We start from the raw sequence: 72,089 nt of genomic DNA, 5'->3' as shown, positions 1-72,089 counted from the left end.
ACTACCATCTACTGATGTATACAGCTTGTGGGCCCAGTCGACTTCTACAGGGGCTATAAGTTGGTCGAGTTTTCCCACTGCAATGGTTTTGACGAGGGGGTCGCTGGACTCACTTAGGCGTCGATAACTATTATAGATAGCCTTCGGTGTTTCGACGCTAAAGTTGTATACTCCAAGGCCCCCCGCAGCCACTGAGGCATAAAAGGTCCCCATTGGCGTGTCCTTGGGCAGATGCATGGCATTACGTACAAACTTCCTCGTCTCCAAGTCTAGGGCTTTCAGATGGTAGTTTTTCAGCCTTCCATAGATAGTGACGTGTTTAGTTCTTGGGAGCAATATTGCTTTGAGAGCCCAGATCTTCTGCTGCGACTTTAACGGGGCTCTCTGCAAATTGCTTAGTTCTCTCTTCATTTTGCCTATTACTTTGCTACCATTGACATTGGCAATTGTGCCAACCTCGATGCCAAGGTACTTGTAAAATTCTTCTGGTTTCAGGGCTGGCATGTCGATACCTCGATGTTTAAACGGCCTATCGTCGACATACCAGGTTTTTCTACTTCGGTCTCCAACGATCCCCATGGTGGCACACTTCCTGATGCCCGGTTCTAGCCCGAGCTCCTCAGCTTTCTCTAAAAGTATCCCAATAGCCGATGACAAACCTTCCCTCGTAGTCACCACCAGGACGATATCGTCGGCAAACGCAATAAAATTCACGAATTCCTCCAAGAGGGTTGCCCCTACACCCTCAGGGAGACAACGGAGTGCGCAGTCTAACGTAAGGTTGAACAGTAGAGGGGAGACTGGGTCCCCCTGCATGACCCCTCTCCTGATCTTAACGTTCTTGCCTTCCAAGTTGGTACTGATAGCCGCATAGAAATTTCTCAAATACTCTACTGTTCCAGCGTCAAGTCCTGCTCTCTCAATCGCCTTTAGGAGAGCCAGGTGGCCAATGGAATCTAGTTACTGCACGGGGATAGCTTATGCAATTTCACTAGGCAATGTTAATTATTCATACACTAGATTTCATAAAAGAAATATGATTATACCAGGTTCTCTCATAAATGGTGGCTGAAAGGGGAAGATTGGAAAAGGTTTAAGTACAGAGGAAGAATACTAGCAAATCAACGAAAAAAAACTGTCAATTTTCAGACTTACCGTTATATAAGTTGCTTGCGCATTGCAGCTGCCGGTCGGGGTTCTCAAACAACACTTCTGGTCGATTCACTGAGTAATACAAAGACAGGAAAGGGCAAAGGATAAAGTTAGCCTGGGCACGACGCGTGCTCTTAGTCTCAAAGTCGATCTCTCTCTACTCATGTCAGTCGGGTCAGCATAGGGCAAAGCTGTTTGTCCATACGTTCGTCCATAGCCTCGGGCATTCTGAAAAATTGACAGAGACATTGCTGAATGCATAGGACAGAGCAAAAGGAAGCTTAGGACCACCTTCACTAGAGGCGACTTGATAAAACCTCCCTGTGGGTTAGGCCCCTAATGCTAACCTATCAGCTACTAAAAGCGGTTATTTTTCGAAAACACGGCCTACCTCGGCCCATTATCCTTTGACAGAGACGCTGTCCCGTCTTTGTTAGAAGGACATTCTTACTAAAATAATGTAGAGAAGGCGAACAGCAGAATATATATGAAAATACATATATAGCCTATATATATGTATATATAAGTTAAAGTTAAAACCCTCCTTGGCCTCTGTAGGCTCATAGGGCAGGCGCTGGTCTCCTGTTTCTTAGGCTGACAGCCCATGGGGGACAGAAGTAGGCCTAGCGACACACTGGCCATGTGACATATATATATATATATATATATATATATATATATATATATATATATATATATATATATATACATATATACAGGGTGTTTCGAAATTAGAGGCCCCCCCTCTACAGCATAAATTAAAATTGATATGGACAAAAACAAAAGTAATTCAGAACAGGTATTTATTTAAGTTTCTCTCTGAGTATTTAATATTTTGTGTGGCCTCCATCTGCCTGTACCACAGCCTGCATTCTTGAGGGGTATGATTTCAGCAAATCACAAAAAAGCTGAGACTCAAACTCCATTTCCCTGTGCACTTCAGTCACCTCTCTTTGCAGGTCGTCAAGGCTTGGTATACCATCATAGTTCACTGTGCGCGCTTCAACACGATCCTTTAAGATACTACCAATGTTTTCTCACACATTAAGGTCGGGGGAGCTACCTGGAAATTCACTTGATGAGAAGAAATCGATACCACTGTTTCGGAGCAGCTCCTGTGTCTGAAGAGCCTTGAAACATGGTGCCTTATCACGCAAAAATGCGACTTCTTCAGCAGATAGCACATTTTCAGGATCTTTAAGGAAAGGAAATACTCCACCAGTAAGCACAGTTTCTCTGAAGTATTCGCCATTCCATGACTGTCCTTTTTCTTTGATGATCCACATTAACTGTTTGGCTGTGAAACAGAAAAAAAATTCTCAAACATTCAGGAAATTTCACAACTTGGTGATAGCGCACGTCATCGCTGATATCATCCAACTTTGCAGCCCAAATGATGTCATTTTTATGATTTGGCTTCCTGACTGTGTAAATGAAGAATTCATCTGATGCAGCAACTTGGAGAAAGTCAGCTTCATCCCAGTCTTTAAGAAATGAACCACAAAACCATGCATGGTCTTCTCTCTATTGCTGAGTGGTGTTGGGCTTGCTGATAACATGAAATGGCTTGATACCAGATTTTTTTAACTCATGATATACAGCACTATAACTTCTCTTCTTTCCCCTTTTTGTTTCTAGTTCAAGCGCCAATTTACGTAAAGACTTTCTTGGTCCACCCACTGCCTCAGCTATGATGTCTTTTGACTCCTGAGAAAGGATTTCAGGCCTTCCAAGATTCTCACTCTTTTTGCGATGACAGTCTTATGGATTTTTGTTCCAGTCTCTTTTAACAAAGGATTCATCTCTTTTAATGTATTTAGCTATCAAGGAACGTGAAATGAAGAATGTGCCAGCATCCCTGGCCTCTCTGAAGGTTATATCCCGGATTCGGTCAATCCATCTGATTTCCTCCGAGTCGTTAGCCATGGCTGTATCTAACTCCGTCACTCAGTCTGAAAATACAAGAAATGTAAAATGAAAAATAGCTTAATAGAAACTTAGAATAATGTACTTGGAGATAGGCTATAGCAGAAAACTTCATAATTTTCCATTTGTTCTGTGGAGGTTGGGGGGGGGGAGCTCTAATTTCGAAACACCTGGTACTGTGCAGTGTCTAAGTGGTTTGAAGGGTTGCTGATGAAACCGGTATGGTCATACAACCCTTCCACCTAGAGGAGGATTCAGCCGTGATTTAGGTGTTGAAAAATGAGGCTAGTACGAATGTTTTTCTTTCTTCAGCCACTCCATTTGTACTGTACATATGTATGTAATATACAGGTATGTCTGTGTTTTGATATAAAATTACCAAATAAAAAAGCACCGCACCATCTGAAACTTCTGTCGTGTAACAAACTTCAAGACTTTTTCCACACGATATATCAGCCAAAGGAATAAATGGAGCTTTTAGCTATGCTAAATTTAGGGCCATTTCTATGGCAAAGATAGAGCAGTCCGCTGGGCATTCTTTCCGGCGAAGATTTGGATCCCGTATTCATTCAAAGGGATTTCGTGAAGTGCCAGCTAGTGGAATTAGGTAGGTTCAGGATGGGTTTCTACCTTTATCGTAATGGTACGTGATTCAGAATGGGCCAGTGACGTTGTTTCCTACAGTGAGGAAAAATTTGTTGGGCTTCAATTCTAGACCTGGCAACCGGTAGGACACACACACACACACACACACACACACACACACACACACACACACACACACACAGAGAGAGAGAGAGAGAGAGAGAGAGAGAGAGAGAGAGATTATTCCTACAATTGCTTGTTAAAAAGCCAGGATGAATCTGAGAGAGAGAGAGAGATCCCTAAAATTGTTAGGAATAAAGACAGGATGAATTTGAGAGAGAGAGAAATTATCCCTGCAAATGCTTGTTATAAAGAAAGGGTGAATTTGAGAGAAAGATTATCCCTACAATTGCTTGTTCTAAAGACAGGGTGAGAGAGAGAGAGAGAGAGAGAGAGAGAGAGAGAGAGAGAGAGAGAGAGAGAGAGAGAGAGAGAAATTACCCCTACAATTGCTTGTTATAAAGACAGGATGAATTTGAGAGAGAGAGAGAGAGAGATTATCCCTACAATTGCTTGTTACAAAGATAGGATGAATTTGAGAGAGATTATCCCTACAATTGCTTGTTATAAAGACAGGATTAATTTGAGAGAGAGAGAGAGAGAGAGAGAGAGAGAGAGAGAGAGAGAGAGAGAGAGAGAGAGAGAGAGATTACCCCTAAAACTCATGGGAATAAAGACAGGATGAATTTGAGAGAAAGAGAGAGAGAGATTGTCTCTACAAATGCTTGTTATAAAGACAGAATGAATTTGAGAGAGAGAGAGAGAGAGAGAGAGAGATTATCCCTAAAATTGTCGGGGATAATGACAGGATGAATTTGAGAGAGAGAGAGAGAGAGAGGAAATTGATTTATATGCCCCCATTTCTCAGTCTCTCGCGTCATATTTAATCACAAATCTCCTGGCACGTTTATTCACAAATCGCCGATTGTTTACAAGAAACAAACGACCTTCTAGGCAAATGTTCCCTTGTGATTGTCATCGCCGAAGAACGCCTTGCAGATCTTCTTTTTCCTCTTCTTCTTCTTCTGACATTTTGTCATATTTCCTGGGGATAAACACGTCTGACCTCCTGTTCAGTCTGCTGTTATCGGGCGCCTCTGCTCTTGAGGTTTTGCTTTGGCAGGCGCGACTTTGTTCTGTCGTGTGACTCGTTTTGTTCGTGTCTGACTTCTCTTTCATGGTGTCTTTTTTATGTCTGGTGGTTAATGAATTAAGAGTCCCCTTCCCCCTTCTCTCTCTCTCTCTCTCTCTCTCTCTCTCTCTCTCTCTCTCTCTCTCTCTCACTGTGTGCCGCGCATGTTTTCTCTAAGTATGATAATTTTTGTTTTATGATTTTGTTATCTGATTAATGTACTCTCTCTCTCTCTCTCTCTCTCTCTCTCTCTCTCTCTCTCTCTCTCTCTCTCTCTCTCTCTCAGTTTATTGTATGTTTCGTTATTTCCTAATTTTGTTGTAAGGTTTTATCAACGATTTGCTGTACATATTTCGTCTGAGTTATTTGATATTTTTCCGAGTGAATCTCTGATCAATGCTGTCCGTTTGCGTTTCCCTGTCAGTGAGATATTGTACAAAGAGCACCTGCCATGTGTTTATGCGACTCTCTTAAAGAAGATCTCCCTAAAAGCTCTGAAGGAACCGGAATCATTTCGGTCACCTACGTATACGACATAACCAAAGACGAAGTGATTGGATTTTCAAGTTAAAAGATTCAAACCGGTTCTGGCTCCTCTTCCTTTTTTGTTTTTTGTCGATTTTTATTTATTTAAGGTTTTTTTTCTATAAAACTTTTGCGCCTTTGTTACTATTGGTGAGTGTGGTTCCGTGGCCTCCGTTTTCGTGCGTCGTTTAATAAAACCTGAATACAGTTAGGCGTATATTTTCGATGTAGTGTAATTTAATTGCTACATAGTATTGACCTTCTTTAGTTGTTATGTAGAAAATTGTCGTCTTTTGATAATTTAGAATCCCTCGATAAAATGATTGGTTCGAAGGCTCTCGTCGTGTCACGTGCCTTTTGTCGTTTACACTTCAAATTGCACTTTTCTGTAAGACGAGCTTTTTGCCAAATCCTGTTGCTGAGATTCACAATTACACTTGCGTCTTGAGGTACTGTAATGTAAGATTGCATTAGAAAGCAAATTAAATTAATTCTGTTTTCTCCTGACACAGTATCAGCCTTATTCTTTTTCCCACATTTATTGGTAAGCTGTGGCATTTTCTAAATCCTTCCGTTTTCCCCGATTCATGTAATTTTTCATCTTCCAAAATGAGGGCCTGTTTCTTTTCATTTTGTAAAATTTTCCATTTGTTTAATTTTCTGTCTCCCAAAGTTGTGTCGTCTAAGAATATGTGGTTGCCTCTTCCTTCGTCCTTCATATAAGAGATAAAATATCTAATCGAGAATATCTGAAATCAACATCGACGGTGTTATGACAGTCAGATCTAGTCCTTGTTAAATAAATGATCTCCCTTTAAGCTTCTCTGTTATGTGAGGAAAACGGAGGGCGATCCGTTCAAGTGATTGGTATTTTTATATTCTTCGTTGATCATTAGCTCAGGCGACGACGGTTAAAAATACCACCCCTTGAAATTACGCAATTATGGGAATCCGTTTAATTAGTTTCATAGAACTGTCTCATATTATGGTCTGTACTTTTTACTGTGAAGTGAATATTATAATGTCAAGGTTACTTGTCAGCTCTCTCTCTCTCTCTCTCTCTCTCTCTCTCTCTCTCTCTCTCTCTCTCTCTCTCTCTCTCTCTCTCTCTCTCTCTCTCTCGATATTAATAATAGGCTAGACATTTTGCTCACCGTCACGAGAGTTGAGAGTTTCTGTGTTACCATGTTCCAGATTTTGTTTGTCGTCCATATGCTTTTCGTATAGTTTCTTCTTTGTTGCAAAAAATGAAAATAAAAACATTGAAAAGCTACCGCAGTTCGCATTTAGTCTGTTAGTAAAACAAATAATGAATTCTTCATTTCATTTTATTCAGATTGTCAAGATTTCTGCATAAATTGTTCACGATGATTGTATGAAGCATACAGGTGTTGATTGTATTGCTATTGTATTTCCATAGATTTGGTATATACCACCAGCAAAGTTAATATAGGCTACATCTTTGCCTAAAGGCAGAATTTAGCCGAATCAATTTTTTTTTAACTTTGTGAAAGAATTTCTTCCGATCACCCGAGTTCGAGGCTCGATGATGTAGAGGAAAAGTTCTTCACTTTATTTCTCTCAGATTTTTAGGGATTTCAGTAGAACTTGCACCCACGAAATTAGGAAACAGGAATTAGGCGTTCATTCTGTGGCAGTTGTTTTTCCAGTCTCTTTTTATAATTTCGGTTTACAATCTCAAGTTGTCAAATAATTGACCATTTTGTGCCCAAGTTTACCCATCGGTTTCCGGACATCTTTGTATCAATCCATCCACTAAGGATTCAAGTTTTTAAAGGGCTATGGTTTAACACATTTGAATGTGAGATTTCAAACTTTATATAAGTCGGATAAGGATGATGAGGATTCCGCCTACTTAGTGATCCAAGGTCAAGGTCAAAGTCACACTTGGAGATCAAATGTCAAATAGGAATTTAACCGTGGTCGTAACTTCTGAACCATAAGAGATTAAGACTTCGTCTTTGGCATGCATACTCTGACAAAGCAGATCAAAGCCAAGGTTATTCTTTAGAAATTTGGTTTACTTTTGTTATGCCTGACTTTTGGGATAAATATGTTATAAATGCAGTTGCAAGTTCTAATGCTAATGATATTCAAAGTCCTGTGCAGGAATGTGGCTAAAATTTAGCAAATGCACCAAAAAGGCTGAGGGTGTTAAGTGAAATTTCATCTATTTTTATCCATCTATCTGTACACATACATATACATACATACATACATACATACATACATACATACATACATACATACATACATACATACATACATATACACACATATATATATATATATATATATATATATATATATATATATATATATATATATATATATATCATCATTTATATATATTGCAAGAAAGGGATACCCTTCCCAAGTCAACTCGCCTTCCAAGATTTGCAAAGGAACGTACAGTAAAACATAACTTCTTTTATTCCTTTAAGAGAATTTACTGTAAACTTGAATTGTTTTATTCTTTTCAGAAGAAGTACGGTAAAGTTTAATTACACTGCTGACTGACAAGCGGGTCATGGAAAACATTGCCCCTTCTTAAATCTCTTATTATCATTCCCTGGTCACTCTGTTATTCCTTTTTCTCAACCCTATGACTGCCTTGAAACCTCTCTTCCAGGTACGAAGCCGTTTGGAGACAAATTCCCCACCGCAGGCACCAGATGAACCGGTGATGGGGATATACCCAAAGAGAAATTTTTGGAAGGCCCCATAGTAACCAACTGCCACGCGGTCGTTGCCTTACCATGCAGCTGACTGGAACATTCACAAGGTCACGGGATCACGCCAAAAGCCATGTGCGTGCCCATAGAGAATGGAATGCTGAGAACATGGGCGGATAATCCAGCAGAGGTCATAAAAGGAGTCACACGATCCAAACCAAAGGAGAGAAACCCTGGTAGCAGATCCAGCAACATAACCCCCTTGACCTCTGCCATATCCCAAAACACGTGGCTGCTTTCTTAGTCCAGTATTCCTCAAGTGCTAAGTTCCTTCCCCACCCCCTCTGGCAAAACGATGAGGACCTAGGCTCTGACATACGGTAACGTGCTCAGATTTGAAGTTTTTCGAGTCACGAATTCTTTTATCTTTTACTGATTTACTTTTCAATTTCCAAGTGCAATTTTCTTCATAGACCTGACCTTCATTTTGCAGTGCATTAATTTAAATTTGTAAGTGTTTACCAGTGTTCCAAATCGAGACTTTTTGGCGCCTTCCACTCACACCTCGATTTTCCTGTGATTGCGCTAATTTTCCGTCAAGTGACCGCATGCGTTCTCAATTACAGGCAGAGTTGCTTGATGTGGAATCTTCCCATTTCAATTGTTCGTGTGCGCCATGGTTCTAACCTCTGACTCCTGCTCTACGGTGCCCTTCAAGTGGATTTCCCCGGCATCTTCAGTTATCCTTTTGTTATCGTAATTTAGTTCTTCAGCAGGATTCTGTTTACTTAATTTATTCCCCATTCTTCTGATTTTGTGTTAATGTAAATATATGTGATTTTAAGTGACCCTAAGTGTTTTATCTGCTACATTCCCTGTTGATTAAAGCCTTCGGCTCATCTCTTTCTTCTTATGGTTTTACCTGACCCCACAATTTCAGTCACATATGTAAATTTTCATGGTAAATAAGCCCTTTCCTCAGTTAGATCATAAAGGTAACTTCCCTGCTCAGGATTTCAAGTCACTTCCCAGGTAAAAACATATTATATATTGTTACGTGTGAGGGTCTTGGTTGATCATGTATTATTCAATTTACGTAATTTTTACGGCCCTGCAAACCAAGATTACACGTAACCTGCCACTTGAAGCCAAAAGTTAACCTCAAAGACAGTCGTTAATTAGCCAAAGGTCGCCAGTTAAGGGTAATTAACCTTAACAAAATATTTGAGATGAATTTGATTTTAAACGCAACGGTTCTTCCAAACATTCGGACGCGAGGCATAAAAAGCATCGAGATTTAACCTGATTTTGCTTACCCTAAATCCTAGGTATTTTACTGGAATAACGGGGTTGAAGCTCACAATATAATAATTAGGCTTAATCTAGACTTCGTAAACACATATACCCTAAGTGGTGGCTGAAGGAAGAAAACAAAGAAATGCGAAATACAGAAAAGAGGTTAAAAGAATGGACGAAGTTTCGAACAGCACACGACTATACCTTAATGACGAAGCGTTGGCGCGCATTTACAACAGACGTGCTGAAGTTCGGGTGTGTGTTTCTTGCTCCACCATTCACTAATAAAATAATAGACAAAGGCGGGGACAGGGCCACCTTCCAGTCGTCTGCTCGAGACGGCGGCTAGTTTCTCTCTGAAGTTCCCTGACCGGCGCTGGGTCAAAACAGGCCTACAGTCATGCCTTAGGCGTCTATGCTCTGTTAAAACATTCGCCACGAGAGACAGGTAAAAAGGAAAAAAGGACCTTAGGATCACCTATTTTTAAGGCTGATATGGGAAATTTTCCTATAGGGTGGAAGGCCTAACTTACCTATCCCGTTCTCCAACGGACGTTAAGGTTTGAACTGAAGATGCTCCTATATAGACAACGTCTTTTCCCGGTCCCAGTCAGGCTGATATTTCTATCCCTAAATGTTCGAGGGCGAACAGCGTAAATATTTATAAAAAAAAATATATATATATATATATATATATATATATATATATATATATATATATATATATATATATATTTTATATATATATATATATATATATATATTTTATATATATATATATATATATATATATATATATATATATATATATATATATATATATAATATATATATATATATATATATATATATATATATATATATATATATATATATATATATATATATATATATATATACACACACATATACATATATTCAACATTATGCAGTTTCCATAACAGGATTGGCTCCAGAGAAAAACTATTCAACAGTCATTTTCACATTCATGCTTTTAAATGCCAAATCGTGGAACAACCCCCTGAGAAGTAAAACTTGTGCATTAGCAGCTTCATATGGTTACACGGGTTTATCAGCTGTGCTTCGAACGCTCCAACTTGCACTGTGCCATCCATCCTTGATATTAAGGTCCTGCCTTTCGAATACTCTTTTACTTCCTCTTTCTAGAGCATCCTGTTCTCCTTTTCCCTAATATATAATTCATGTATATATATATATATATATATATATATATATATATATATATATATATATATATATATATATATATATATACATATATACATATATATATATATAGACAGATAGATAGATATGTATATGAAATATATAATATATAATAATAAAATCCGAGTGGATCCTGTTTGTCCTCTCCCGGGTGACAGTAGGGGAGACATGACACAGTCACCCACCCCCTGCAAACCGGTATGTCTGGGGTAGTTAGGGAGCAGGATGGTAGGGGAGACATCCACCCTCCTCCTGCAAACCTGTTTGTCCGCCCCGGGTGGGGCCATTGTAGGTAGGGCATCGGGAGGGTAGGGGAGACAGCAGCCCAGGGTTCCAGCACGCGTAGCGTGCGCCAACCAGCTCGTATATAATATTAGTGAGAGGAAGGGATAAATTCTATTCTTATGTGTTGATGAAGACGTTTTACTCTTAAAGCCTTTCGTGCTGCAAGATTTGCTTTTGCCTGACGTCACATCCTTCTTTGCTCTTGCCAAAGCAAACCATGTACCTTCTGGGGTCAGTTGATGTATATTGAATAAAATAATATTTATACGACTAAATGACATCTAGAAGCTTCCACCTGCTTTATCACTTTCTCCTTAATAGTTAGCTTTCATAATTTGAGAGTTGAGTATACACGAGCATGTCTTTCCCTTTTGGCTCTTTCCGTCATGATGGTGAGTTGGTGGATCCTCCAATGAACAGTGATAGTCATTACTGTGATCAGTCTGTTAAGATGCTTTCAAGGGAGTTTATATTATCCGTCTCTTTTGTTTGCAAAGCTTCACTCCATTTATAACAGTGAGAGAATTTCAACAGAGTGAATTCGAGATTTAGGAGTAACCTCATTATGACCAGGCTCTCATCTCATTTTGTTTGCTCCGCCGTCCAGAGTAATAACTTAGGAAATGTCCAAGGCCGTCAGAATTTTTCGGAGAGAGGGCATCAATTAACTTCTTATTGTTTATTCATTATAGTTCTAAACATCATACTGCAGTTGCTTATTGCAGACTGATCATATTTGTGAAGGATGTTTCGTTGGCATGTGAGTAGAATCTTCGTATTATTTTATATATTTGGAAATGAGTTACGTGACATCTTTCTAATGGGGTTGATGTTTGTTTTTTATATTTTATAAATTGTCTTCTTTGCAGGAAAATGTAATAATAATAATAATAATAATAATAATAATAATAATAATAATAATAATAATAATAATAATATCAAGGAACTCCTTTAAACACCCAAGCCAACAACGTTAATGTATAATATACAGCAATTATCGAAAAATATGTCAGAAGAAATAAAATGGTCTTCCTAATATACAATTGAAAAATGAAACACTCTACCTTTCTATGGCACGCACTCTGATCACTGACGTTTGATTAGAGCACTCCTGAAAACTGCAGATTGATGTTCTCGAGTAACTGAAATGTTTGGACGTATGTCTTAGGTGGTAAAAAGCTTTGAAGACATATGAAAACATGATAATAACATTCGAAATTGAGATTGATTATTGCGGGTCGTTGCTCCCTGGGGTAAATGGCTAAGTATTTAAAGGGGTTGCCGTATAATTTCTATATATGCGATGCCATTAACTATTTACATTTAATAATATTTTCTAATAAAGATATATACATTTGTATACGTATATATATTTATATTTATATATGTATGTGTAATGTAAGACAGTAATAGCGTATTGACATATTGGACTTGCGATTGCCTTATTGGCCAGGTCAGTGAACCTCTGACAAGAAAAATGTCTCTCTCTCTGTGGGAATTTGCATTATTCTCCTCTTCGGCCCCCCCTTTTTTTGGTTTTCTTATTTTCTATTGTTTTATAGTAATTCTCCTTTCTCTTGATTCTCTTTTTGAGTCTTTTTTGTTGGTGGCACGCCAGGAGAAAGTTTAGCTCCTTGGATTTTTGTATGTTCAGTCCCATTAATCTGGCATTGGTGAAGCACCGCAGACACTAATTCATTGTTGCCATGGATGTCATTCATAGATTGAAGTTGTTCCATTACTACTTACCAGTCTCACTTGGAAAGCGGGCTTGGGTGAGGGGGTGCCAACACCATGATGAACGTCGTGTCTGAGCCTCTCAGTTGGCTCCCCGTGGTGGGTTGGTGCCGTCAGTGCACCTCATGCGGTGTACTGTAGACATTACTAAAGGTTCTTTGCAGCGCCCCTTCGGCCCCTAGCTGCAACCTCTTTCATTACTCTTACTGTACCTTCATTCATATTATCTTTCTTCCATCTCGCTATCCACCACCTCTTAACAAATATTTCATAGTGCAACTGCGAGGTTTTCCCCCTGTTACTCATTTCAGACCTACCTACTCTCAATTTCCTTTCCAGCGCTGAATGACCTCGTTGGTCCCAGTGCTTGGCCTTTGGCCTTAACTCTATAGGCTACTCAGTTCAACTCTCAGTTGGCAGCTCTGGTTGATCCTTGACAAAACAATCATAGTAATGTCAAGTTGACATTATTATTATTTTTATGAAAAATTACCCATAGTGGCATGAGTCTTGAAATGGAGAAACAAATCCACAGTTATATTTGGGTATGTATATTTAAAAACAAATCTCTACAGAGAGCTTTCGGGAACCTGTTCGATTCACCTTTTCAATCTGGGAACAGATTCCCGAAAGCTGTCTGTAGAGATTTATTTTTAAATATACGTACCCATACATAACTGTGGAGTTGTTTCTCCGTTATTATTATCCTTTTAAGATGATCATCCCTGCTGTGAAACTTACTTGAATATTTCAAATAGGGCAAGTCAGCTGACAGTTGCAGAATCTGCGCGATTTACAACCTCTCATGTTTCACAGTGATGTTCGCTTACATCTGCTGTAGCAACTGAAGGAGTCAATCATTAATAACTGTGAACTCTATTTTTTGGAAGGTGACTGAATTTCTCACTTTCTCTCGTATTATTTTTCCAAACCCTTTGTTTTTATCTGTAAAGATTAAAGCTATTCTTGTGGGTCGATTTTAGCAGCGTTCTTGGTTCTGAATTTTTCCATTTTTCTGCCGATGCACACTTCTATCATTCAGCCCTGATTTACATTGTTGGCTAAAAGTGCCGTGATCCAGACAATGTGGAAATTTGATGACATATTTCCATCAGTTTCAGCAGGTGTATGACATGACTTTGTAGTAGGACGTGACTGAAAACTTATGACTGAACGGACTTTCGCTTCAAGTGTTAAGGCATCTTCCGTAGTTGGTCTTTCCCCCATTTTCTAGTGAGTGGTGAAGAGGATAACTTTTATGAAAGACTCAGATGCAACAGACAACGTCGTGTTTGAAGAAAATAAATTATTGAAGCGCGAGCACATGCATTAAAGTTGAAAGGTAGTTTAGAGGTGCATGGAACGGCGCCCTTCGTTTCCCAGATGTTCTTTTCTGGTAGTGTGGCAAGAAATATTTCACATCAGCATAATGATAATTGTTAAAATAATTCATTGAGTGGTAATAGTAAAAATTCCCATGAAACAACAGTGAACTTTTTATTGCATTCACCCATCGAAATACGTAATGAAATGCAGTGAGCCTGTGCTCAAGAATACAGTAATCTTGTTAGCTAATAATAACTGCTCAGACTTTAAAAGAGGAAATGGATTGATATTCTGGGCTTGTTTATGAAGCATATTTTGAGGGCATGATAAGGAAACACAGACATTAGTTAAGACATCTTTAGGTTAAAACATTTATATTCCATGAAAGAAACCATACAAGAGATTAAAGTTGTTAAAAGTAAAGATAGTGTGCCTGTGCTCAAGAATACAGCAATCTTGTTAGCCAATAATAACTGCCTGGACTCAGACTTTAAAAGGGGCAATGGATTAATATTCTGGGCTTGTTTATTAAGCATATTTTGGGGGCATGATAAGGAAACACAGACATTAAGATATCTTTAGCTTAAAACATTTATATTCCATGAAAGAAACCATACAAGAGATTGAAGTTGTTAAAAGTAAAGATAATAATAGTCTTAGATTCCACGTCTGTGATTACATGAACAAAAACTCAAAGGACATTTTTTGAAGGAAATTCTCAAGCCTAGTTGTGCTCTGATGCGCGCAACATTTGCAATTAATATATCACTGCAAATGCATCAACTGGGGTTTGGCGTCCCAAAATAGGAACGGGGAAATGATTACCAGATCATTAAGATGACTCATAATACTGTATGTATGCAGAGATGATCAGAGTACATGTTCGATTGAATCATCACGGATACTTGTCTAGCTTTCAAACTCTCTCTCTCTCTCTCTCTCTCTCTCTCTCTCTCTCTCTCTCTCTCTCTCTCTCTCTCTCTCTCTCTCTCTCTCTCTCTCTCTCTCCCCCGGGGCGTGCGGGCTATCTTGTGCTTGGTGGCCAATAGCATGTTTTGACCTATAGCTAGACATTCCACCCGCCATGATGTTTCTATCTGTTTTAACCCTGTAGGTGATGGTCTAAATCTCCATCTCTTTTTAACATATTTTTTTTCGTGTCACTCTTGGTATTTCGAGTAGTTCTCTCTGCAGTTATAACATTCACATGAACTGTATTGGCTTTATGAACACAGGATCAAGAATATAAATATTTTAAGAAGCTCAAAAGAACGTGGTGAAAAGTATCTGTCTGGTTATCGTATAATAGCCTTCAGAAATTATATGTTGATTTTGTGTATTGAAAAGAAGCTGGGTTTCAGCAGTGAACTGTTCCATTAAGTCAATTGAAGAGGACATGAATTGCTGAAATGTACTGAATGCCAGGCCTGGGGATGGAGTTGTCATTTTACCAACTTGTCCATTGCTCTTACGAATACATGTTTTAATGTGCATAACGTACAATGTACACACACCAATACATACGTACAGATATACATACATACATACGTACTTATATATTATAAGTGTATGTATGTTTGTATATACTGTATAACATATACATGTGTATATATATAAATAGAAGTAGATATAAATTTAAAAAAGGGAACATATATATATATATATATATATATATATATATATATATATATATATATATATATATATATATATATATATATATATATATATATATATATATATATATATATATATATATATATATATATATATATATACACACACACACACACACACACACACATACACGCACACACACTTGGATTGCCGTTAATTAAAATTTGTGTATACAATGATTTTGCTTGTGCCACGTCTTCTGTGCATTTATATCAGCCTACGTTTGCAAGTAAGCATTTGTTGTATGAACGTATTTCTCCTCAAATTCGTTGTTGAAGCTTCACAATTATCGCTCTCTTACCTCTGACCTTCCACGACCTTATGATCCTGACTGCAATGACCCCCAACCCGCCAAAAATTTCACATGTATGTGAGCAGGTTTGAAGGGGAGCGCCCATGATCAGTTTTGGGGGTAACCGACATTTACCCGGGTTATCGAGATTGTCATAGGATTTTGTTTATTTATTTGGCTTTTTTTATTTACTTGCAATGACAGTAATGGTTTTCATGCGGATTTTTTTTTTTTTTTTTTGTTTGTTTATGAAAAAGGGGCTCGTGCTGTTTTCCTAATTTAGCTTTGCGTTAACACTAGTAATCAGATGTTTTCATGTATTTCTTTTCATTGTCAAATATTTTCGTTATTTTTTTATTTATTAATTTATACAGGTTTCCATTTGATATTTTCCTAGTTGATATCTGGTGCAGTATGTATTATACTAAGTTTATTTATAGGTTCTCTTTGTCTGGTTAGACTTTAATTGATATTATGACACAAGGGGGTGATATTAACCTATGCATTACGTTCATTAACAGATTTTCAAAAACGCCTCTTGTGTTGAGTGTAATTTAATTATTAATGTTGTTACAGGTGCTGCTCTAATTCTCCTGTTTGTAATTATAGTTATTTAGCTGTGTCATCAGGTATTATTATTATTATTATGAGTGGAGAAACAAATCTACAGTTATGTTTATGTACATATATTTAAAGATACAGAAAGCTTTCGGGAAACTGTTCGATTCCCGAAAGCTTTCTGTACAGATTTATTTTTAAATATATGTACGTATACGTAACTGTGGATTTGTCTCTCCATTTCAAGACTCATGCTACTATGAGTATTTTTTATTATTATTATTATTATTATTATTATTATTATTATTATTATTATTATTATTATTATTATTATTATTATTATTATTCATAGTCGTCATCATCCTTTTCTTCTGATTTTCATGCAGTTCGGTAGGTCGGGCCGTTGCGGTTGACGTTGATGTTCCCGTAATATTTTTCAAGTATTTTACCAAGTTGTCCGTAGTCTTGCGAATATACGTTATAATTTATAGAATGTGCACACAGAAGCACAAGGTCCATAGGTGTCATTTTAGGTCAGTTTATAGGCCAAAAGTGAGCATTCTTTTTTCTAGATCTTAGAATACTTTGAGAGTTAGAAGTCTGTCCTCTTCAAAATCTCATAATCTTTGTCAGAAAGAATAAGTAATTTTGTCTTCTTTCTTCATTATCTTTTTTCAGAAAGAATAAATAGTAATATTTTCTTTAACAATTAGGTGCCCGGGCATTGTATCTATTATTGTTGGTTTTATTATTACTACTACTTTTGTTATTACTATTATTCTTTTGGTTATCTTTTTCCAGATTTTAATGAAATTTAGTAATTAGGTAAGTTGACGGTTATTTTTTTCTTATCTTTTTGGTTTGTACCTTGACCCATTTTTCGAGTCGCAGGTCAGTTTAAATGTCAAAAGTTGTCCACTGCATCTCTGAAACTATGACGGAGGTCTTTGGTTTTCGGACTTACAATAAGCATGCCCTAACAATGAAACTGCAGTTTTTGGAGTGAGAAATGCTTCGTCTCTTCAGATTTCTAAAAGCCTTTGCTTGTTAACGCCTCCAAAATTGTTATTATTCTTACAGTCACCTCTATTGCATTTTATTACTATTTCGGAAAAAATAATGGATTATAATGAGTGACTTTAAAAGCTTTTGATAGGTAAGGCAGCAGTGATTGCATGTCAGTGCGCTTGCATCATGTATTGTTCGTCTACATCTTTAAAGTGTCAGGTATATTGTTTCCTTCGTGGTCAGTCTCGACCCTTTCTTTTTTTCTATAATACTTTTCCAACTTCCATAAGCCTCAGGATAATTGATGGCACCGGTGAACTAGTTCCTACTCCCCTGTGTTCAAGAGAAGTAAAAAATTACCTCATGTAATAACCAGAGCTGTGGTACCAATCACCCTTAACATTATCTAACCCGTATTTAAATGCATGAGAACGAAAGCAGTGAAATATTCATGTTCCTGGCAATGTTTGCGGGTAAATTCCCCTTGTTATGTGGGCTCTTAACGTCCCTTGTGCAGTATTGCCACTGTTGGGGATCTGGTGTTTATTTCTAACACATCATGACGCTCTTTTTCATTTCTTTCTACCCTTTAGAATGACCTGCCCAGCGAGGCGTGAAGAGTTCGATTCGTTTCGTTTTTTTATTTATGAGTTAGTAATGACAGGGGGGAGCTATGGGCTGACGGCGCTCGTGTCGCTGCGGAAGAATTGGCTTCGGGGATTTGAGTTTCATCTTTGCGTTGTTTTGCCATTTTTAGCGTTGCAGTGTTGACCTTTGTAGATGTTTTTAACATTATTAGCTTCATCATCCATCGGCATACTTATCCTTATCGAATGGAATTCAGTTGAAGTCTTTGTTTCAGATGTAAGAATTATAAATTAGATCTGATTTTACATATACTCGTATCTTTACAACAAAGCTTTACAGAGACCATTGCGTAAATAATAATACCTTTGCAAATTCTAATTTCATTTATATTAAAAACGTTATTATTAAACTTGGCAGTATCGTTGGCATTGTCGTCGTTGCTGATACTATTTTTCATATATTATTATTAGTAGTAGCAGTAGTTGTTGCAGTAAATGTTGCCTTTGAAATTTGTTAATAATTTTATCTTCAGCGTTGTTTAGTCATTTTTGTTGCTGCAGTGTTGAGTTTTGTGTGAGTTTTTAACATTATTAGTTTCATCATACTTATCCTTATTGAGCTGAATTGAATCGAATGGAATTGAATTGAAATCCTTTATCAGCTTTAAGCTATATGCATATATTTACCACAAGGCTTTACAGAGAATATTGCTTAGATAATAATACCTTTGTAGAATGTAATTTCATTTATATTATGCAATATGTTAGTAAACTTTGCAGTATTGTTAGTAATGTCGTTGTTGATACTTTTTTCAGTTATTGTTATTAATAGCGTAGTTGTTGTGGTAAATGTTAAATACGAAATATGTTGATAACGGGGATAATAAATCCGAAGAGTGACTTGAAATTTGCTGTAGTAGGACATTACAAATAACCAGTGTGATTCATGTGTAACGTTCAACCTCTCTCTCTCTCTCTCTCTCTCTCTCTCTCTCTCTCTCTCTCTCTCTCTCTCTCTCTCTCTCTCTTAGCACAAGTGTTAGCGCGGTTAATTAACAATTAAGTAACCTGCGTTCGATCCCTGAACTGGATTGAGAGGGAAGGATATGGGCGTGTTCCTTAAAATGCAGAATGCCCTGGTTGGTAGTCGACTAGCGTAGGTCGCAGTTGGGGTTGTGGGGAAATGAGATAGAGAGGAGAAGAGAAAAGAAAAAAGAGCAGACGTAATTGACTTGTGCTCTGTCGAAATGTTTGCCGTTATGTAATTAAAAGGGCGAATGGCGTATTCATTCTCTCTCTCTCTCTCTCTCTCTCTCTCTCTCTCTCTCTCTCTCTGCCACGTTTCTCGAAAACGCTTGTATATTGCTGCTGAAAATAGCATTTCTCCAGCTTCATTCAATAGCAGACGTAGATATTGTACGATATCAGTACCTGTATTGGAATTTAATATATAGCCTGGAGGCTTCACAGGGAGAGGTGGAAGACTAGGAATAATATGAAAATTTTGCAGGGCTTAGGTCCAGATATGAGATGAGGGAACTGAATTTAGTTTATAATAAGTATAACATGATTGCAAATGGTGCACTATTGCACACACATATATATACTGCATATACATTATATATATATATATATATATATATATATATATATATATATATATATATATATATATATATATTGTTTATATGTATATATAATATATATATATATACTATATATATAAATATAATATATATATATATATATATATATATATATATATATATATATATATATATATATATATATATATATATATATATATATATATATATATATATATATACATACATATACATATATAACATTAAACCGATTCCCATAACAAGGGTGGGTTCAGAGTTAAGATGTTGAAATCTTTCACAGCTTTAGTTACTTCATGCACCTTCACAGAAGACTCATCAGCCATATGTTAAACCCCCTTCTACACACTGCACCATTCACCTCTTGCTGGGACACTCTCGTGTGGTTCCTGGATGTTATGGCGTTTCTTTTCCAATAATTCTTTCAACCCTTCTATCCAGATCTTCTGGGTCTTCCTCTCCTTTCAGTACTACACTTTCAAATTTTACATTATTTTCACCAACCTATTATCTTCAAGTATTTCCCCTTGACCAAAACATGTCAAACGCTCTCAGGCATCTTTTCACAGATATTAATCTTTTTACCACGTCTAATTATCATCATATTTTCACCGTTTCAGTTCATCTTACTCTACATCCCCTTTTCTCTCATCTTCTGTTATATTTGCTCTCAAATACCTATAAGAACATCCAGCCACTCCCATTTTTTCACCATCCATGTTAGCAGTCAGTTCATCCTCGTACAGGTTTCCATTTTCTCTCAGAGCCTTACTCTGTGTCATATTAATCCCTAGATTTCTCCTCTTGCAAGTACTTTTATTCTTTTTCACTAATTTGTATAGTTTCTCACTTGTAGTACCATTAGTTCCTCGTTGGACGAAGCGGCAGAATTCTCGGATAGCACTCTGCTAGACACGAGTTCGAGTCTCCGGCCGGCCAATGAAGAATTAGAGGAATTTATTTCTGGTGATGGAAATTCATTTCTTGCTATAACGTGGTTCGGATTCCCCAATAAGTTGTAGGTCCCGATGCTAGGTAACCAATTGGTTCTTAGCCACGTAAAATAAGTCTAATCCTTCGGGCCAGCCCTAGGAGAGCTGTTAATCAGCTCAGTGGTCTGGTTAAACTAGGGTATAATTTTTTTTTTTTTTTTTTTTTTTTGTAGTACCATTAACTGGTGCCTCTTTCTTCTGCCTTCCCTATGTCCTCAGCGGTCACTTCCACAGGCATTTTGAGACTTACATTATCCCTTTCATCGGATCTACGAATTATTCAGTCCATCAGCCCACGACAGGGTTCACATCATACTGCTTCTATCCAGTTTAATTTTTTATTTGAAACCAATGGTTCAGCGACGTTTCTCGCTGCATTTACTATCCCGTGGAACAGCTTGTTATTCGCCCTCGAGAATTTGCTCACCATTTCTCCTCTACTTTTTATTGAATGCCTTCATATTCTCCCTCACTTTCCTCTTAACTACCATATCCATCGCTGCGTGTATCTTGATATAATATATTCTTTTGACGTGCAGTTGCACCTAAAATTACCACAGATAGTTGCAATATGTAAGAGCGTACGCTCTGCTGTTGAGCCCTTTTTTTTCTTGTATCTGCAGTGGAGGAATATCCTTGAAGCGATCAATAAATTATGAATGTGGCAGTGATCTTTGTCTTTTTTTTTTTTATGAACCAACACTTCCTTGGGGAGATGTGCTAATATTAAACTCACAGTAAGTTACTAATTGCAAATTTTACACAGACACACACATTATATATATATATATATATATATATATATATATATATATACTATATAAATATATATGTATATACAGTATATATATATTTGTATATATATATATATATATATATATATATATATATAATCAGAAAGCTACAAACGTCCTTTAATTCCCCTTCGGTAACATATATGAAAATATATTATTTCCGAGGTAGAGCGAATTGGATATTAAAGGACGTTTGTAGCTTTCTGATTGTATATGAATCACGGTGATGTGATAAATAGTCATATATATATATATATATATATATATATATATATATATATATATATATATATATATATATATATATATATATATATATATATATATAACATATGGCATTTACAATATTCTAACACAGGATTGTTCCCGAGAAAAAATGACAAAACCGTAACTGCCACATTCATGCTTTAGCTGCAGTGTTGTGGTTGAATTTTCACGTGCAGTAAAGGTCCACAACATCAGCCGCAGAAGAGTCGTCACCAGGGTATCAAACCGCCAAAAACATCCTGCCATTTATCTCCATCTTGCGTGATCTCTCACTTGACAAAGTCTTGCTAGCCTTTTCTCCTGCCGACACTTCCTGTATTACTGTATACAATTTTTTTTCACCCTTCTATCGTCCTTAGTATGTTCTACGCAATCAAACCACTACAATACATTCTTTATGTGTCTTTTTAATTATACTAACCTTTTTACCGCTTCTACATAGCTCCTCATTAGTCACCCGTATATTCTTTAACCCAACATATGATTTGCAAAGAGTTTTATTTCAGCAGCTTTATCCCGTTTTTTTACATCCTCTTTTGCCATCCGCTCTTCACTTCTATAAAGGAGAGTTTGCTCAACTGTCGTTTTATATATTTCCAAGACACTTCGAATCCCTAACTAACCTTATAACACGTCCTGCTACCTTTTTTTACTTCCCCTATTCTGTAAGTCACTCTTCTTTCATCCTACTATGCTTATTTAATACTCGTTGCTTAATTATCCAAGGAAAGCACTGGCAAGAGAAGAATTTTAAAAATTGGCTCTCTTTTGAAAGAAATATCATTATAAATTTATTAAATATGGTTATCTTACCGGAGACGTGGTTCCAAATTGCAAACTTCATTAAAATCCATTATAAATCAGTTGCTTAAACGATGGCATGAGAATTTAAACGCTGAATTTGGTTCGGCGGGCGAAGATAGCCGCACGCCCTATGGCCCCTCAAGCTTCTCTGATAGAAAGTTCCCGGCCTTTATTAAACTTGGGAAAGGGTTATGCCGATAGTTGAGATGCTTTTTGGGAGCTTCAGATTGATATTGGGAGCCTGACAATTTTTGTGCGGAGAGAGAGAGAGAGAGAGAGAGAGAGAGAGAGAGATAATGCATGTTCATTTGATTACGTTTGGAGCGAATTATCCTTCTTGAATTTTTTTTCACTCTCATTATACAGTACATCCTCGGAGAGAGGGGCCTATTTTTCTTCTTAGGTTTGTTATCTATGAAAAATTAACGATTTCCTGAGTATAATAAAATAATCCTTAGGTTATGTGTGACTAATACTATTATTTTCACATGGATTTACTAAAACATTAATTCTTGGGCTTTTCACACACACACACACACACACACACACACACACACACACACACACACACACACACACACACACACACACACACGAAAGAAACCAGGACTCAGCTTTTGAAGTTTACCGGGGAACGTAATGTACAAGCAGATTTAGTCATAGTAATACTTATTTATTAAATTATGTCAAAATAGTTTATTTTGATTTAATGTAACTTGCACCACCAAATTACTGGGAGAAGAGCACTCGAGGTTGTGCTCTTGTAGGTAATGTAGTATTTATGATGATATATATGGAATCCGTTCTTTTCCTCTACGGCCAGTGTTTTTCTTCTTACAGTCCCTACAAGGATGAACATGAGTAATATTTTTTATGCGTATATTTTCAAGGTATATGAATTTTATAAAATTAGGCGGATGTTCAAAATTTTCAATTAAAATATCTCAGGATTTTAGGTAATTCATATGTTTTTTTTGAAAGTTGAAGACAACATGATGCAAGCAAAAAGGATTTCTTATTTGGATAAAAATTTTCCATAGCACTTTTCAAAACGTTGGTAATTGTTTTATTTTATTTGAAGCTCTTCGTCTGTATCGCAATATAGGACGCAGATATTACATAATTTATTATATGACGCACGTACTGTATATCAGTAAACTGTGTATGACATTCTTTTTCTCTTTAAGGTTGCCAACCAAATATGTTTTACTATTTTCCATCAATGCAAGAGCTTTTCTGTAGGCTGTATGTTGTTCCACTCTGTGCCCCAAAGTTGTGTAGTATACAAAAACACTCAGCAATTTGCCATCTGATGTTCAAGATTGTGTGTGCTTGTGAAGGAGTATGTGTATTTGTGAGATTCTTATTTCGTTAAGCCCTGTCGCTGTCCTCAGTCACGCAGCTAACAAGAATAATTCCAGTCCTCACCACTTTAACCTGGATAGCAAGGTTATGAGTGCGATGTGGCAATGAATGCCTAAGCTCTAAATCAAGGTGTGATGAGGTTTTTGTATATTAGCGACAATATTTGGATATATTTGGCTCGTGTTCAGCTCCCTTGTCTAATTTTGCGTGGTTGTCTTCCTAATCATGCCTCAGCTAAACGTTTTGTGCCAGATAATGTGATTTTTAAGTGCTTATGTTTTCAAGCACCTCTGATGGACACTGCTTGCAGCGTGCTTTTTGTGGTACACCGTAGACAGCAATGAGGGCTCTATGCGTCTTACATCCAGTCGTTGCTGTAATGCTCTCTGCCTTTTACTCTTCATCTACTCGTTTCTGTCTCTTCCCTCTTGGATGTCCAACTCCTTTGACTTTACCTTGCACCAATTTTCACCTCTTTCAAGAACGTTTCCTCCACACAAGCCTTATGATAGTGTAAAAGTGTACTTTATTAAACTATTGTGTGGTGATAGCCATTAGGTAGAGCGTAGCAAGCAGCATTATATATATATATATATATATATATATATATATATATATATATATATATATATATATATATATATATATATATATATATATATATATATATGCACTGTATATATAGTGTGTGTGTTTGTGTTTTTGTGTATACATGCCCATACCTATACAATTTGTGTGTATCATTTAGAGGAAGGAAAACAGTATGCATTTCTCACTATTGAGGTCTTGAAAAGAACCGAAGATGAAGACGTGACACGAGATTATTGTTACAATAATTGGATAACGGGCATGTGCTTGCAGGACATCATGCTAACTAACCCCGTCGGCGGTGAAGCAGGTCTTATCATTTCCTTTGCAGCATTATTCATCGTAGGCACGCATTCTTATGAAACATGCCGAAACTTTTTGAAGGGGGAGATGAGAAGTTACAGACATGCTTGATAATGGATAGCAAAGCTTAATAGGTAAGTAGATATAGATATATGTTTGTTAGGTGAGAGGTAGAGAGGGGTGAATGGTGCTATGAATATATATATATATATATATATATATATATATATATATATATACATATATATATATATATATATATATATATATATATAGATATATATATATATATATATTATATATATATATATATATATATATATATATATGTATATATACATATATATATATACATATATACATATACATTATACATATATATCTCATAAATGTTTTCATATATGTGTATGTGTATATATATATATATATACATATACACACACACTCTCTCTCTCTCTCTCTCTCTCTCTCTCTCTCTCTCTCTCTCTCTCTCTCTCTCTCTCTCTCTCTATATATATATATATATATATATATATATATATATATATATATATATATATATATATATATAGAGAGAGAGAGAGAGAGAGAGAGAGAGAGAGAGAGAGAGAGAGAAAGTAAATGAATACAAGCCAAGGAAAGGAAAGTGAGCTTAAGTGTCTCTCGTAGCAAGGGTGCTCAACCCAGCAATGGTAGAGGTCAATACACACAGGCCTCGGAAGAGTCCAGAGTTCGAGATCATATTTCATTCATTTTCCTTCGAACTTTTTGTTTTGATCTGATACTAACAACAAAAACAGCTTAAAGGATAGGACAGTGAAGTGAATAGAGTCTGCCAGAAAACAGTATAAATTTTTTTTTCTTTTATCAACATTGTGGCCTCTTAAATTTCAAGATGCCATTTAAGAGGCAAGGTGATTATTTTACATCTCAGAGTTAAAAGCTTTTTAGAATAGGTAGTCTGTGCTGGCATTAAGTATTCCTGTGTATGGTTTTGTTTTCTGTAAAAGAAAACTATTGAGATAATTTTGTCTGTCCGTCCTCACTTTATCTGTCCCCCCTCAGATCTTAAAAACTACTAAGGATAGTTGGCTGCAAATTGGTATACTGATCATCCACCTTTAAATCATCAAACATACCACATTGCAGCCCTCTGCCCTCAGTAGTTTTGATTTTATCTATGTTTAAAGTTAGCCATGATCGTGCGACTGTCAACGCTATAGGACAGGCCACCACCGGGCTGTGGTTGAAAGTTTCATGGGCCGCGGCTCATACAGCATTATATGCTGTACAGAAAACTCGATTGCGCCTAAGAAACTTGGGCGCATTTTTTACTTGTTTGTAGTCTTATTTATTTATATTTTTCTCTCCTGTTTTTCTCTGTTTTCGTATAAATACTCGAAGTTTCTCTTCAGCGGAGGCTAACCAGATACGCTATAGCCTTCTGGGTCTTGAGGACGAATTCTTACAAATGATAATATTAGTGATGATCATGATTAAAACCGTAGATGATAATGATATTTCGTTGTATCATCACTAGGCCCTAATGATATTGCTATGGTATTTTGTGTAGATATCGTAACCAGTTATATTTCGCTTGTTTGTGAAATATTTAAATAATTTAAATTTCTTGTGTTAGCATTCGTTTGTATGGCCGTAATGTTTTATTCGATATAAAATTTGGGATCTTTCCTAGATAGTGACCCCCAAAAGGGTTTTCGGGGGCCGTTGTCTAGGCCTAAATATTTCTTGGGGGTCATTATCTTTATGATATTTACAATTTACAGTCTTTTGTTTATGTTTTTACGGTCATCCCCAACGGGCTTGTACTAAACGCAGCAAATGCGGCTACATACCGGGTTAAAACCTTTGGGGGTCACTATCTAGGAAAGATCCAAAATTTGTAATTAGTAGTAAATGATGCCATCTGTTCTATCAAAGTTGCTTCTTGATCTGTTGCTGTTTTTTCTATATACGGCATATAGCTTTTTGGTGTGTAAATATTTAATAGTTTTCTGTTATGCTGTTATTTTTATATGCATAATATCTTTATTGTGAGTAAAGCTTCATTTTGAACAAGAGGATTGCTCTTGATTCCAACTCCAGTGAACGGCTGCTGTTTGTTCTGTAAAGTTTCAGTTCCATATTTTTGTTTATTCAGTCGCCGAAACGCACAATAACTTCCATTTGGTCTATTCAAGAACATATGATATCTTAATTATGTCGGTAACTCTTGTCTTTTTATAAAAAAATATTACAAATTATTGTGCTGCAAGCTAAGAATCCACTGTTATCATATGAATTAAAAAAATGTTATTCGTGAACTCTGCTGTAAGGGTAGTGCGTCTCCGTAGCCATTCATTCATTCACTATTACTTGTAGTACTTTCGTGAATGGATTTCTCCTCATCCTCTATTTTTCTTTCTTTTTTTTTTATTCCTGTTATTACTCGTCCGTTGTGTCCATGAAAAAGACCTTGATGACCACACATATTATAGAAAAGCAAGAAAAGAAAGTAGAGAGCACACAAGAGGAAGCATTTGATAGAAAAATAAAAAGAGACTAGAGAAGAGGTAGAGATTTTACATGAAAACAGAAATCATAGTCAGACCAAAAAGAGGAACATTTTCTGAATGAGAGAGGGAACCAGTTTTGGGAAAACGGGAAGTAAATTTATGGCAGCAAACAAGGAAGCGTTTTAGGGAAGAATAAAGAGAAATTTTACAGGAAAATAAAGGAAGAGAGGTTTAGAGGAGGCAGGGAAAAATTATAGAGAAAACCAAAGAAAATGCGGTAGAATCAATTCTCTACCTCAGATTCTTTTGAGCTCCCTCCCCATACAAGTAGGGAGATGGGCGGGTGTGGTGGCCTGGGTGGGAGATTTTAAGGTGAATGGAGGTTTGGGGGTCGGGGAAGGTTAGGGATTGTGATTTAGGGAAGAAAGGAATTGTGGGGGGAGAGGGACGCTGTTGGCTCATGCCCGATCCACAAATAGAGAAAAGTCTGGGTTATGCCCCTCCGCCCTTCTCTGCTCTCTCTCTCTCTCTCTCTCTCTCTCTCTCTCTCTCTCTCTCTCTCTCTCTCTCTCTCTCTCTCACATGCCCACAACGTGTTGTGCTAAGGGCTTTTGTGTTAGTAACTACTCCGAGGCTCTGGTTTGTTTGTTTGTAACATTTGCGTTATTACCGTCAATAGATTTATTCGTATATTCATGAATTTAATTTTTTCCCTTACAGGTACTCCAGGAACAAGAGCCTGTGTTTAAAGGATAATTTAATGTACCAGCAATATTTCTCTCTTTTTTTATTTTTTAACGACACCTGCCATATTTTTTTTTAATTATTGCTCTTTTGAAGGGGTATTTACAGTACTGCGGCCATGCTGCTTGTTAACACGTCTATTTCTGCTTATACTGCTGTATCTGCTCCCGCTGTTCTTGCTTCCACTGCTATTGCTGAGATACAGGTGCAGGAGGAGGAGGAGGAGGAGGAGGAGGAGGAGGAGGAGGAGGAGGAGGAGGAGGAGGAGTCTCAGAATGCGAGAACTACATTGTGAGGAAATAAACAAAAAAAAAAAAAAAAAGAGGAAAAGGATTTGGAGAAGCAGCATCCACACTAAACGCAACTTGATGTGCTGCACCTGATATTTATTACACGCACATTGGCCCTAGGTTGTGCAAGGTCGCTGTGGGATTGACCGAAAAAAGTAGTGTCGTTCTTATTGTGGACATGTTTTTCTCTCTATTTAGGTTTATTTTTATTCAGGATTTTCACCTTGATGGAGACATAGAATTATGTGTGTGCGTAGATGATGCGTGAACAGGATCTAACTAATGATCGTTAAGGATGTTTTGGGAAATTGTTTTTATTGTTCATTTGCTAAACATTCCGAGTTTCCTTGTCAGTTCATGTCATTTATCTTTTGGACATGTCTCAGAGGCCTCATTCGTCAAATTATCAATCTTTGAATTTTACTTTCAGTGAACAGTATGGCTATTTTCGGTTTAACTTCTCACCTACATTCGCGAGACTCTTCTATATTCATGCATTAATCCACAAATACCGTTTAATATAAAATTCACTATAACTTGGTAATAACCTAACACCCTAGGGAAATTATAATTGATAAGTGCTTCTGCGCCAGCCAGGATCCGAATGATAGCTTGGTATAGAAACAACGATAGGCAATGACTTTGATTACCCAACTATAACATTACATGAAGGCTGACAAATTAGTCGTATCACAGGAATGGTTGAAGTCTTCTAGTGCACTTGTCTTGGGAAGAAGAGGAAAAACAACAGACCATCTTATAAAAACTGCACTGAGGAGGGCGACGCTATATATGTATGTATATATATATATATATATATATATATATATATATATATATATATATATATATATATATATATATATATATATATATATACACACACACACACACACACACATACATATATTTTTTTAATCTTGGTTCCTTCTGCTTAAGGCCCCTCCAACACCATCGACAAAATGCTGTATCTTCCTGTGATCTTTTGTGCTTCTAAGTGTGTTTTCGTTTTGGGTGTTAGCAGTTCCCCACTCCCCTTGTACTTTCCTTTCCCATACGTCTTGCACACTTCCTCTTGATAATTTTTTATGTTCTTTGTCGATAAATACACCCGGTCTTAAAACATGTGTAGCACTTTCACCCGCTATCAATACGTCGTCTGCCCTGTGTTATCCTTTCTCTCTCTCTCTCTCTCTCTCTCTCTCTCTCTCTCTCTCTCTCTCTCTCTCTCAGCAACTGAACCACTACACCGAGAGTTTTCTTTCTCATCATTCTCTCCTACCCCCCCCCCCTCTCTTTTTTTTCAATGGTCTCCCCTATCTCATTAATTGTGTCGCACTCCTCTGCAGTTTTTATAAACTGGGCTGTTGTCTTTCCTCGTCTTCCCACGACAGGTGCACCAAAAGACTTCAACCAGTCCTGTGATACGACTAATTTGTCAGCCTTTATGCAGTGTTATTCCATGACGTTGCGTGGTTCCTCATATGTATGTTATACGTATAATAATGTTTACGGAAATTGATATCTTTTGTAAAGCAAATTTTATCCGTGAACAAGAATCTTTGTTCTACGGTGATCGAATCATAAATATTTTTAGTCATAATGGGCTGGAAAAAAAGCCCATTAACATTCCTTGAGTGATGCCAGATTAAGAAAAAGAAAAGGAGAATGAAACATTCAAAGGTTACACGAAGAACAGTTGGCAGCATGAAATGTAGTTGCAGCTCTCTGAATTGACGTAAGCTGTATTCATTTTTTTCCGTTTTAAAAGAATAGAAATTGGGCGTAATAGTTACTACTGCAATCACTAGAACTTTATTGTCGCTTTTACATCGATGAATCTGGGTAATGGTTCAGTTAAATGTAAAAGTATCTGCTAACAAGGAAAAAGAATCTCAGTTATTTACTCATTCTTTCACCGTTTTTTAACTAATTACTGATATATGTATGTAGGTATATATATATATATATATATATATATATATATATATATATATATATATAATATATATATACATACATACAGTATATATATATGTGTGTATGTGTGTGTGTGTTTTGTGTGTGCGTGTATATGAAGTACCAGCTGTATCATCGTTTGTTAGTTTAAAGTTTCCTGATCGTGACCGGGAATTTTAGTCCTTTAAAAGAATCAGTGTTATGCCTTGCACTTAAGTCATTATTCTCCGGAAGTTTGATCTATACAACCTTTATTTTGATCGATACAACCTTTACTTTGCTTCACATCACACTGTAATGATAATTTATGCAAACGAATTATTGTTGGTTGAAATCGGTAGTGAGGTCTTTGCTTTGTTATTTCACACTCTGAGGATTAATGCTCCTGCCTTGTGAAATGAGGGAAAATCTCTTTACAGAAACATGCTGTACTCGTTCGGTGGTCTGGTGCTAGGACCAATGGCAATAGGGTAGATGCAGTTAGGCTGACATGATGTTTGCGATATGTTCACATTCATATTGACTTAGCCCATGTATCGAGAAACATTACTTATTTACGTGGAAGTTTATTTTCGTCATTGAGTAACTTAAATAGTCCAGTTTGCTACATACGTCTAGAAAAGATTACCGTCTTAAAAATATTTCACGTAATTTTTTTCTTTTATTCAGCGGTATTTCAGTCGGTTACCTTTATGCCGATCTTATCCGAATTTGTACAAAATCCCTAAAATAACTGAAAGTTGTTTCTTTTTCTCGTGTTTGTACATATTTTACACTTAGTAATGGTTATATGTATCATTTTTAATGCCAAGTTTGACTCCGTTTTTTTCCTGTAACTGTGTTTGAAATTGAATTATATTTTTACCTTTTGGCACAATTGTAAGGAATTTTTTTCAAGTCAATTTGGGTTACGTATTGTTTTATAAATCTTTATTGAATTGTATTTTAGTGTGAAAAAGATATAGAATATCCATAATTGTAATATTTTCTAAGGTTTCACATAACTTCTGGAAGGTATTAGTCTGATTCCAATCAGAAATCTGTTTAAAGAACGGACGAATTTGGTGTGATGAAATTTTAATGTAATAGCGGTGAGCGTAAATTTTCAAATTCTGGCGCGTGTTACATATGATTAAACCAGATTTGTTGATAGTGACAGGTGAAAAATAAATTGCTAGTCTTGTTGTTTCTGCATAAAACAACATGCTTGCAGTACATCTGAAAGAAAAAGAACGATCAGATGAAGGTTTCTGAGTTACTTACTGTCAAGTGCTATCCCCAATCTGCAAATAAAATAAAAATAAAATTTTGAGAACGCTAAAACTGAAAGCAGCTTGAAATTTTAAGAATCGAGGAACGAGGCAATAGAGGCACAAGGTCTATGGTAGCAAAACTTACCCATTACTGTAAACCGAAGGAAGCAGTAGAGCATAGCAGCTCTTAAGAGGCCAAGAGACAACTGTGCAAATACTGAAGGGTTGCCCTATTTAAAAAAAACTGAACTGGGAGTGAACGAGCCTCCGATAGGGTAATATGTTTGTGATTCCACGTATTCATGAAGAACATTGATTGAAGAAACCTCTCGCATGTCGGTGCAGGTATCCATGCAATGAGACAAAAGTCCCAGAGGAGTTTGGCTAAGACCAGAATCTGCGGAACATCTGAAAAAAAGGATCCCATCCTTGTTCCCATGGTGAGCCTGGTTTATAGTATGCTGATGGCACGACGTCTCTCTCCAGCTACCTAACATTTTATTACTGATGATAGAGCTTCCGTATTTTGAATATAAATCATAAGGAATGTCATAAAGGTAAATTGAAGAGTGGTGTTGCTTGGAAGGAAAAGCTGCCAGTTGCTTCATACAGAGATAAGAGAAAGGGTATTTAAAAAAAGCGTTACTTAGGCATACGTCTTTTTCCTATGCAGTGGTTATCAGTAGATAAGTGGGTGGGACGGAAGCTAACCTTAAGAGGGCTGCAGACGAACCAGGTATTTCGGCTAGAGCTGATGCCAGATTATTTGAGAGTACCGCAAGCACCAGAGGAAACCGATATAGAGCGCCAGGGTTTACAACAAAGATAGAGCAACTCGTTAAAGAACTGAAAATAAATGAAGAATGCTTTGGTAAAATACAGGTCTGAAATTAGCTTAGGGGGGCCTTATGACACGCACACTGTCAGATTTTTTTAAAGATATTTACGACGTTTGCATCCTTAACGATTATAATGTTCATCGAGTGTATTTTTTTTCTGGACAGCAGCTTTCTTTTACATGTATTTGATGTAAGGGATGAGGTTGTAAGCCTTATACTCGCTCACCTTACCTATCTGAAGTATCTCCTCCTTCCCCTTTCCTAGCGTAGCTCAAGTTTTATTGTCTTCTTCGTCTTCTTCTTCTTCTTCCTCTTCTTCTTCTTCTTCTTCTTCTTCTTCTGTGACCCGAAGGCTAGACTGTGAAGAAACCGAGCTAGTCCAGAGAGAGAATGGAGGTGAGTTCAGGGTTCGTTAAATCATGTGACGACAGCCTTAATGAATTCAGCTCATGAGGTCGTCCAGATACCGCTGGAGAAAGCTGAAAGAAAGTCTGTGAAATATTAGATTCTTTATTAAGATCCTGAACCCTCTTTCTGCTATAATCTGTTATGGTGAAGTAGTGAATAATGTTTACTTTCTCATTGCCTCTCTCTGCCTGATTTACTCTTTACTTATTCTTTTATCCATTTTATTCCTTTGTAATTCATATCATTTCCACGTGTTCAGAAAGATGAAAATTCCCATGCCAGTACAAATTAGGTTTGTCTGCTCTCTCTTCTTTTTCCGTTTTCTTATTTTCTTTTGGGCCTGGCCTAGACAAGGGTATAATTGCACGCTGCAGTGGCCCTTGCTCTTGAAAATAAGTTATTTAAACCTACTTTTATCACTTGCCCTCACACAAGCATACTCAAGCTCCGAACACTTAACCCTTCCAGGTACTTGAGATGTGATGTAAGGCCTCTAATATCTTTAAGGAAATAAACAGCGATTATATTACTTTTTGGCATCAACTCTTCTTGGTATGATTTAGTAAATGGAAAAGTTTTGCTGATGGTCTCATTAATGGTTGCATTGGAGAGAGAGAGAGAGAGATTTAACTTTTATATAAATTCTGGTCGTTAATTTTTAAAGGTAATTTGTTATTCTTTGTTGCACACATTCAGTTCAGAAACATAATACTAAAAAGAAAAATTAGAATCTGGAATTTGTAAATAATTTTGCCAGCCCATGTCGCAAACATACACATCCACAAGCACACTGCGAGAGAGAGAGAGAGGTAAATTCAATTAGAATGGATGAATTTTTATTCACAGTTCAGAGGCTTTAAGCTAATGTTATTTCCATATTTAAATTAAAGTTGTTATGTCATTATATAAACACTATATACTGGCATTTATACCACTGGGTACACATGAGTATTCTTTTAATACATTTACACACATACAGTATATATATACAGTATATATATATTTACGTATGTATATATGTATAATATATATAATATATATAGTATATATATATGTATATAAAATATATATACACATATAATATAGGTATATATATATATATATATATATATATATATATATATATATATATATATATAATTATACATATAATAGCAGATGCTCGCAGTCGCGCCCATTTGCTAGTTCCCATATCCGTACCATACCAATGCCCATACCCAAATCTGTATCACACCCATACCCATATCTGTACCATACCCATACCCATATCTGTACCATGCCCATACCCATACCTATACCCATATCCATTCCATACCCATATCCATTCCATATCCATTCCATATCCATACCCATACTCATATTCGTACCATACCCATCCCTATACCCATATCCGTACAATACCCATACCCATATCCGTACCATACCCATACCCATATCGGTATCATACCTATACCATACCCATACCTCTACCAATATCCATACCAGTACCAATACCCATACTACCCATACCCATATCCTTACCATACCCATACCCATACTCTTATCCATTCCATACCTATACCCATATCCATACCCATGCCTATACCCACAGCTAAATTAACCCTACTAATAAGTCAGCAATAGTCTATGGTCAGCACCAACCCCGTTTACCTTCCGATCATGTACTAACAACTAACCATATCTTGGTGTAATTGCTGGAGCAGCTGCTGATGGGTTTTGAACTAAAGCTGATGCCATTGGCGGTTCTGGACCGTCACCAGTAGTGCCTGCTGTTGTTCTAGAATTACCCACTGAGTCCATTTCAAAAAGAAAATAACAGTTCAGCCAAAAATCTTGTATTATATACTGGTGGGTCACTTGATGTTGAAAATTTCTGGACAGTTATTATTAAAATATTATTCTTGAAAGACGTCTTCACAGCTCCAGGATCCTTTGAAGCAGTCTTCAGGTCCTGAAGCATTCCTGGAGAAATCCCCATTGGATTATAACGTCGTCTTAAATTCTTAAAGACTCCGGGATCCTGTGAAGCTGTCTTCAGCTCCTAAACGGATTCCTGTCGGATCCGCTTCCCTTCAGGGAAGAAATCCAGAATATGTCTTCGGAATCATTTCTTCCACCTCCTGGAGAAATGCCCATTGGGTTATAATGTCTTAAATCTTAATGACTCCAGTTGTATAACAGGAGTAGTGTTTACTGTGATCCTCATAATGCAGGTGGTTCATAATTACCACATGAGGTTAATTAAACAATCCATAAATTCTAAAGGTTAAGCAAGTTATATTTTGATTTGGAAAACCTGTACATTACTTTTATAAAAAAAAAAAAAGATGTCCTTACAAATCTGTAAACATATGTTAATAGTACTCAGTCTCAACACATTTTATTTCATCATAAAACATGGGAATGGGAAGAGGGATGGGAAAGGAGAGGGAGGGGAGGGGAGAAGGCAAGGGTGGAGGAAGGGGAAATGAGGGGACGGGGGTGGGAAGGGAGGGGAGGGGCGGGGGAAAGGAAGGGGAGTGGAAGGGAAAGGGGAGGGACAGTGAGGATGGAGGGGGAAGGGGGAGAGGGGACACACACAGAAAGGCAGCCAAAGAAATTAATAATAGATGTGTAAATGTATAATATATATGTGTGTGTATATATGTATATATATATATATATATATATATATATATATATATATATATATATATATATATATATATATATATATATATATAAAATATAATATATATAATTTACGATTTTTCCTGGGAAAATATTTACCATGAGCCAGTTATAGACTCTAAATGAATGATTTCGTTACTTACCTCTATTTTTGTATAAAATCTGCCTGCTGTTGATTCAGGATATTGTAAAAAAAACAAGGAAAAAGGGGATATTTATCTGAGCTGAGGGCTCTACTTACAAGGTATTTGTAATTAAACACGTTAGGGTAAGTTTAAAATTACGTGTATTTACATGAAATAAAATATCAGAAGATGAAATGGACTAATCAGGCATGCAAGGCCTGAGAGGTTAATCATAACGGGGAAAACTTGAAAGTATATCCATCGGTGTGACGATGCTGCCACAAGGCACAGTCAAGAGAGATTTATACGGCTAACAAACCCTCTGTAAAGGGAGAGATTCACGAATTAAAAGCCAGTAAGGACACAGTAAAATATACATAGGACAAGGCGAGCACAGAGGTGCCAAGAAGCCTTGAATGCACGATTTTATGTAATTATTGAAACAGGCATTTTTGTAACACTAACCTAACAAGGCAAGGTTGATATGGAAATACTGGCACTTAGAAGTGGAAATAGCAAGTTTAGTACAAGAATTATAAACAGTGTGACTTACGGGAAGAACCTTTGCAACAGATCACTTTACTTGTAGAAGAGGTGGCTTCAGCGAGGGAAATGCGGAGGAAGGGCTGAGGGCTTCGCTGGTAAGAAGACTAAAGGTCCCTACAAGATAGGACCACATAGTAGGGCATGGCTTTCTGAAGGAGATGTGTCTCGCTCGTGTCCAGCAGTGTATCTCTCGCTTGTTCCTTTGGTGAGACCCTTATATGACTTCGGTCAAGGGTCAGAAGGTTATCCACAGGTAGATTTGGGTGGTGTCATCTATGACTCAGTCCCAGATGTGCATGCCAGCTGTCCTTTTCTCTTAATCTGCCTCCGGCCCAGCTTAGGATTCTGAAAGCAAAGTCTCCCACAGTCATATGTTCGAGAAGAGAAAGTTGAAAGGCAATCAAAAGATTAAGGGAGGGGCCTCTATTCATTTTGCCCTTCCTTGTCAGGCAGTGCCCAAAATGCACTGTTGTATTTTCCAGCTTTAAATGAAGCATTTGATGGCTGGGATTCTTGGGAAAATATAATAATATATATATATATATATATATATATATATATATATATATGTAAATAGACCGATAGATTCATACATACGTTATATTGTATAACGCCACATCACAAAAGACCAGAATAATAAAGCAAGGAGAGTTTTGGCAGTGAGGAGGAATTCGTGATATTTGAAGACCTTTCGTTCGTCTGTTACCAAAGGTATTTGAGCAACTTCCTCGTGAGCTGGCTGAGGAGGAAAAGTAACGCATGATATAACAGTAAACCCTGTGAGAGTCTCTCTCTCTCTCTCTCTCTCTCTCTCTCTCTCTCTCTCTCTCTCTCTCTCTCTCTCTCTCTCTCTCTCTAATACTCGTTCAGTGGTGAGATACTTCTTCCCCGCACTTGCCAGAAATTAAATAATGGGTGCTTTAGGTTTTGGTTACGGCGCCAGTTTCTCCCGTAACTTTTAGTGGGAAAAGTTTTGCCGAAGGTCCCAAATTTATTGGTTAGAGAGAGAGAGAGAGAGAGAGAGAGAGAGAGAGAGAGAGAGAGAGAGAGAGAGAGAGAGAGAGAGAGAGAGCCTCCCTGTAGTCTCAAGAATATTGGTGTGGATATGAGAGAAAAAGATAGAGAGTGAGATACAATTTTTCAGTTAGCGTGGATCGTGAATTGTTGAATAGAAACTAATGATTTAGAGAGAGAGAGAGAGAGAATTTGCCGATAGTTTCGAGGATATAGACATGTATGTGAAAGTTAGATAGAGAGAGTGAGGGATGTCGTTTTGCAATTAGATTGGATCGAGAATTGTTGAGTACAAACTAATAATCTTCCCGAGGGAGAGAGAGAGAGAGAGAGAGAGAGAGAGAGAGAGAGAGAGAGAGAGAGAGAGAGAGAGATGGTGGGGTGTTAGTATTTATGTGCATTTTCTAGTTGTTGAGCGTAAATTCCTTCTCTTATTAATTTTTCCCCTATTTTTCCCTCATACAAATTCTCAGATGTCATATGTCAACAATTTTATCTCCTGTATACCATTTATGAGATTAGATACCGTACCTGGGCTTCAGGTGCGTCGAAAGAAAACAGGGACGAGGCTTTTAAAATAGCTACCAAAATAAGTAAAATAAGGGGGGGGGGTGGTATCCGTTGTCTACTCAACTGGGGGACCAGGGGGCTAGTAGTCGTAAAGACAGTAATTAAAGCTAGGGGAGGGGGAGAGGAGGGGGTTGAAAAGGGGGCGGGGGAATAGACGACTCATCACATCCGCTCAGGTGAATTGTAAATCTTGTAACTTGGCTGCGGTGATGTAATTGGTGATACGTCTCGTTTTTAATTTTAGTGTCCCCTCTGGGGCCTTGCAAGGTGAGTCCTGATATTGCATAATAGGTTTAAACCTCTCTCTCTCTCTCTCTCTCTCTCTCTCTCTCTCTCTCTCTCTCTCTCTCTCTCTCTCTCTCTCTCTCTCTCTCCCTCCATATGTGACTATTTCATCCATAACTTTCATTTTATCTAACTTCGTGTAAATGCCTTTTCGTTGCGCAAGCTGGCATGAGTCTCACTTCATAGTTCATTTGTTATTTGATTTATATATTTGTTTTGTTTTGTCGTTTATCTTATTTTATGTTATCTAATTTTTTCTGTGGTATTTCTTTCACAGTGTAATCATAACTTCTCAGTTTCTCTCTCTCTGCTGGGCTGCTTTTCCTATTGGAGCCTTTGGGCTTGTAGCTTACTACCCTTCGAATAAAAAGGATTTATCACCCGAGTTACCAAGTTTTTCATCTTACCTCTAAACATTTTCTCAAAATCTTTGGAGAAAATGTGTTTATATATGCAGCTGTTTAATTTACGTAAATATCGAATTATTTATCAGTTATACATTTATGGACTTAAGCACCACATTAGGTATTCCTGATGCTATTTATTGAAATAATCTGCTCCCAAGACAATGCTGTGGTTATTGTCAAAGTATTCGAATTTTTAATTATACAATTCACAGATTATTGGGACCGAAGAAAACCAAGCATTTTTGGCTTTTCGAGTCCTTTTGTAATTGTTATTGACAACTTGCTGCTTCCATCTGACGTCGACCCTTACGGGAATATTTTCCAATGATCTTTTACCAGCTGAACCGAAGAAGTACAGTAGTTTTGAGCATATAACGTCATTTGTTGTACTGGGTCAAATATTTTATTCTGGAGGTTACACTTCCTAAATAGGTCAGATATTTTGTTCTGGAAGTTAGACTTCCTAACTGAGTCAAATATTTTGCTCTGGAGGTTACACTTCCTAAATGGGTCCAATATTTTGTTCTGGGGGTCATACGTCCTAAACGGATCAAATATTTTGTTCTGGAGGTTACACTTCATAAATGGGTCCAGTATTTTGTTCTGGAGGTGTCACTTCCTAAATGGATCAAATATTTTATTCTGGGGGTTACACTTCCTAAATGGGTTCAGTATTTTGTTCTGGAGATCACACTTCCTAAGTGGGTCCAATATTTTGCTCAGGAGGTTACACTTCCTAAATGGGTTCAATATTTTGTTTTGGAGGTTCCACTTCCTAAATGGGTCCAATATTTTGTTCTGGAGGTGTCACTTCCTAAATGGATAAATTATTTTCCTCTGGAGGTTCCACTTCCTATATGGGTCCAATACTTTGCTCTGGAGGTGTCACCTCCTAAATGGATCAAATATTTTGCTCTGGAGGTTCCACTTCCTAAATGGGTCCAATATTTTGTTCTGGAGGTGTAACTTCGTAAAGGGATCAAATGTTTTGTTCTGGAGGTTACACTTCCTAAATGTGTCCAAAACTTTGTTCTGGAGGTTACATTTCCTAAATGGGTCCAATATTTTGTTCTAGAAGTTACACTTCCTAAATGGGTCCAGTATTTTGTTCTGGAGATTACACTTCCTAAATGGGTCCAATATTTATTTCTGGAGGTTACACTTCCTAAATGGGTCCAATATTTTGTTCTGGAGATTACACTTCCTATATGGGTCCAATATTGTGGTTTGGAGGTTACAATTCCTAAATCGGTCCAATATTTTATTCTGGAAGTTACACTTCCTAAATGGGTCCAATATTTTGTTCTGGAGATTACACTTCCTAAAAGGGTCCAGTATTTTGTTCTGGAGGTTACACGTCTTAAATGGGTCCAATATTTTGTTCTGGAGATTACACTTCCTAAATGGATCTAGTATTTTTTTCTGGAGGTTACACTTCCTAAAAGGGTGTAATATTTTTTTCTGGAAGTTATACTTCCTCAATGGGTTCAGTATTTTGTTCTAGAGATTACACTCACTAAATGAGTCCAATACTTTGTTCTGGAGGTTACGCTTCCTAAATGGGTCCAATGTTTTGTTCTAAAAGTTATACTGTACTTCCTAAATGGGTCCAATATTTTGTTCTAGAGATTACACTGACTAAATGGGTCCAATACTTTTTTCTGGAGGTTACGCTTCCTAAATGGGTCCAATATTTTGTTCTGGAGATTACACTTCCTAAATGGGTCCAATATTTTGTTCTGGAGATTACACTTCCTAATTGGGTCCGATATTTTGTTTTGGAGGTTACACTTCCTAAATGGGTCCAGTATTTTGTTCTGGAGATTACACTTCCCAAATGGGTCCAATATTTTGTTCTGAAGGTTACACTTCCCAAATGGGTCCAATATTTTGTTCTGGATGTGTCACTTCCTAAATGGGTCCAATATTTTGTTCTGGATGTGTCACTTCCTAAATGGGTCCAGTATTTTGGTCTGGAGGTTACACTTCCTAAATGGGTCCAATATTTTGTTCTGGAGATTGCACTTTCTAAATGGGTCCAATATTGTGTTCTGGAGGTGTCACTTCCTAAATCGGTCCAGTATTTTGTTCTAGAGGTTACACTTCCTAAATGGGTCCAGTATTTTGTTCTGGAGGTGTCACTTACTAAATGCAGCCAGTATTTTGTTCTGGAAGTTACACTTCCTAAATCGGTCCAATATTTTTTCTGGAGGTTACACTTCCTAAGTGGGTCCAATATTTTGTTCTGGAGGTTATACTTCCTAAATGGGTCCAGTATTTAGTTTTGGAGGTTACACTTCCTAATTGGGTCCAGTATTTTGTTCCAGAGATTACATTTCCTAAATGGGTCCAATATTTTGTTCCAGAGATTACATTTCCTAAATGGCTCCAGTATTTTGTTCTGGAGGTTACACTTTGTAAATGGGTCCAATATTTTGTTCTGGGAGTTACACTTCCTAAATGGGTCCAATATTTTGTTCTGAAGGTGACATTTCCTAAATGGATCCAATATTTTATTCTGGAAGTTACACTTCCTAAATAGGTCCAATATTTTGTTCTGGAGGTTACGCTTCCTAAATGGATCCAATGTATAGTTCTGGAAATTACACTTCCTAAAAGGATCCAATATTTCGTTCTGGAAGTTACGCTTCCTAAATGGGTGCTATATTTTGTTCTGGAGGTTACACCTCCTAAATAGGTCAAATATTTTATTCTGGAGGTTACACCTCTAAAATAGGTCAAATATTTTGCTCTGGAAGTTATAGTTCCTTATTGGGTCAAATATTTCGCTCTGGAGGTTACCCTTCCTGAATGGATCTAGTATTTTGTATATTTTGTTTTGGAGGTTACACTTCCTAAATGGGTCCAATATTTTGTTCTGGAGGTTACACTTCCTAAATGGGTCCAATATCTTGTTCTGGTAGTTACACTTCTAAAATGGGTCCAACATTTTGTATATTTTGTTCTGGAGGTTACACTTTCTAAATGGGTCCAGTATTTTGTTCTGGACGTGTCACTTCCTAAATGGATCCAATATTTTGTTCTGGAAGTTACACTTCCTAAATGATTCCAGTATTTTGTTTTGGAGGTTACGCTTCCTAAATGGGTCCAATATTTTGTTGTAGAGGTTACTCTTCATAAATGGGTCCAATATTTTCTTCTGGAGGTATCACTTCTTAAATGGATCCAGTATTATGTTCTAGAAGTTACACTTCCTAAATGGGTCCGATATTTTATTCTGGAGGTTACACTTTTTAAATGGGTCCAATATTTCGTTCTGGAGGGTACACTTCCTTAATAGATCAAATATTTTATTCTGGAGTTTACGCCTCCTAAATGGGTCCAATATTTTGTTCTGGAGGTTACACTTTGTAAATGTGTCCAGTATTTTATTCAGGAGGTTACACTTCCCAAATGCATCACTTCCTAAATGGATCCAATATTTTGTTCTGGAAGTTGCACTTCCTAAATGGGTCCAATAATTTGTATATTTTGTTCTGGAAGTTGCACTTCCTAAATGGGTCCAATAATTTGTATATTTTGTTTTGAAGGTTACACTTCCTAAATGGATCGAATATTTTGTTTTGGAGGTTACACTTCTTAAATGGGTTCAGTATTTTGTTTTGGTGGTTGCACTTCCTAAATGGGCCCAATATTTTGTTTTGGAGGTTACACTTCGTAAATGGGTCCAATATTTTGTTCTGGAGATTACATTTACTAAATGGGTGCAATATTTTGTTCTGGAGGTTACACTTCCTAAATGGGTTCAGTATTTTGTTTTGGTGGTTACACTTCCTAAATAGGTCCAGTATTTTGTTTTCGAGGTTACACTTCGCAAATGGGTCCAATATTTTTTTCTGGAGTTTACACTTCTTAAATAGGTCCATTATTTTCTTATGGAGGTTACACTTCCTAAATGGGTCCAATATTTATTTCTGGAGATTACACTTCCTAAATGGGTCCAATATTTTGTTCTGAAGTTACACATCCTGAGTGGGTCCAATATTTTGTTCTGGAGGTTACATTTCCTAAATGGTTCCAGTATTTTGTTTTGGAGGTCACACTTACTAAATGGATCCAGTATTTTCTTCTGAAGGTTACACTTCCTAAATGGGCCCAATATTTTGTTCTGGAGGTTATATTTCCTAAATGGGTCCAATATTTTGTTCTGGAGGTGTCACTTCCTAAATGGATCCAATAATTTATTCTGGAAGTTACACTTCCTAATTGGGTCCAATATTTTGTTCTGGAGGTTCACTTCCTAAATGGGTCCAGCATTTTGTTCTGGAGGTTACATTTCCTAAATGGGTCCAATATTTTGTTCTGGGGGTGTCACTTCCTAAATGGATCTAATATTTTGTTCTGGAAGTTACACTTCCTAAATGGGTCCAATATTTTCTTCTGGAGGTTACACTTCCTAAATGGGTCCAATATTTTCTTGTGGAGGTTACACTTCGTAAATAGGTCCGATATTTTATTCTCGAGGTTACACTTCATAAATGGGTCCAGTATATTGTTCTGCAGGTGTCACTACCTAAATGGATCCAGTATTTTGTTTTGGAGATTATACTTCCTAAATAGGTCTAATATTTTGTTCTGGATGTTACACTTCCTAAATGGGTCCAATATTTTGTTCTGGAGGTTGCACTTCTTAAATAGATCCGATATATTGTTCTGGAAGTTACACTTCCTAAATGAATCCAATATTTTGTGCTGGAAGTTACACTTCGTAAATGGGTCCAATATTTTGTTCTGGAGGTTGCACTTCCTAAATAGGTGAAATATTTTAATCTGGAGGTTATACTTCCTAAATAGGTCAAATATTTTTCTCTGGAAGTTATACTTCCTAATTGGGTCAAATATTTCGCTCTGGAGGTTACTCTTTCTGAATGGATCCAATATTTTGTATATATTTTTTTGGAGGTTACACTTCCTAAATGGGTCCAGTATTTTGTTCAGGAGGTTACACTTCCTAAATGGGTCCAGTATTTTGTTCTGGAAGTTACATTTCCTAAATGGGTCCAATATTTTGTATATTTTGTTTTGGAGGTTACACTTCCTAAATGGGTCCTATATTTTATTCTGGAGGTTACACTTCCTAAATTGGTCCAATATTTTGTTCTGGAAGTTACACTTCCTAAATGGGTCCAATATTTTGTTCTGGAAGTTACGCTTCCTAAATAGGTCAAATATTTTATTCTGCAGGTTACACTTCCTAAATGGGTCCAGTATTTTGTTCTGGAGGTTACACTTCCTAATTGGGTCCAATATTTTGTTTTGGAGGTTACACTGTGGAAGTTACACTTCCTAAATGGGTCCAATATTTTGTTTTGGAGGATACACTTCCTAAGTTGGTCCAATATTTTGTTTTGGAGGTTACACTTCTTAAAAGGATCCAGAATTTTGTTTTGGAAGTTACACTTCCTAAATGGATCCAATATTTCGTTCTGGAAGTTACACTTCCTAAATGGGTCCAGTATTTTTCTTTGGTGGTTACACTTCCAAAATGGGTCCAATATTTTGTTCTGGAGGTTACACTTCCTAAATGGGTAAAATAATTTTCTCCTGGAAATTACACTACCCAAATGGGTCCAATATTTTCTTTTGGAGGTGTCACTTCCTAAATGAGTCCAATATTTTCTTCTGGAGGTGTCACTTTCTAAATGGGTCCAATATTTTGTTTTGGAGGTTACACTTCCTAAATGAGTCCAGTATTTTTTTTTTTTTTGAGGTTACACTTCCTAAATGGATCCAATATTTTGTTCTGAAGGTTACACTTCCTTATTGGGTCCATTATTTTGTTCTGGAGGTTACACTTCCTAAATTGGTCCAGTATTTTATTCTGGAAGTTACACTTCCTAAATGGGTCCAATATTTTGTTCTGGAAATTACACTTCCTAAATGGGTCTAATATTTTGTTCTGAAGGTTACACTTCCTAAATGGGTCCAGTATTTTGTTCTTGAAGTTACACTTCCTAAATGGGTACAATATTTGCTTTTGGAGGTTAAACTTCCTAAATGGATCCAATATTTTGTCCTGAGGTTTCACTTCCAGTGTTAGTTGACAAGAAACGAGTGTCGAGCGTAGGATTGATGCCCTCCCTCCCCCCAAAAAATGAAACTCTCAACAGACTTACAGATCTGATGTGAGTGGCAGTTGTACACAGTATGGCCTCTTCTGTGGCCTCTGATGTTAATGAATAGGACATTTCACTGGAGTATCTTCCACTTTTAACCGTCACAGTTCACTGGAAAGTGTCTTTATACGTTCCGTGTTTTATCTTTTTTTTTTTTTTACTATTTCGTTGTACTTGTCATTCTGCTGTTACTGCAGTATACCAAAACAACTAATTAAATTAACTACTTCCAGTCTTCAAACATTCATCACAAATCATCCTTGATTATATAACATTTAACGGTGTAAGCCTTCTGTTTTGTAAGCACCCTAAGATGACTTGTTACTTTCACAGCTAGCTATCTCTAATCAGGTCAGTGTCACAAGGGCATATAAGACACATCAGAATTCACAGCCTCTTATCCTATTACGCAAACTTTCGTAGTTATGGTCGTTTTCCCCTAATTTCCCTCAACATTTGTCTGTACTGTGAAGCATTTAAAACGTTGCGGAGGCTCCCTTCATAACACAAAAGCTTGATGACAAAATTGAATTTGCATTGTTTCTCATTAGGACACTAGTGGTAATCATTCCAGAAGGTGTTCATAACATGAAAATTTAAAGTTGGTTTAGCTGTGGTAGAGGGGCTCCTAACTCAAAAAGAGCAAATCTATCTTTACTAATCGCTCTTTTCCCATCACTGATTTTTAGAGTATGTAGACGAAGTAATACCCTTCTTAGTTTATTACCAACAATAAAATAAAATCCTAAAATCTTTCTATTGTCCCGTTCATTTTCCCTATCTTACCCTTTTTCAGCGAACAGTTTTTAAGAGTTATCAAGACCTCATCCCTTCCTTTTTAGTTTTTTTGTGAAAGAAAACTATTGAGATGGCTATTTGTCTGTCCGTCTGCACTTTTTCTGTCCGCCCTCAGATCTTAAAAACTACTGAGGCTAGAGGGGTGCAAATTGGGATGATCATCCACCCTCCAATCATCAAACATACCAAATTGCAGCCCTCTAGCCTAAATAGTTTTTTATTTATTTAAGGTTAAATTTAGCCATAATCGTGCTTCTGGCAACGATATAGGCTAGGCCACCACCTGGCCGTGGTTAAGTTTCATGAGCCGCGGCTCATAGAGCATTATACCGAGACCAACGAAAGGTAGATCTATTTTCGGTGGCCTTGATTATACGCTGTACAGAAAACTCATTTGTGCCGAAGTTTCTTCGGCCCATTTTTTACTAGTTGTTATTCATTTTACCAAGGCTGTAAGCTGTGTCCTATGCATTTCCTTTATTCTTCCCCTGTCCACGCATGCTGCCCCTATGATATCACTCTTGCTTGTTTTAAACCTTCCCTTTTGCCCTTACTTTCTATGAATGGCGTTTACCCTAACAAAGTTTTTCACGTTTTTCCCGTTCCTGCGTAATCTTATCTTATGTCTTGCTGATTATTGTTAGAATGAGCATTAGTATTGTTATTAATCTAGAGTCGATAAATAGCAGTTATATGTTTATATGTTTAATAATTTCGTTTCCAATGTATTACCAATTTTTAAATTCAGGTTAGGGATTGAGAGGTGTAAATCATATGAAATTTTAGAAATATAAATTTTAGGCTTGAGAGTAGGACAGGCTGAATCTATTCTTTTCTGTCCTTTGCACGCAAATTATTTACTTCTGCATAATGTACCACATTCAAATTTATTATAAAATCTTAAAATATTGGTGCAATTGCGGAAACATAAGCAATGAGGGTTCATGAGTGCAGGGAAGTGTGGAAAAAGGGTAGTAATAATAAAATCCGACTGGATCTTGTTTGTCCTCCCCCGGGTGACAGTAGGGGAGACATGGCACAGCCACCCATCCCTGCAAACCGGTTTGTCCGGCCTGGGTGGGGGCATGTTAGGAATGGGAACGAGAGGTTAGGGGAGACATCCACCCTTTTTCTGCGAACCTGTTTATCTGCCCCAGGTGAAGGTGGGGTAGGTAGGGGATCAGGAGGGTAGGGAAGACAACAGCGCTGGGTTCCAGCGTACATAGCACGCGCCAACAAGCTCGTCTATAATGATAAACTACGAGTGGATCATGCTGTCCTTCCCTGGGTGACATTATGGGAGACATGACACAGCCACCCTCCCCATGCAAACCGGTTTGTCCACACCAAGAGGGGATGGGATAGGTATGGGATCAGGAGGGTAGGGAAGACATCCACCCTCCTCCTGTAAACCTGTTTGTCTGCCCTGGGTGAGGGCAGGGTAGGTAAGGGATTGGGAGGGTAGGGGAGACAGCAGTGCCATGTTACAGCGCACGCCAACAAGCTCATGGGTAAATAACAGCTGAAAACCCTTGTTTTATTGGGACTGAAATACTATTGATACCATTCCCCTTTAACTGAGATATTTTGTCATTGAAGTAGTAGATACCTAACAATGGATTCAGAGCCGATGTAACACGGTTTTTCAGCAACACCTTTTTATCAAAGCATCGGATAGAGGTGAAAGTTGGCAAGTGTACATTTTATAAACCTACCTAATTTTTGCAAGTATTATTTAGTACCTAAGTTCAATAGTACTGGTACTTATCAAAGTCACAGTGTGTTTCCTAAGCCAGAGCCATCAAAATCGCAGGTGAAGCGTTTGAACACAATAGTAACGTTAACCTATGACGTCAAGAGGCTCCACCCACAGTGAAGAGAAGTTTACATCTCTTCATTGTGGCTCTGCCCATTTGCTGATGACATATTCACTAATTGATATTAGTACCCATCCTATTATGTATTTCAGGAAGTCAGAGGCATCGTTTTTTGCCAATATCTTTCAAATTAATTGATGAATCGGTGTGTTACTTTGCAACATTGTGTTTCACACCCTCCCCTAATTTTTGTTAAAAAATTAAATTTCCAAATTCAATTTTTTCAGGCACTTTCCTCTTGAATTTAATGGGGTAGCCAGCAAACTAATTAACGCTTTCGGACATAAGAGCTTGGGTACTATTGAACTTGTCCTGAGTATCTATTTATAGTAAGTTCCTCTCTACCCCCAACTTTCCTCTTCGACTCCACCATTGAACTTCTCCCTACTCTTCCTTTATGTCATTATACCCCGTAGCGTATGTTACTATCTTCATGAATGTGATTGTTTTATTTTATTTTCATTGTTTTACTTTATTTTCATTATTTTGTGATGAAAAGTTATTTCATGTTTATTCTAAATTCACTGTTCTACATATATAATAAAAGATAATGGGTTAAAATCACAGAACAGTTTATAACCATTTCAACATGTAAGACATTATCTCTGAACAGTGACGAGACAACCTTCTCCGTAGTTACTGGATACACAAATGAAAAACCCTTCGTTTAACCCGACATTTCGTTCATCAACTACAAAGATTTCGGAAACCCCTAAATTCTGTATAACCATGTAGGTGGTTAGCTCATTTCATCCTACATTGCTCAGTTGAAAAATTGCAATGCTAATATGTGCCTGAAAACATTCCATTACATAATGAATGTTACGAAGACACACACACAGAGAGAGAGAGAGAGAGAGAGAGAGAGAGAGAGAGAGAGAGAGATGAGGGAATGAATGAAGGGTCGGTGATAGGAGGGAACAAGACCAAGAGAAAGAGAAGGTCTGCTCACTTCCCCCCAAATCCCCCATGTAGGCAGAGCTTTGTCTACCTCCTTATTGCGTCAGCAGGTGAATTTCCGTGATGAGCAGGTACCTTTAAGATACGTCATCGCCTACGTAGTTAGCCTACCCCAGGTGGGAGGCGACTCCACACAACTGGGTAGACCCTGTCTCTCTTGGCCTTGGTGTGGCCAAGTAACTAGCACCCACTATAGAAATAATTACCTGTTCACACTATAGTAAATGTTGCCACGGGTCTTCTCGCTTGTATACAAAATGGCAAGCTGTAGCACAAATGCAGTCTTGCAACCACAGGAACAATTCCATATCCTGCTGACCATTATCGAATTTGTTGAAGCCTAGACTGTTTAAGCTATCTATTCACCGCCTGTTTTAGGATCCTTGACTGTTGTTTTCTCGGTTCCGGCATCGGCGACTTCATTTTATACTTTATAAATATCAAAACTATCGAACTTAGGTGCTAAATAATACTTGCAAAATTTAGGTAGGGTTATAAAATATACACTTGCCAACTTTCACCTTTATCCGATGCTTTGATAAAAAAAGGTGTTGCCGAAAAGCCGTGTTTCATCCGCTCTGAATCCCTTAGTAATTGTTCACATTAACTCATGCAAATTACCCAAGAGGAACTTGGGTTTGGGCTTGAAATATTTTTGTGCATAAGAACAACAGATTGTTGAATTTTATTGTGAATACAAGATGGAAAAAATTACCAAAGAAAATCTCTGCTTACTCGGTTTTCAGGAGAGAAAGTCTGCGACGATACTTAATAGCATAGCTGACAAATTATTCCGTTGTTATTTCCTGCAAGGTTTAAGAAATAAATTCTTGCCTCCACCATTGTTAGGAAGGCTCTTGGCTGCTGTAATCTATTTAGCTCTTGAATGTAATCGGTTAAGCCCCTTGTGGTCACGACGATTTTCTTTGCTAGAATAAACATTTTAGATTAAACATTTGCTTTTCATTTACTTTCTTTGTTGAATCACAAAAGCACATGCTTCTCTGTTTAGTTTAGAGACATCGAATGCATTGTCTTCCATTAATGCCATTAAAGACATTGTCATATACATAGACGTACATATATATATATATATATATATATATATATATATATATATATATATATATATATATATATATATATATATATATATGTGTGTATGTATATATACGGTATATATATATATATATATATATATATATATATATATATATATATATATATATAGAGAGAGAGAGAGAGAGAGAGAGAGAGAGAGAGAGGAAGTTATCTCTCCGAAAGTTCGAAGTTCGATGAGTATTTTCAACGATGTTGTGGGTCTTTTTATATATATTCTTCGGACACGAAAATGTGTTGGTCATTTTGTATAAAATGAGCCTTGATAAAGCACAGACTTGGAGCAGTGAGAAAATACAGTGTATGGTAACGGAATTAATATTTCCACTTTCACACTCGCTGATGCTGCTATGATCTCTGAATGTTTATCCTGAAAACTGTTTTAAAATAAATACTTTTCATGTAGTGAGCATCATTCATTTTAAAAAGTCTTGGTCGTTTCGGTTTCTTCACCATGCAAAAACTTCCATTTATACAAAACTGTCATCTCACGATGGGGTGAAAACTTCGTTAGTTTCCTGAGTCCTCTCATGGTACAGCATTCTGCTTAGGCCTTCCACACTCATTGTCTCTCAGCCGTCATGATTTCGCAAGTTAGAATATTATTTTTTAGTTCCTTACTAACAGACCAAAAACTATGCCTCTTTGGTTAACCTACTGTATTCCTTTGACATCTACAATTAATGCCAGCGCCAGTAGCTCCTCTTTGAATTCCTTCTAAGGTTTTACTCATACAGTTCTTGGAGTTCAGTCTTGGAAAGATCCACTGTCTCTGTGGTCTTACGTCAGGTCAAGTCAGAAGTGATCTTTGATTCAGGGCTATCGATGCATAGTGCTAAAACTTAGACAGCTCACTTGATGGTTACTGGAAGTAGAATAATGTTTTGGGTATCATAAATGTGTTGATGCCTGTAGTCAAAAAGGTGCTCTTCATGAAAAAGGTGAAACTTTCGTAGGAACCAGATGGTGGTCATGTTAATGCAAGGCTTTTAGTAGTATACGATAAAATCATTCTTGTATGTGGTGTGCATGTGTACAGCATTCTTCTTATGCATTTTCAAAGAAAATAGTCTGAACATATCCAGAGGGAAAATTCTTTTTTTTTTCTTATTGCTTTTGTACTACAAGTTTCCATTTTTGTATTGTGATCCTGATCATTACCTGGTAAGTGTACTGTTTTCATATGGTAGTTAGCAGTCCTTTTCAAGTGTTCGAAATTTCAACTCAAACTTTTACCAACAACGATTTCCGCGATAATTGAAAGGCTTTGACTTCCTTCAGTAAAATGAAATGATAGAAACGTCAGTAAATAGTTTTTATTTATAGAATTTTTGATCACATGATTAATTTATATGATCTAAGATATCTCAGCAGTAAGTCAATATTTTTAAGCACCTGCTGAGTTTTCAGGTCTTCCAAATCATGTGGTTTCGACACTGTATGGTTAGCTCGAAGGGCAGTCAACTGAAAATCAAGAGATTGCTTTACAGTGTTCATATAAAAGCTTTTCTTTTATCCCTTTAAGCCTGCTAGAAACAAATAAAGCTGGACTTTCCTAGGTTCAAAGTACGAGTAATATGAAATGATTACCATGGATGTTACCATACATCTGGTAACAAAGTCTGAATCAAACATAAAATTTGGTATTTCATAAGTATGGCTGTTGTTACTGAATTAAGGGTTTCTGCCTTACGAGACACCTCAGTTGATATCCTTAATTTAAAAGCTCATGGTTATTATCAGTAGGAAAAATAAAATTTTGTAAGGCGCATGTTAGTGATGAGAACTGACATCATTCATGAATATTAATTAACCAATCGGAAATTGCTACCTGTCATATCGGTATTGGTTGATTCGATATGAGTTATATAATTAGAGATATGAAAATGTCACAGGAAGGGAAAATGGGTGGCCGGTAATAAAGTCACTGGAAAAAAAGTCACAATTTGGCTAGGAAAAAAGTCATTGGAGAAAGTTCACATTAATTTATGGTGACAATTAAAGCAATTAAAGTAATAAAACAGAAATTATTTTGGATCTTTCTTAGATAGTGACCCCAAGGGTTTTCGGGCGTCGTTATCCACGACTAATATTTCTTGGGGGTCATTATCTTGATGACATTTACAGTCTTTTGTTGATGTTTTTACGGTATTCCCCAAAGGGCTTGCACCAAACACGCCGCATAGGTTAAAACCCTTTGGGGGTCACTATCTAGGAAAGACTAATGTGAACCTGGATTCGGGAAAACGGGGTGGGACTTGGTAGTGGTGGGGTATACTTCCCCCGTTTTCGATTTCTAAGAATATTACTAGCTTAGAAACTCATTTTGTAACGAAAATATTTAGTGATGGAACATTTTTGAAAGGAAATATTTTCATCACGATTAAGTGATCTACAGTGAATTTTACCTCCCTAATACTGTAACAGTTCAGGAACTTTAAAAAAAAAAAAATGAAAATAGGGTAACTGCTGTGATGTGGTAGTAACTCTCGGAATCGTAGTTGTTCAGACAGCAATCAGCAGTTAATCACCCTGAACTACTTATTCACAAAGTGGGATTATTATTGTGTCATCTTTCCTTCCATACTGCAGGAGGAGATGGAAGATGAAATAACAACATGAATCGCCATACAGATAGAAATGGAACGTCTTTAAAACAATAGTAGCCAATTTTTCAGTGTCTCATCAAAAAGGAACATTGCTTAAAATGGATGCGCTGTAAGGCCTCTCATCATTATGATGTCACAGCCTGTTGCTACTAGTTTTAGTCACTATTTTCTCTTAATTGTGTTTATGGTACAGTTGAGAAGTGTGTCTGTAAATAGCATAACTTGTCTAAGGCACTGGATCATCCCGATTCTGAATGATTAACCCCTTAGGGTGTGAGAACCATTGTTTTTGCTAAACCCTTTTTTGAAATAACGTTAAATTTACAATGCGACTATTTAGAGCAAGAGAGTGCAATAAAAAAAGAAAAAACATTGATCCCATACGGTTTACAGTGAGTGAGATTTTGTTTTTGGAATCACGTGTTTATTTGCTTGTTTTTGTTTGTCTGTTTTTTGATAGTAGGATAATACGAAAAAAGTTTTTGTGGTGTTTTATGAATATTACACCTAAGATGGGTCTCGTCACTTGCAACAAGGTCTCAACAAGTGATTACATTTAGGAGGAAATTAAAATGTAAATTTTGGAGTGAAGCTACCTTTTGGGATGAGAATTGCTCATTCTGGTTTCATCACGCTTTGTTGCAATTGCAGTGATTTGGCTCTCTCTTTGCGATGATTTCCTGAGAGACTGAGAGAACGAGAGACAATATGTTCAGATTACAATTAAAGAGCTTGTGGTTGCATGCCCCATACTCTCAATTTATTGGTTGTAGGTTTCCTTTATCATCCATTCTCCATTTTACCTTAAACGTCGGTTGGAGAGAGAGAGAGAGAGAGAGAGAGAGAGAGAGAGAGAGAGCTAGTATGCAATTGAGTAAGAATGATGTCCAGGTGGCCTGAAAAGGACAAAGGTAACGTGGGAGTTTTGTAGATGCTACAGTTCATAACAAATTCAAGTGTTGCATTCACTTAGTTTCGATGTCGCACTTTTTATAATTGCATAAAAACATTTCTTTCCATGCTATTATTTCACTTTAGTTACCTCCGACTACGAGGTTACATTTTTTGCTCGGCAGGTGTTTTGTTTGTGTGTCTTTTTGTGAGCAGGGTTACCTAGAAATTCTACCAAAGGTGATCCTCGTGACAGGTAACAGATTTTGGGAAAGATGAAGAAAAAAGGGACCTTTCTAATGAAATTATTATTCGGCCTTGGGGTAGGTTTATGATCTCCGAATGTTATTTTTTATTTATGGTAGTGTTTTTATTCTTGAATTTCTCTCACAAAAATTATTATTATTATTATTATTATTTCATTTCTGACGTTGTTTCTACAAAGAAGGATCAATTATTCCTTAGTGGGAGTTGTGATATGTTTCGTTTTCTTTCGCGAACGTTAATAGATGCAAACTTCAAATATCCTAAATGGAAAATGATTAACGACGTCACCAGAAACATTTGTATACTCTATTGCAGTTTGACTTTACTTTTGATGCGTTGCATGGTGGGGAGAAGAGATAGATAACGTTTTATGTATAAGTTAAATACTAAACATCTGCTCTTGCTTTTAACTGTATATGTTTGTACTGTATATAGAAAAGCACACTAACACTATATATATATATATATATATATATATATATATATATATATATATATATGTATATATATATATATATATATATATATATATATATATATATATGTATATATATATATATATATATATATATATATATATATATATATATATATATGTGTGTGTGTGTGTGTGTATGTATATATATATATAAATATATATATATATATATATATATATATATATATATATATATATATATATATATATATATATATATATAAATGGGCTCTTGTTTAACGTATCAAATATATTCATAGAGACGCACACTCAGTACCTCATAATGAACAGAGAGAGAGAGAGAGAGAGAGAAAGAGAGAGAGAGAGAGAGAGAGAGAGAGAGAGAGAGAATGCAAATGCTCTCCACAAAAGCGAGACTGCCCTTTCTTTGTATCTTTCACATTACACATTTCTGGGAAAGGTCCTTCGGGGGAGGAGGGTCTGGAATGTCGATGGCCAAAGGCAGATTCATTCTTTACAGTCTGAGGTGCAATTAATGACCTTTGTCTACTCGAGCACTGCTTTCGGGAATCAACGAGACGATGCCTCACTGGTGCTGCCGCAGCTGTTAGCATTTGCCAACATGGCTTGTGTCGCGAGTCAGAATTGCCTACATTGGTTGTTGGTGACGGTGGTGAGAAGGCTGGGGGCTGGGGCAAGGGGGGGGGGAGGTGACAGTTGTACTAATCCTCCGCAAGCCTCATTTTTGCTTTAGTTTAAACTTCACATTATGGAAAACCTTTACATTCGAAGTTCAGAATAGCCAAGAGAGATACGTTTATGCTTCCTTTTTGAGAAGGCTGTAATTTAAAAAAAATAATTACCGTGTATAACAACAACACACGTTTTATACACATTTAATCTACATATGTATATATATATATATATATATATACATATATATATAATAGGTATATATAAATATATATATATTAAATGTGTGTAAAACGTGTTTTGTTGTTATACACGGTAAATTATTTGCCATGTTGGCAAATGCTAACAGCTTCAGCAGCACCAGTGAGGCATCGTCTCTTTGATTCCTGAAAGCAGTGCACTTGTAGACAAAGATCATTAATTGCATGATTACATACATATATATATATATATATATATATATATATATATATATATATATATATATATATATATATATATATATATATATATATTATATGTGTGTGTGTGTGTGTCACAAACGCCTTGTTAATTCGTATGTTTTTATTTTTCTTCGTGTTTTTCGAATATAATTTAGAGTAAATTTTTCATTTCCCAGTATAAGTAACATACATTTTGAAAGAAGTACTAGTTGTTCTGAAGTTTCCACTCAAGTGTTCCCATGCCTTCCCCTTCTGACTTAAGCCAACGCAGGTGTTTAATGAGAAACTAATGCATGAACGTACCCCAAGTCATTACTGATGACGTAGTAATCCGCGCTCGAGGTGACGATTTCGGCAGCCGCTTGCAGTTACTGTGACCCTTTGAGAGTTCTTTGCCCTAGCCACTATTATTCTCAAGTCCCTAGCCAATCTTATCACTTCGCACTCTGAGGAGTTTCCCCTCCCTTTCAACTACCTGCCATGCCATGAAGGGTCACTGCCTTGACCTGACCCACACCTGCATCCTCTCCCATCTAATTATCAGTCCATTATTACCTCTCCTCCTTGAACCTTTTATCGGCTGCCATTCAACAACCTTTCTAGGTACCTGGCTGGATTATCGACGTGTCCTGAGCAGAGGACAATGGAAGGCCCCATTAAGAAGAGGGTGTCAAAAAATGTCAAAAACATGACCACTGTCGGCGCAGATTGTGGTATATATACAGGCTTCGCTGAACTACTCTTTGCTAATTACTCTTAAGACGTCACCCTGCTATCATAGCCTCTGCTGGTCACTCTCGCGACGTCAGTTTGCTAGACGTCACTCTACTCAATAACCTGACGACGTCACTCAGTCCAGAAGTCTGCTGAGAGACTCTGATCGAGTCCTACTTGACATTCCATTATTCTGTCATGCTGAAGATTGTCTTATCCAGCTGCTTACCCACCACGCACTGATGTCTTGCTAGCCTGTCAGCGCTCTTATACTTCGTCTCATTTCCTCTATGATGGGGAACCCTAAGTGACAACAATTCCATTGACGCCCTACTGCAGAAACCTGGCTCTACAAACCTCACGTCTTATCCAAGGACTAAGGTAATGTGATTAGAAGTTGTTTGCTGGCCTCACCAAATTTTATCTTACCTGTTTTCCACCTGTTCTCCTGTTCTTCAATACCCATAACCTTTTACTCTCCCTCAGAGAGAGTTGTGATTTTGATTGTGGTGATTTCTCATAAATAGTGGAATATTATTGTTAATTTGCGTATATGTGTTTTGTTGTAATTGTTACATAATCAGTGTTTGATATTTGCTTACGTATTCCCAGTGCATTATTACTCGAATCCCTTCGTGTGTTTTCAACTTTTCCTGCTATTGAAGATTCGTGGTTCGAGTACCTGTTGTGTGATATCAACTGTAGATCAACGGTGCCATCTTCCTGCATACCCCAGGTGCCGTATCCGGTCAAGATATCTGGACTATCAGTGTTGCCCCATTCTCACTTAACGTACCCAATCCTGCGCATTCTTCGGATCCTCACTCATACCTCTTGCTTGTTAGCCTACGAAGGCCTGGTGTTAAAAGCTTCCAGTTTTGTGGCACATTTCTATAGTTTTTGTGATTCTATTAACATAACTTTGGTAGTGCTACGGAGCTCCATTGATAGCTCCTGTAAACATTTCATCTTCTGATATCTTTTAGTGAATTATACTATTTAGTGAACAACATAAATTTACCTCCATTCCTTATTTTATTGGTAATTCTGAGTATATTCACTTTGCAACTTTTCGGTTCACCGGAACGCAGCCACCCTTAGTCAGGTGTTGTTTTCAGAGGTCAAAATTAGAGTTATCTTTTTATCCTCATGGCAGCGCGAACGTGACAATATATATATACAGTACTCACATACATACATACATACATACATACAATACATACATACATGAAAGTTTTGCTAATGAAGTATGACAAACATTTTTTATTATATAATTATATATATATGTGTGTGTGTATTTGTATGTTTGTGTGCTTATTTATATATAAATTTAGAATTTACTGGTCACATTGTATCATATATGTATGTAATTGTAATAGCCACAATGCTTTCTTAGCCTCTCAAATTCTTTACATTTTGTGGATACTCTTTTTACTACAAAGCTGAGATTCAAATGCAGGAATATGAAGAAAGGTCAGGTTAGCAACGGGACCTCGTTCGAATCCTGCCACGGACGTCAGAATTTCTTCATTTCCTTGCATTTATAAATCAGGCTTTGTAGCGTCAAGCGTATCCAAAAATTGTGAAGAATTCGAGAAGTTACGAGGGGATTGTGATTGCTTATTGAAATATATATATATATATATATATATATATATATATATATATATATATATATATATATATATATATATATATATATATATATATGTGTGTGTGTGTGTGTGTGTGTGTGTGTATATGTATATATATAAGTATGTATGTGTGTTTGTATGTATATAAGTACTGATAAAAAATCCTTGTTTCGTAATTTTTCGTGTAATTACAAATATGAAAGAGACAGTCTTTAGTAGTTCCTGTTTTTTTATATCATAATGTTTTCTTAGTCACTATTCTTTGCCCTCTTGTAAAACGGTTCACTTCATTCCCTTTTAATGTTTCAAAAGAATATGTGTATTTTTCAGTATCTTTGGAACAGTAAGGTGCCATACCTTTAGTTCAACGAACAGGTGAACGTTACTGAGTGAAATTAACTGAGAACTGCAATTACTTGTTGCCTTAAGTTGAAACGTTAAGCTGTCAAGACAGTATGATATATCTAGATGTAACTGACACTACTATTTGTTTACGTTTGGGATGAGTTTAGGAAATCTTTTATAAAAGAGAAACTGAATTTGGAATGACAGTGCCCTTGTTAATAAAGGTTTCTCACGGGCATAATTTTTTATACTGTTTTAATTCCTTTTTAGTTTCCTATACAAGAAATTTATTGAGATGGCTTTTTGCCTGTCTGTCCGCACTTTTTCTGTCCGCCCTCAGATCTTGAAAACTGCTGAGGCTAGAGGGCTGCAAATTGGTATGTTGATCATCCACCCTCTGATCATCAAACATACTAAATTTCACCCCTCTAGCCTTAGTAGTTTTTATTTTATTTAAGGTTAAAGTTAGCCATGATTGTGTGTCTGGCACCGCTATAGGTGCCAACAACACAGGCTACCACCGGGCCGTGGTTTAAAGTTTCATGGGCCGTGGCTGAGAGTTCCATACAGCATTATACGATGTACAGAAAACTCGATTGCGCCGAAGAAACTTCGGCGCATTTTTTACTTTTTTGTTTGTTTGTTAAATACCAAAGTATTTCAACCTAACTTATGATTAGTAATAAAATATATATAGAAACTTAATAAACAATGACTGACGTCACTTTGAAAATTGCTTTTGAAAAATGAATGACTTCAGAAACAGTAATGCGATGTTATTACGATTTTCAGGTATCTGTCGAAGTCATTTAGGGAAGAAACACGTTGTGAATGGTCTGAGACTTGAAATACGATGCAGGTAGTTACACTTTTTTTTTTTTTTTTTTTTAAATTTGGTGAAAATGAACTCTGATAATTATTGCGTATTGGTTGAAGGTGCAGTTTTATATATATGCAATATTTAATTGGTCTTTGGTTTGGGCTTCGCTGCCTTATTTACTTTTTCAACCCTTATTATTCTCCCTTACCTACAGTTCCTACTTTCCCTTCCAAACCATCGTTCCTTATCCCTGCTTGAGGAATGCTAGCAAACAGATATAGATAATTATCTAGCTCATTGATATACAATGTTTGCCATTATTTGAAAAGATTCTGTCATCGAGGTAATGTAAAAAGAGATGCAAAGGCTTCAGACATACATATTTCTTAGCTGTGTATGCTATTTTTAGTACATTACTTAGTCTTTATTTAGTATTTTTGTCATTGTTTATCTATTCGTAATTCCTTATTTCTTTTATGCAAAGTTCTCATAATATGTTTTATTTGATACTTATATTTTGTGTTTTGATTCTTGGTTTCTCAATGAGATGATGTATTTCAGCCTTTAAAGTAGGTTCGATTTATTTATATTTTATTTTTGTTTTTTCCCATTTCCATCCACAGTAGTTGCCTACATACCTTATGGATTATATTTATACAGTTATATATTCTGACTTTTTATGGGTCAACACCTGTTCGGTGAAACCAGTTAATTTTAAAGAGATGTATAACATACATAGACACATACATACACACACACATATATATATATATATATATATATATATATCCATACATACATAGATACATAAATACGTTCATACATACATACATACATACATGCATACATAAACAAGAGTACTACATGAAATGAAACACTTTTTACCTTTGATGTGAGCTCCTTAATTTTCATTGCCAAGTCCCATTAGCAAACGGGTATAATACGTTACATCACCCAGATATCTCTCAGGAGAAAAGAAACAGGTGAAGAAGCCTTTTGTTTGTTTTACGTCTGCCATTGTCTGCCCTGTCTCTTTCATTTAAGCCTCCGTTCTCCCTCCATTAGGCCTACCGTTCCCCCCTTTTTTTTATTACTCAGGTCCATGTACTTCGTGGCCTACTTATTTTTTTTTACTGGCTGTCATTTATTTTTTTTTTATTTTTTTTTATTGATGGTGATATAGTGTCAGCTGGTGGGCTCACTGGCTCCTTCACAAAAGTCGTACCCGATGAGTCTGTTTTAGGTTTTGGCAGAGGGCACGGGTTTGGGTTTCTCTATGTACAGTGTGTATGTGTGTATTCTTGCTTTTATGTCTATATATCTATATCTTTATGTATATATATATACTGTATATATATATATATATATATGTGTGTATGTATGTAGATAGATAGATAGATATATCTACATATATATATATATATATATATATATATATATATATATATAAATATATATATATATATATATATATATATATATATATATATGTATATACACACGCATTTATGGAAGTTTTAATTACAAGAAAGTACTTGGCACTCTTGTCATTTCTTTCCCAGTGGTTTCAACTAATATATATATATAATATATATATATATATATATATATATATATATATATATATATATATATATATACTGTATATATATGTACTCTGTAGTTATGGATATAGATATATATTTGATATAAATTGTATGTAGGTGTGTGTAATTATTATATCGGTATATATGGAATATGAATTAACGTATAAAGCGAGAGAGGGCAAGATGTTTATGAATGTATATATGTACAGTGAATATGTGATAAAACAGGCAGTCAAGCACACTAATTAGTATAAACATATTCACACACGCATACGCACACACATATATATATATATATATATATATATATATATATAATATATATATATATATATATATATATATATATATATATATATATATATTAATGAAGCGTTTCCCATTATAGGGTTAGCTTCAGGAAATACTATATAATATTCAGTGGACGATTTGATTAAGACTCAATAGATATTTTAGACTTCGGAAACAACGTTTACTAGTCTGAGTTTTTAACACATGCGAGAAAAACAATATTTTTATAAATTATGTGCATTTAACTGTTGAATGTGGCTATTATTATTATTATTATTATTATTATTATTATTATTATTATTATTATTATTATTATTATTATTATTATTATTAGTTTGCCTGTCTTAGAGTGTACATTCATGCCGGTTCCTAGTCCGGAAGAGGAGTAATGTACGTAGGGTTAATGTACTTGCCGTGTGGAAAAAAAAGGACAGGGTAATGCACTTGCCGTGTAAAATTTAAAGTTAAAAAAAGGGTCTTAGATGAGGCTTACAACAAACCAGTCTTGATGTAACATGAGAGTAATCGTGTAGGAACTGAAGTGGAAACTGAATTAGAAAGCTATGGAAAGTTATTTTTGTGTATATGACTCAGACGCGAGTGGTTTTTCATTCACACCTAAAAATTATTTTTCATTCACACCAAGTTTTTTTTATGTAGGTTAACCATGAAAATGTTCATAGTGAAATGGGATTAAGGTGGTATGAGAAACTAAATGAGTGCAAAATTCAAAGTGAAAAAGGTGAATCCAATGGAAAAGTATTGGTTATATTAGAGAAGTTTAGAGAAGTTTCAAGAAAAGTTTCCGGTATGCTGGCTACTGTACATAATGGTAGAAGTAAAAGGCTGGGTTTTACTTTCATCTGACAGATTCGAATAATGAGGTGAGAGAACAAGAAGCGAAATGAGCAGAGACTATTATGGAGGCCTTAAACCTTATCAAGTCAAGTGATCTCTTTTCAGCTATGCTTACTAGACTGAAAGAGCAATTTAAGGATCCACGTAAATGGAAATAGAGGTAGAGTAATGCATGATTAAATTCTTGTTGCACGGAGACTTAGAAAAATGGGTAAACTCAACATTATCGATGAACAGGAGGAAAAATGTGTGAGAGAACAAATTCAAGAGGAACACCACTAGAGAAATGGCGGAAGAGAGCGGATGTTGCACAGTCAAGAACCTCCTCCAGAGAGATTAGATAAAATGTTAGAAATTACAAGTGAGTAACATCTTACGCCGAACGTTTGAGGAATAGGACCTTATTCCAGAATAGTCACATGTCTTATATTACAAGAGGTGTGACTGGATGACCAAGCATCATTAAGTTAAAACCCAGTGGAACTTGATTTGCAGATTACAGTGTGGGAATTAGAAACTATAGGGCTGTATGCCATATATTTGAAAGTAAAAGGTAATTTAAGTGTAAAATAGTTTAGCGGTACTAGGAGTAAAAGCTATGGACTCATGTTTGAAGAATTGAGAGTGGTCATCTTTCTTTGAGTCAAACTGAACTGGTTTCCAAGAAGATCAGTAAGTATGGGATTTGATAATAGGACTGCAACAATAAAGCTCTGAATGTAGGAGAGGGCACAAGATTAGAAAGGTCAGAGTAGAAATCACCAAGAGAAGAAATAGCAAGAAAGGAAGTCTCAGATTCATGAGGATGGATCAGAGAGTTGTGTCAGATTTTCAGAAGCTTCAGAGGACGTTATTGGCGAAAGATCAGTATTGTTTCCAATATGACACTAGATATCCTCTTTGAACTGGAAAACTCCATTTTCAAAGTAATAACAGGAGAGGATAGGTATATTTAACAAACCCATTTTAAATCCGATAGTTTGATTAGAAGAAAAGAAAGTTGTAACAGAGGAGGGACTGTGAGGGGGCTATGATCTCATCAGCATAAATGTCACAGGCTCAGGGTTTCTGCTTCCCAAAGCAACGATCCCTCTTGGAAAATCAGTGAGGACCCCTCGTAAGGTACAATACCAAAGGTGGTGTTATATAAAAAAATTATGGGAGGTGAGATTAAGGTAGAAGAGTTGAAAATTTTAGAAAATGGGAAAAAGCTAATTTGAGGCTTAGACGAAAATGGACTATTGGATTTGAATTGGATTAGCTTATAGAATCATTAGTGGTTATATGGACCTGGACAAAGCCCAAAAATGTGCATTTACAACAGGTAATTATGATTTTATCACCAGGTGGAGTGATGAAATTGGAAGGAAGAGTGGAAAAAGAAATAGGAGAGGCATATTTCACAGGGGATGAATGTTACTGAATTTTAGTGTAATTCAAGATGAAAAAATATCATGAGCGTACAAAGAATATATACTCAAAACTGTATCTCATGAATGTTAATAGATAGGCATTCCTTTCATCTTCAATAAATACGTTCAAAAACAGATTTCGCTGACAAAAAGAAACACCACAGGAATGGAAACAACTGCAAAAACTCGACTGGCATGGGGAAAAGACAGAAGATCAGTGGAAAGAAGATTGATGATTTGGTGCAAGAAACAGAGGTGAACGTCACCAGTTGAAAAGAGCAGTGAAGGAAGACTACAAACCCCTGATGAACAGGTGATAACAGAGGGTTTGCAGATGAAAAAGAGGAACGCCATTCGAAACATAGATGAAAGCAGTTGTTGCCTGGCAACAACAAATAACCGTTGGCTGAAAATTAGTTTACGGTGAGGAAGAGCAAAGTCGTGTGCTCTAAGTTAATCCCAACAAAGCCGTGGGCCAGATTCCTTTAATTGCTTTGGAGATAACGAGAGCAGTGACCAAAGTCCCCGAATATCTGCAATGAATATCATCATTATGGCGTCAAGAAAGGAAAAACGTTCGTAATTTGGTCTCCTTCGGGAAATCAGGCAGATAACCTTATGGAATAGTTAATAGATTGCCAATTTGTTGATGAAGTTGAGGTACCTTCCAGCAGGAAATTACTTGTAACGATATCTGTGTTGCAAAACGTAATGAAAATTGTATTGTATATGTAAATACATTGTAAATTGTTTGATGTATCAAAATTTAATACCCAACAATCCTGTAAAGGACTTTAGTTGAAAACTAATATTTTCCTAAGATTATATGTGACAGTTAAGCATTAGCTGTTATTAGTTTCAAGTAAGGTAGAGAAAATGATTAAAAGGCCTGTAATAGGAGGTAGTGAAAACATGATTAGTTATTTGTTACTTAGGGATAAGAAAGGTTTGTAGTATATAATTTTGAAATTAATTTTTACTAAAGAGGGTATTTAGTGTTAACTACCTAGATTTATTCACTGGATAAAGATTTTGAAGCATTCTTCTCCACAAGCCTTAATGATGCTTTGAGCGATAATGGATATAATCTCTGCCTTCGCCTCTTGTGCTGTTTGAACTTCCTTGTTGGCTGAAGCCTTGAAATCATTTAAATCTCTCTCTCTCTCTCTCTCTCTCTCTCTCTCTCTCTCTCTCTCTCTCTCTCTCTCTCTCTCGGGATCTTTAACTGATGATTAATCTTTCATCTTCACTTATGCTCGTTATCCAATAGACGCACAGTAGTGTGCACACACACACACACACACACTCATATATATATATATATATATATATATATATATATATATATATATATATATATATATATATATATATATGTGTGTGTGTGTGTGTGTGTGTGTGTGTGCATATATTTATATATGAAGAGTGTTTATGAGCCTCTCTATCGTCATATTATACAGTTGTATTACAGTAAAAGACATTCGTGTATATATATATATATATATATATATATATATATATATATATATATATATATATATATATACATACATATATAAATATATAATCAAGTGCCACTTGGTGATCTTGTACCACCCATGTTCCGCTCGCTTCATGTAAATATTTCCCCTTGTAAGGTCGAAAGCAGCTAACGGTAACTAAAATTAGTTTAACAAAGGTGAGTAGTGGACAGGTACACGGGATGTGGTGATTGTACGGCGATAGGGCTGTCTGTCTCTATTTCTGGTGTCATACCTTCGTCTCTTGTTACTCCGAAATGCACTAGTTGGCAACTCGGGAGTTTCTCGGAAATTGTTTGCCGCTGACATCTCGAGGAATCTGGGAGGGGTGTGACCCGTCACCTAACAAAAAATACAATAAAATGGAGAGGGGGGGAAAAATATGGTTCAGCTATTCCTAGAGCCTCTTTGACAGGTAAGCCACTCATGGATAAATTCGGAAATGGGTTAAAATAGATTAGGAAGGGGGATCGAAGAAAGAAAGCACATGAACTGTATAAAGTGTTTGTTTGAGCGTTTAAGGTTTTCAGAACGGCCTTGTATGGACGCTTGGCTAAGAAACAAAAATAATACATATAAAGTCCTCTGACATTATATATATATATATATATATATATATATATATATATATATATATATATATATATATATATTTTATATATTTATACACATACAGTATATATATGTATATATTATATGTATTACAAATTTACAAATAAGGTTTTTCCCTCCTTTAGGGTAGGGTTCCACAGAAAAACGGCAAGTAGGTTTCCAATACTGCTTTCATGGTATCCTTCCAACTCTTTTTTAGGTCGTCCCTAAATTATACACTTTTCATGAGCCTATCATCCTCCATTCTTTCACTTACAGTACGCAAACCTTTTCACCATGTCAGTATACCTCTTCTATTTCTCACCATGTACTTTCTTTGAAGCCACATATTCCCCATACACGCCACCAGTCCTTACGCCACATAAACTACATAAACATTCTTCTTAACAACCTTAACCCTTTCCCTTCCAGTAACGTCCACATCATCACTTTCAAAAGTGCGAGCTGTGTCAGCAGTCCTTTCATACATTCCTACTTTGGCTTCTTTAGAAACTCCAAATCCCTTCCCAGTCTTTTGTACCCACCCTGCTATACTCAGTTCACCCAGATATAATAACTGGGTGAACGCAAAGCCTTGCTGCTATTGGTGGACAGAGGCAGGTTAGACTTTTCTTGAGTAGAAAGTCACTTTGGTTACAAGACAGCAGTCTCTGGCACCCGGGTGAAAATCTCTTGTCAAACAAGGACGATGCGGTGAAAGGTTAAACATTCTTCGAGTCAGAAGAATTCTCTGTACACACCTGTGTAAAGTTCCTGAAAACATGGTAATACTCATATCTTTTGTAGTCATGGAATTATGATTAAAGACATTGTGAATTTATTATCATGTAATAGCAAGAATTAAGCATGTACTGTCATTCATATTCTCTTTCTTCCATCTGACTTTCCACCCTCTCTAACAACTGTTTCATAGTACAACTGCAAGGGTTTCCTACTATTACACCTTTCAAACCTTCAGATTGTCAATTTTCCTTTCAGGGATGAATGACTTCATAGGTCCCAGCGCTTGGCCGTTGGCCTAAAGTCTATAATTTATTGTAATCTGTTATAGATTATTCATTATCTTCTGTAATAATCCATCTGGACTACATCACCACCGGTCAGGCTCCTTTAGCAACTTTGCTTACTTTGATTTCCACCTAGTGATTTATTAAAGGTTAGACAGATCAAGGAACTGAATCAGTTAGGGTAAATCTAAACTATTGTTTGATGCATTATGGCTGTCTGATGTAATTACTGCCAGGTCGCAAGCTATCGCGAAGGCTATACCCACAGTCCCAAGTCAGCTCATTTATAGTGTCAAATTTGGTTATTTTGTTTTTAAGATCAAGCTGTACAGAAATTATTTACAAAAATTAAATTGCGTAAACTGATGGGTAAGATTAGTGGAAACTGGCAGATAAACATTATTTACCATACGAGTCCACACATTTGGAATTATTACATTATAAGTCTTAACCATGAAAAGTAGCTGATTGACAACCTTTACACTTCTCATTTACTTCTCTCATCCTTGTTATAAAGCTTTATTATCAACCTCGATTTCTTTTAATAACGGTAATATTTTTAATTATTTTTTACCTGTGGTTTTGTAAATTAGTTCGTATTTAAAATGACTGCTTATGTTGTAAGCAGTTTCCAAATGTAGAGATGTATGAGGTTAAAATAAGAGAAGCTGTAGATTTAACACCCTCTTATCAGAGGTATATAAATACGATACGCCTTTCATGCGTCTCTTATTTTGTGATTCGCTTCTTTTTAAATGCTACCATTATCCATTACATACACGCCCATATACCTTCAAGAATCAGTCTCCTCCATTCTACCGACATCCATTTTAATAATCATTGCTCCGTCATCCTTGTTTCCATTTACCCTCATAATATTACTCTTGGTCATATTTCTCTGGACTTTCTTTTCTTGCAAATACATTCACTTTTATTTGCTAGTTTTGCAGTTTTTCTTCACTGTTCACCAATCAGCACCATCTCATGTGAATACCCCAGCCATTCCACACTCCATTCTCAACTCATTTTCTTATTCCAAAATTGTGTACCTACATCAGCTGTTCTCTCTTTGATTTCTTAGTTCAGTACTCTCATAGAGATATTAAACAGCGTTAGAGAAATAGCAAACCATTGTATCATATCAACTTTTACACCAAATCATTTACTTGTGTCTGCATATTGTAACATGCTTTTATTTATCAAAGAATCTTGTAATTGTTCTCAACAGCATATCTTTCATACCATCTATCCCCAACATCCTCCATATTGCCTCAGTGATTTTTATTATAAGCTTTTTCCTTTTCCTCCAAAACTTCTCGCATATCTACTTCATAAGAAACGCTTGATGTACACACCTTTCTTGTCTTAACACACATTGTTCTTCCCCAATCAATTCTTCTGTCATCTGTCTTACTATGATTCTCACTGTCTCCTCTGTCATCTTCATCTTTAAGCATTTATTTCACTGCTTAAAGATGAAGATGACAAAGGAGACAGTAAGAATCACAGTAAGACAGATGGAACCGTTCCATCATCCAGATATACGTTACAAACCCTGGTCAGCCACTCAAGTCACACTACCACCACACCACCCACAACATATATATATATATATATATATATATATATATATATATATATATATATATATATATATATATATATATATATATATATATATATATATATATATATTACTAAAAGGACCTCATTCAAACTGGATGGTATCTAATGGAGTTTTTATTCAAAAAGTTACAAGCTTTCTTGGACAAACAGTCCACATTATCAAGTATCCGTACAATGAGGAAACGCATAGTCCGGCTGTATTTATATCTGTGTGCTGGGTACTTTTAATCCTATAATCGCCTAGCTCTTCCTGTGTGACCTCCACCTCTCTTGACCTTGGTCTTTCTCTGATCCCTGGTTCCAGATGTCCGTTTTCCGTGCGTTCTCTTGCGTTTTTCTTCGTTTCCTTGCTACTGTGGAGTATACGATTTTTCTAGATATGCTGTCTTCAAAGCCGTTTCCGGTGTTCCCTGCCATCGTGTTGTTGGCGCAAGTTATGAAGGCGTTCTCTACAACCAGTCTAGATGTTTTGTTGGTGTTCCTGTACAGAAAACTCATATTTTCCCAGTCTATTCTGTGATCATTTTCCCAACAGTGATTGGCAACTGCCGATGTCTGATTATAATGCCTTATGTTCTGCAGATGTTGTTTGCTTCGCTCTTTACATGATTTGCCAGTTTCGCCATAGTACCCTTCTTCACAGTCTAGACACGCTGCCATATAAACCCCACCTCTAATCTCTTCCCCCTCTACCGACTTTTTGTTTCTAACTATTTTATTCCTAATGGTGTTTTTGTAGCTGCCTATCAATTTGAAATTATTTAGCTTCCTGTTGATGGGTGCAATAGAGTTGTTGTCCGGAACTGTAATTATTTTTTTTCCTACCAAATGTTCCTTTTCAATCCTTTCCCTCTCCCCAAAATAGTTTTTCTTTGCTTTATTATGTGCCCACTCCCACCAATACTTAGGGTAGCCTAATCTCCTAAAACTCTCCCTCAGGTAATCCAACTCTTCGTCTAAAAATTCGGGACTGCAAATCCTATAAGCCCTGATGGCCAACCCTGTCATTAATCCTATTTTTATTTCTTTTCTATGACTGGAGAACCTATGTATGTATGAATTGGTGTGTGTCTTCTTCCTATATACCTTGAATTTTAAATTCTCCCCTACCCTCTTGACCAGGACATCCAAGAAAGGAATTTCTCCTTCCTTTTCTTCTAATGTGAACTTGATGTGTTCATTTAGTTTATTTATGTTTTCTAGAAACTTGTGTAGATCTTCCCTTTCTCCCTTGTAAATGATCAAGATGTCATCCACGTATCTTACCCATTTTACGATATTTAAGTTCCCTTTATTTACTTTGCCCCACCTCTTCCTTTTCAAACCATTCCATAAAGATATTGGCTAGAATTGGTGAAAGACTTGAACCCATGGCCACGCCATTTTTTTGTATATAATGGTTTCGCCCCACTTGAAAACATTAACGCTGAGGGCCGTTGTTAGCAGTTTTATTAAAACGTCATGATCTATGTCGCATGTATAGACCCCCTCCTCCATATTCTTTTTATTATTTCCATCGTCGTCTTTACTGGTACGTTAGTGAACAGGAAGTTACATCCAAACTTGCAAATTTGCAGTCTTTTACGTTAATTTTGGATAATTCGTCTATCAGGTTCATGTTATGTTTTAAATGCCCTTCGGATACTAAGCCTACCCATTTTCCCATTATGTTGGAAAGAATTTCTCCAGCCTCCTCTGCGGTGATCTCGTCGATGCCACGATCGGTCTTAGCGGGCACCCTTCCTTGTGGATCTTAGGGCTACCATAAATATATGGGATCTCTGGACTTTCCACTGATTTTACTCTATGTTCTAATTCTTTTCTTTTGGTTTTGTCGTGGATTTTTGTCAACGCTTCCCTTACTTCTTTGTTAAAATTGCACTGTACCCCCCTAATGTCCGGTTTTTGTTGCAACCCTCATATGTGTTTTCATCGTTTAACAGTTGTTCTAACTTATTCTCGTATTCTGCGGCGTCCATTACTACAACCGCCCCCTTTGTCTGCCTTACAAATCTTTATGTCCTTGTATTTTCCTAACCTATCAAGGGCCTTACGTAACCTCTCCGGAAACACGAATCTGTTCGACCTAATCCCCGCCCACATGGCCCCCCTGCAAAAAGCTGCTTCATCCCCATTTTTGTTCTTATCTAGTTCCCTTAAGCTTCTGCAAATTTCGATGAAATCTTGACTTTCGTTCCCCATGCAAAAATTAAGGCCATATCCTAACATTAGCACTTCATCCCTACTTAGGAGTCTCTTAGAAATATTCTTGACTAAATCAAAGTTCCCTTTTTTTACCCACCCCGACCTATCGAAAATGGCAACGAGTCTATTCTCGTGTAGCTGAGAACTACGGCGGGCACATACCTTTACATAACTGGCAATTTCTTTGAAAACGTTGTCTAAGCTGGGGCCTCCGTATTTCTCCGTCAGTTCTCTCCTGATTTTTCTGCTTTTCATCCTTAGTTCTTCCAATTCGATCTTTTTCTTCCTTATGTCTTCGAATTGGAAGAACTAAGGATGAAAAGCAGAAAAATCAGGAGAGAACTGACGGAGAAATACGGAGGCCCCAGCTTAGACAACGTTTTCAAAGGAATTGCCAGTTATGTAAAGGTATGTGCCCGCCGTAGTTCTCAGCTACACGAGAATAGACTCGTTGCCATTTTCGATAGGTCGGGATGGGTAAAAAAAGGAAACTTTGATTTAGTCAAGAATATTTCTAAGAGACTCCTAAGTAGGGATGAAGTGCTAGTGTTAGGATATGGCCTTAATTTTTGCATGGGGAACGAAAGTCAAGATTTCATCGAAATTTGCAGAAGCTTAAGGAACTAGATAAGAACAAAAATGGGGATGAAGCAGCTTTTTGCAGGGGGCCATGTGGGCGGGGATTAGGTCGAACAGATTCGTGTTTCCGGAGAGGTTACGTAAGGCCCTTTGATAGGTTAGGAAAATACAAGGACATAAAGATTTGTAAGGCAGACAAAGGGGGCGGTTGTAGTAATGGACGCCGCAGAATACGAGAATAAGTTAGAACAACTGTTAAACGATGAAAACACATATGAGGGTTGCAACAAAAACCGGACATTAGGGGGTACAGTGCAATTTTAACAAAGAAGTAAGGGAAGCGTTGACAAAATCCACGACAAAACCAAAAGAAAAGAATTAGAACATAGAGTAAAATCAGTGGAAAGTCCAGAGATCCCATATATTTATGGTAGCCCTAAGATCCACAAGGAAGGGTGCCCGCTAAGACCGATCGTGGCATCGACGAGATCACCGCAGAGGAGGCTGGAGAAATTTCTTTCCAACATAATGGGAAAATGGGTAGGCTTAGTATCCGAAGGGCATTTAAAACATAACATGAACCTGATAGACGAATTATCCAAAATTAACGTAAAAGACTGCAAATTCATTAAAGTTTGATGTAACTTCCTGTTCACTAACGTACCAGTAAAGACGACGATGGAAATAATAAAAAGAATATGGAGGAGGGGGTCTATACATGCGACATAGATCATGACGTTTTAATAAAACTGCTAACAACGGCCCTCAGCGTTAATGTTTTCAAGTGGGGCGAAAACCATTATATACAAAAAAATGGCGTGGCCATAGGTTCAAGTCTTTCACCAATTCTAGCCAATATCTTTATGGAATGGTTTGAAAAGGAAGAGGTGGGCAAAGTAAATAAAGGGAACTTAAATATCGTAAAATGGGTAAGATACGTGGATGACATCTTGATCATTTACAAGGAGAAAGGGAAGATCTACACAAGTTTCTAGAAAACATAAATAAACTAAATGAACACATCAAGTTCACATTAGAAGAAGAGAAGGAAGGAGAAATTCCTTTCTTGGATGTCCTGGTCAAGAGGGTAGGGGAGAATTTAAAATTCAAGGTATATAGGAAGAAGACACACACCAATTCATACATACATAGGTTCTCCAGTCATAGGAAAGAAATAAAAATAGGATTAATGACAGGGTTGGCCATCAGGGCTTGTAGGATTTGCAGTCCCGAATTTTTAGACGAAGAGTTGGATTACCCATGGAGAGTTTTAGGAGATTAGGCTACCCAAGTATTGGTGGGAGTGGGCACATATCAAAGCAAAGAAAACTATTTTGGGGAGAGGGAAAGGATTGAAAAGGAACATTTGGTAGGAAAGAAAATAATTACAGTTCCGGACAACAACTCTATTGCACCCATCAACAGGAAGCTAAATAATTTCAAATTGATAGGCAGCTACAAAAACACCATTAGGAATAAAATAGTTAGAAACAAAAAGTCAGTAGAGGGGGAAGAGATTAGAGGTGGGGTTTATATGGCAGCGTGTCTAGACTGTGAAGAAGGGTACTATGGCGAAACTGGCAAATCATGTAAAGAGCGAAGCAAACAACATCTGCAGAACATAAGGCATTATAATCAGACATCGGCAGTTGCCAAACACTGTTGGGAAAATGATCACAGAATAGACTGGGAAAATATGAGTTTTCTGTACAGGAACACCAACAAAACATCTAGACTGGTTGTAGAGAACGCCTTCATAACTTGCGCCAACAACACGATGGCAGGGAACACCGAAACGGCTTTGAAGACAGCATATCTAGAAAAATCGTATACTCCACAGTAGCAAGGAAACGAAGAAAAACGCAAGAGAACGCACGGAAAACGGACATCTGGAACCAGGGATCAGAGAAAGACCAAGGTCAAGAGAGGGTGGAGGTCACACAGGAAGAGCTAGGCGATTATAGGATTAAAAGTACCCAGCACACAGATATAAATACAGCCGGACTATGCGTTTCCTCAGTGCTCTCTCAGCTCCCACTGAGAGAACACCTCCCAGACCTTCCTGCTCTGCTGCTTCCTGAGGACCTGCCTGCTTGCCTGCTTCTGCTGCTGCTGCTGCCACTGCTGCTGCTGCTGTTGCTGCCTGCTGACATCCCAGGACCTGCCTGCTGTCGCTGCACTGCTTTTGCCCTGCTGACTGCTTGTAAGGGCTGC

Source organism: Macrobrachium rosenbergii, chromosome 25 (assembly GCF_040412425.1).
Source record: "Macrobrachium rosenbergii isolate ZJJX-2024 chromosome 25, ASM4041242v1, whole genome shotgun sequence".
NCBI lineage: Eukaryota > Metazoa > Arthropoda > Malacostraca > Decapoda > Palaemonidae > Macrobrachium > Macrobrachium rosenbergii.
Note: the sequence above shows the minus strand (reverse complement) of the source record.